The sequence below is a fragment of the Rattus norvegicus genome, chromosome 4 (assembly GCF_036323735.1).
Source record: "Rattus norvegicus strain BN/NHsdMcwi chromosome 4, GRCr8, whole genome shotgun sequence".
NCBI lineage: Eukaryota > Metazoa > Chordata > Mammalia > Rodentia > Muridae > Rattus > Rattus norvegicus.
Genome location: NC_086022.1, coordinates 39,292,433 through 39,364,521, shown reverse-complemented (window position 1 = coordinate 39,364,521; position 72,089 = coordinate 39,292,433).

Genomic DNA, 72,089 nt, shown 5'->3' with positions numbered 1-72,089 from the left:
TCCTCTTTCTCCACATCCTCGCCAGCATCTGCTGTCACCTGAGTTTTTGATCTTAGCCATTCTCAATGGTGTGAGGTGAAATCTCAGGGTTGTTTTGATTTGCATTTCCCTTATGAATAAAGATGTTGAACATTTCTTTAGGTGTTTCTCAGCCATTCGGCATTCCTCAGCTGTGAATTCTTTGTTTAGCTCTGAACCCCATTTTTTAATAGGGTTATTTGTTTCCCTGCGGTCTAACTTCTTGAGTTCTTTGTATATTTTGGATATAAGGCCTCTATCTGTTGTAGGATTGGTAAAGATCTTTTCCCAATCTGTTGGTTGCCGTTTTGTCCTAACCAGGGTGTCCTTTGCCTTACAGAAGCTTTGCAGTTTTATGAGATCCCATTTGTCAATTCTTGATCTTAGAGCATAAGCCATTGGTGTTTTGTTCAGGAAATTTTTTCCAGTGCCCATGTGTTCCAGATGCTTCCCCAGATTTTCTTCTATTAGTTTGAGTGTGTCTGGTTTGATGTGGAGGTCCTTGATCCACTTGGACTTAAGCTTTGTACTTGGTGATAAGCATGGATCGATCTGCATTCTTCTACATGTTGCCCTCCAGTTGAACCAGCACCATTTGCTGAAAATGCTATCTTTTTTCCATTGGATGGTTTTGGCTCCTTTGTCAAAAATCAAGTGACCATAGGTGTGTGGGTTCATTTCTGGGTCTTCAATTCTATTCCATTGGTCTAGCTGTCTGTCTCTGTACCAATACCATGCAGTTTTTATCATTATTGCTCAGTAATACTGCTTGAGTTCAGGGATAGTGATTCCCCCTGAAGTCCTTTTATTGTTGAGGATAGCTTTAGCTATCCTGGGTTTTTTGTTATTCCAGATGAATTTGCAAATTGTTCTGTCTAACTCTTTGAGGAATTGGTTTGGTATTTTGATGGGGATTGCATTGAATCTGTAGATTGCTTTTGGTAAAATGGCCATTTTTACTATATTAATCCTGCCAATCCATGAGCATGGGAGATCTTTCCATCTTCTGAGGTCTTCTTCAATTTCTTTCCTCAGTGTCTTGAAGTTCTTATTGTACAGATCTTTTACTTGCTTGGTTAAAGTCACACCGAGGTACTTTATATTATTTGGGTCTACTATGAAGGGTGTCGTTTCCCTAATTTCTTTCTCGGCTTGTTTCTCTTTTGTATAGAGGAAGGCAACTGATTTATTTGAGTTAATTTTATACCCAGCCACTTTGCTGAAGTTGTTTATCAGCTTTAGTAGTTCTCTGGTGGAACTTTTGGGATCACTTAAATATACTATCATGTCATCTGCAAATAGTGATATTTTGACCTCTTCTTTTCCGATCTGTATCAACTTGATCTCCTTTTGTTGTCTGATTGCTCTGGCTAGAACTTCAAGAACTATATTGAATAAGTAGGGAGAGAGTGGGCAGCCTTGTCTAGTCCCTGATTTTAGTGGGATTGCTTCAAGTTTCTCTCCATTTAGTTTAATGTTAGCAACTGGTTTGCTGTATATGGCTTTTACTATGTTTAGGTATGGGCCTTGAATTCCTATTCTTTCCAGGACTTTTATCATTGTGGGGTGTTGAATTTTGTCAAATGCTTTCTCAGCATCTAATGAAATGATCATGTGGTTTTGTTCTTTCAGTTTGTTTATATAATGGATCACATTGATGGTTTTCCATATATTAAACCATCCCTGCATGCCTGGGATGAAGCCTACTTGATCATGGTGGATGATTGTTTTGATGTGCTCTTGAATTCGGTTTGCCAGAATTTTATTGAGTATTTTTGCGTAGATATTCATAAGGGAAATTGGTCTGAAGTTCTCTTTCTTTATTGTGTCTTTGTGTGGTTTAGGTATAAGAGTAATTGTGGCTTCGTAGAAGGAATTCGGTAGGGCTCCATCTGTTTCAATTTTGTGGAATAGTTTGGATAATATTGGTATGAGGTCTTCTATGAAGGTTTGATAGAATTCTGCACTAAACCCGTCTGGACCTGGGCTCTTTTTGGTTGGGAGACCTTTCATGACTGCTTCTATTTCCTTAGGAGTTATGGGGTTGTTTAACTGGTTTATCTGTTCCTGATTTAACTTCGATACCTGGTATCTGTCTAGGAAATTGCCCATTTCCTGAAGATTTTCAAGTTTTGTTGAATATAGGTATTTATAGTAAGATCTGATGATTTTTTGAATTTCCTCCGAATCTGTAGTTATGTCTCCCTTTTCATTTCTGATTTTGTTAATTTGGACGCACTCTCTGTGTCCTCGCGTTAGTCTGGCTAAGGGTTTATCTATCCTGTTGATTTTCTCAAAGAACCAACTTTTGGTTCTGTTGATTCTTTCTATGGTCCTTTTTGTTTCTATTTGATTGATTTCAGCTCTGAGTTTGATTATTTCTTGCCTTCTACTCCTCCTGGGTGTATTTGATTCTTTTTGTTCTAGAGCTTTTAGGTGTGCTGTCAAGCTGCTGACATATGCTCTTTCCTGTTTCTTTCTGCAGGCACTCAGCGCTATGAATTTTCCTCTTAGCACAGCTTTCATTGTGTCCCATAAGTTTGGGTATGTTGTACCTTCATTTTCATTAAATTCTAAAAGTTTTTAATTTCTTTCTTTATTTCTTCCTTGACCAGGTTATCATTGAGTAGAGCATTATTCAATTTCCACGTATATGTGGGCATTCTTCCCTTATTGTTTTTGAAGAGCAGTTTTAGGCCGTGGTGCTCTGATAGCACGCATGGGATTATTTCTATCTTTCTGTACCTGTTGAGCCCGGTTTTTGACCAATTATATGGTCAATTTTGGAGAAAGTACCATGAGGAGCTGAGAAGAAGGTATATCCTTTTGCTTTAGGATAGAATGTTCTATAAATATCCGTTAAGTCCATTTGGCTCATGACTTCTCTTAGTCTGTCGACATCACTGTTTAATTTCTGTTTCCATGATCTGTCCATTGATGAGAGTGGGGTGTTGAAATCTCCCACTATTATTGTGTGATGTGCAATGTGTGTGTTGAGCTTTAGTAAGGTTTCTTTTACGTATGTAGGTGCCCTTGTATTTGGGGCATAGATATTTAGGATTGACAGTTCATCTTGGTGGATTTTTCCTTTGATGAATATGAAGTGTCCTTCCTTATCTTTTTTGATGACTTTTAGTTGGAAATTGATTTTATTTGATATTAGAATGGCTACTCCAGCTTGCTTCTTCTGACCATTTGCTTTGAAAGTTGTTTTCCAGCCTTTCACTCTGAGGTAGTGTCTCTCTTTGTCTCTGAGGTGTGTTTCCTGTAGGCAGCAGAATGCAGGGTCCTCGTTGCGTATCCAGTTTGTTAATCTATGTCTTTTTATTGGGGAGTTGAGGCCATTGATGTTGAGAGATATTAAGGAATAGTGATTATTGCTTCCCGTTATATTCATATTTGGATGTGAGTTTATGTTTGTGTGCTTTCATTCTCTTTGTTTTGTTGCCAAGAGGATTAGTTTCTTGCTTCTTCTAGGGTATAGCTTGCCTCCTTATGTTGGGCTTTACCATTTATTATCCTTTGTAGTGCTGGATTTGTAGAAAGATACTGTGTAAATTTGGTTTTGTCATGAAATATCTTGGTTTCTCCATCAACGTTAATTGAGAGTTTTGCTGGATACAGTAACCTGGGCTGTCATTTGTGTTCTCTTAGGGTCTATATGACATCAGTCCAGGTAATTCTGGCCTTCATAGTTTCTGGCGAGAAGTCTGGTGTGATTCTGATAGGTCTGCCTTTATATGTTACTTGACCTTTTTCCCTTACTGCTTTTAATATTCTTTCTTTATTTTATGCGTTTGGTTTTTTGACAATTATGTGACGGGAGGTGTTTCTTTTCTGGTCCAATCTATTTGGAGTTCTGTAGGCTTCTTGTATGTCTATGGGTATCTCTTTTTTTAGGTTAGGGAAGTTTTCTTCTATGATTTTGTTGAAGATATTTACTGGTCCTTTGAGCTGGGAGTCTTCACTCTCTTCTATACCTATTATCCTTAGGTTTGATTTTCTCATTGAGTCTTGGATTTCCTGTATGTTTTGGATCAGTAGCTTTTTTCGCTTTACATTATCTTTGACAGTTGAGTCAATGATTTCTATGGAATCTTCTGCTCCTGAGGTTCTCTCTTCCATCTCTTGTATTCTGTTGGTGAAGCTTGTATCTACAGCTCCTTGTCTCTTCTTTTGGTTTTCTATATCCAGGGTTGTTTCCATGTGTTCTTTCTTGATTGCTTCTATATCCATTTTTAATTCCTTCAACTGTTTGATTGTGTTTTCCTGGAATTCTTTCAGGGATTTTTGTGTCTCCTCTCTATGGGCTTCTACTTGTTTATTTATGTTTTCCTGGAATTCTTTCAGGGATTTTTGTGTCTCCTCTCTATGGGCTTCTACTTGTTTATTTATGTTTTCCTGGAATATTTTCAGGCATTTTTGCGATTCCTCTCTGTAGGCTTCTACTTGTTCTCTAAGGGAGTTCTTCACGTCTTTCTTGAAGTCCTCCAGCATCATGATCAAAAATGATTTTGAAACTAGATCTTGCTTTTCTGGTGTGTTTGGATATTCCATGTTTGTTTTGATGGGAGAATTGGGCTCCAATGTTGCCATGTAGTCTTGGTTTCTGTTGCTTGGGTTCCTGCGCTTGCCTCTCACCATCAGATTATCTCTAGTGTTACTTTGTTCTGCTATTTCTGAAAGTGGCTAGACTCTCCTATAAGCCTGTGTGTCAGGAGTGCTGTAGACCTGTTTTCCTCTCTTTCAGTCAGTTATGGGGACAGAGTGTTCTGCTTTCGGGCGTGTAGTTTTTCCTCTCTACAGGTCTTCAGCTGTTCCTCTGGGCCTGTGTCTTGAGTTCACCAGGCAGGTCACTTGCAGCAGAAAAGTTGGTCTTACCTGTGGTCCCAAGGCTCAAGTTTTCTCGCGGGGTGCTGCTCACGGGCTCTCTGCAGTGGCAGCAAACAAGAAGACTTGTGCCACCCCTTCCGGGAGCTTCAGTGCACCAGGGTTCCAGATGGTCTTTGGCTTTTTCCTCTGGCGTCCGAGATGTGTGTGCAGAGAGCAGTCTCTTCTGGTTTCCCAGGCTTGTCTGCCTCTCTGAAGGTTTAGCTCTCCCTCCCACGGGATTTGGGTGCAGAGAACTGTTTATCCGGTCTGTTTCCTTCAGGTTCTGGTGGTGTCTCAGGCAGGGGTCCTGCCGCTCCTGGGCCCTCCCCCACGGGAGCCCAGAGGCCTTATACAGTTTCCTCTTGGGCCAGGGATGTGGGCAGGGGTGAGCAGTGTTGGTGGTCTTTTCTGCTCTGCAGCCTCAGGAGTGCCCACCTGACCAGGCGGTTGGGTCTCTCTCTCACAGTGTCTGGGAGCAGAGAGCTACTGCGGGCCGGGATCCGTGGGTGTGGGACTTCCGGTAAACACAGAACGTGCCTGGTCCTAGAGGAATTCTGCTTCCGTGTGTCCCAAGCTCACCAGGCAGCTTTCTTGCAGCAGAAAAGTTGGTCTTACCTGTGGTCCCGAGGCTCAAGTTCGCTCGTGGGGTGCTGCCCACGGGCTCTCTGCAGTGGCAGCAACCAGGAAGACCTGTGCCGCCCCTTCCAGGAGCTTCAGTGCACCAGGGTTCCAGATGGTCTTTGGCTTTTTCCGGTAACCAGTTTTTTAATCTGTCTCTTTTTATTTGGGAATTGAGTCCATTGATGTTGAGAAATATTAAGAAACATTGATTGTTGCTTCCTGTTATTTTCGTATTTGGAGGTGAGATTATGTTTGTTTCTCCTTGTTTTGTTGCAAAAAGATTAATTTCTTGCTTTTTTCTAAGGTGTAGCTTTTCTCCTTGTGTTGAGCTTTACCATTTATTATCCTTTTTAGAGCTAGATTTGTAGAAAGATATTGTGTAAATTTGTTTTTGTCATGGAATATCTTGGTTTCTCCATCTACATTAATCGAGAGTTTTGCTGGATACCGTAACCTGGGCTGGCATCCGTGTTCTCTTAGGGTCTGTATGATATCTGTCCAGGATCTTCTGTCTTTCATAGTCTCTAGTGAGAAGTCTGGTGTAATTCTGATAGGTCTGCTTTTATATGTTACTTGACCTTTTTCCCTTACTGCTTTTAATATTCTTTCTTTGTTTTGTGCATTTGGTGTTTTGACTACTGTGTAACAGGAGGAGTTTTTTTTCTCTTCCAACTTATTTAGAATTCTGCAGGCTTTTTGTATGTTTATGGGCATCTGTTTCTTTAGGTTAGGGAAGTTTTCTTCTATGATTTTGTTGAAAATAATTACTGGTCCTTTGAGTTGGGGGTCTTCACTCTCTTCTATACCTATTATGCTTAAGTTTGATCTTCTCATTGTGTCCTGGATTTCCTGTATGTTTAGGCTAGTAGTTTTTTCTGTTTTACATTATCTTTGATGGTTTTGTTGATGATTTCTATGGAATCTTCTGCTCCTGAGATTCTCTCTTCTATCCTTTGTATTCTGTTGGTGATGCTTGCATCTGTGACTCCTGATCTCTTCTCTAAGTTTTCTATCTCCAGGATTGTCTCCCTTTCTGCTTTCTTTATTGTTTCTATTTTTATTTTTAACTCCTGTATGGTTTTGTTCATTTCCTCCTCCTGTTTTTTCCAGTAGTTCTTTAAGTGATTTTTGTGTTTCCTCTTAAAGGGCTTCTAGTTTTTTACTTGTATTGTCCTGTATTTCCTTAAGAGAGTTATTTATGACTTTCTTAAAGTCCTCCATCATCATGATAAAATGTGATTTTAAATCTAGAGCTTGCTTTTCTGGTGTGTTTGGATATTCAGTGTTTGCTTTGGTAGGAAAATTGGGCTTTGATGATCCCATGTAGTCTTGGTTTCTGTTGCTTGGGTTCCTGTGCTTGCCTCTTGCCATCAGGTTGTCTCTGGTGTTACCTCGTTCTGCTGTTTCTGACAGTGGCTTGACCATCCTATCGGCCTGTGTGTCAGGAGTGCTATAGACCTGTTTTCCTGTATTCTTTCACCAGTTATGAGAACAGAGTGTTCTGCTCTACGGTGTGTAGTCATTCTTGTTAACTGGCTTTCAGTTGTCCCTATGTGTGGGACCCAGAAGGGACTGTCCCTACTTCTCCCAGGTCTCTGTGCACAGGGGGCCTAGATGGCATTAGGTGTTTTCTTCTAGTGTCAGAAATGTAGGCAGAGAGTAGTCTCCTATGGTTTCCCAGAAGTGTCTGTTCTTCTGAAGGTCCAGCTCTCTCTCCCAGCAGATTTGTATAAAGGGAGCTGTTGGACTAGTACCATTTAGATTGGGGTGCATTCTGGACCACAGGCCTCCTGCATATTGACTGTTCCTATCTCTCTGTTTCCAGAGGCACTTTACAGTTTCCTCCTTGGCCAGGGATGTTGGCAAAGGTGGGCAGAAGTGCGGTCTCTCCTATCCTGTAGACTCAGGATTGCCCACACTTCTGGGTGATCAGCTCTCTCCCCATGGTGTTTGGGAGCAGAGAGGTGTTGGCTGGGACCAGCGAGGTTCAGGCAGCAACTAGAAACCAGGAGTGTCCTGTCCCAGAGGAATTTTGCCTTCATGTGTCCTGAGTCCACCAGAGAAGTCACTTGGAGCAGAAAAATTGGTCTTATCTATGGTCTTGGGCCTGAAGTCGTTCCTCAGGACTGGCTTTCAGCTCTCCATGAGGGCAGCAACCAGAAGGATCCTTCCCCTACTGTTCCTGGGTCCCTGTGCACCAAGCCTGTGTAATTTCTATCTAAATGCTACACATTTATTTATACCTAAGGGTATGGATAGCTCTCACTCTTTGCACCAAAGACTATTAGCAAAGTCCATGTTAGGCAAAATGCAGAACATAACTTACCATCAGATATTCAAACGAATTCTTGGAAAGCATAAAGGAAGACAGGGAAGAAAGAGAGAGAATCAAATCTTGAATATGTATATATTCTGTCTTAAAGAACTGCAGGGACAAAAATGGAGAAAGATATATATATATATATATATATATATATATATATATATATATACATTCCAGATCATATTCTCATCCAAGGCCACCCTCTGACTGTTCCATATCCCATACCTCCTCCCTGCACCCCCATCTCCACAATGACGTCTCTAACCCACTCATCTCACCAGACCTCTAAACTCCCTGGGGCCTCTAGTCTCTTGAAGTTTAGGTGCATATTCTCTGATTGAACCCAGACCTGGGGAGTCCTCAGCTGTATATATGTTGGGTGCCTCATATCAGCTAGTGTATGCTGTCTTGGTGACCAGTGTCTGAGAGAACTCAGGGGTCCAGGTTAAGTGAGATTGCTGGTCCTCTTACAGGGTCACTCTCCTCCTCAGCTTCTTCCAATGTTTCCCTAATTCAACCACAGGGGTAAGCAGCTTCTGTTCATTTGTTGGGTACAACATCTGTGTCTGATTCTTTCAGGTGCTTGCTAGGTCATTCCCTCTTTGTATCCTCAGTAATGGTGTCAAGTCTTTGGATCTTCCCTTAGGCAGGAACGAACTTGGGGCCTGATGTTGGAAATTCTTTTTCTCTGGCTCTTCTCCATTACTGTCACTGCAGTTCTTTCAGACAGAAACAAATATGGTCAGGGTTTTGACTGTGGAATAGCAACCCCGTTCCTCACTAGAGGCCCTGTCTTTCTGCTGGAGGTGGGCACTACAAGTTTCCTCTCCTCACTGTAGGCCATTTATTCTAGGGTCCCCCCACTTGAGTCCTGAGAGTCTCTAACTTTCCAAGTCTCTGGTACATATTGAGGGTCCTCTCAACCTCCCACTTCCCATGTTTGCCTGTTTCCATTCTTTCTGGCCCTCAGGGCTTCAGTCTTTTTCTCTCACCCAATACCAGATCATGTTCCCCTCTCTCCCCCACCCCTTTTCCCACCCAGGTTCCTCCTTTCTTCCCCTTTGTGGTTGCTTTCTTCTCCCTCCCAAATGGGACTGAGGTATCCTCACTTGAACCCTTCAGCTTGTTGACTCTTTGGAGTCTGTGGACTGGATCGATCTCAGACATTTTGTACACTTTTTGGCTAATATCCACTTATTAGTGATTACATACCATGCATGTTATTTTTGTTCTGAGTTACCTCACCCAGAGAAACTTTCATGCCTGAAAAACTCAGGATGTCCTAATTCTTAATAGCTGAATCGTACTCCACTGTGTAACCACATTTTCTGTATTCATTCATCTGTGTTGGGACATCTGGGTTATTTCTAGCTTCTGACTACAACAAATAAGGATGCTATGAACATAGTGGAACACATGCCCCTGTGGCATTGTGGGGCATCTTTTGGGTACATTCCCAAGAATGGTATTCCTGGGTTTCAAGTAGACCTCTTTGCAACTTTCTGAGGATCCTCCAAATTGATTTTCAGAGTGGCTATACCAGTATGAAATCCCATTAGCAATGGAGGAGTGTTCCTCTTTCTACACATCTTCACCAACATGTGCTGTTACCTGAAGTTTTGATCTTAGCTATTCTGATTGCTGTAAGGTGTAATCTCAGGGTCATTTTAATTTGCATTTCTCTGATAACTAAGGACTTTGAACTTTTCTTTACGTATTTCTTAGCCATTCATGATTCCTCTGTTTTGAATTCTTGGTTTAGTTCTGTAACCTATTTTTGATTGGGTTGTTTTGATTTTTTAATGGTTTGCTTCATGAGTTCTTTATAGATTTTAGATATTAGCCTCTATCAGATGTTGGGTTAGTGAGGATTTTTTTCCCAATCTGCACATTGCTGGTTTTTCTTATTGACAGTGTCCTTTGCCTTACAGAAGCTTTTCAGTTTCATGGGATTCCATTTAGCAATTCTTGATGTTAGAGCATCAGCCATGGGAGTGCTCTTTAGGAAATTTCCTCACTATACCAATGAGTTCAAGGTTTTTTCCCAATTTCTCTTCTATTAGATTGAGTGGATCTGGTTTTATGTTGAGGTTCTTGATACACTTAGATTTGAGCTTTGTGCAAGGTGGAAAATATGGATCGATTTTCAATTTTCTACATACAGACAGCCTATTAGGTCAGCACCATTTATTTATTCCAGATGTTTTCTTTTATCCATTGTATATTTTTGGCTTTTTTTTTTTTGGCAAAGATCAAGTTTGAGTAAGTATGTGGCTTTATTTCTGGGTCTTCTTTTCTGTGTTCTTTTTTTTTTTTTTGGTGTTGTTTTGTTTGGTTTTGTTTTCTTTCCAGATGAATTTGAATTTGTTTTTTCCCATGTCTTTGAAGAATTGTTTTGAGATTTTGATGGGGATTGCATTGAACTTCTATATCGCCTTTGGTAGGTTGGCCAATTTTACTATGTTAATTCTCCCAATCCATGAGTATGGGGGATCTCTCTATTTTCTGAGACCTTCTTTGATTTCTTGCTTGAGAGACTTGAAGTTATTGTCCTACAAATCTTTCACTTGTTTAGAGTTACTGCAAGATATTTTATATTATTTGTGGCTATTATTAAGAGAGTCATTTTCCTACTAACCCAAGTGGAATATAGTAAATAATCAAACTCAGGATAGAAATTAACCAAATAGAAACAAATAGAACAATGAAAACAATCTACAAAACCACAAGCTGGTTCTCTAAGAGAATCAACAAGATAGCCAAACCCCTAAACAAGTAACTAAAGGTTCCAGAGGCAGTATCTAAATTCACAAATTCGGAAATGAAAGGGGAGATATAACAACAGAAGTGAAGCAGAAGATATTAAAAAATCATCAGATCCTACTACAAAAGCCTAGAATCATCAAAACTGGAAAATCTAGATGAAATAGATGGTTTTCTAGACAGACACAAGATGCCAAAGTTAAATCAAGTGCAGGTAAATTAAGAGGCCAATATGTCATAAGTAAACAGAAGAAGTCATTATAAACATCCCAACTAAAAATGCTCCAGGGTCAGATGGATTTAGAACAGAATTCTACCAGACCTTGAGAGAAGACCTGATACCAATATTGCTCAAACTATTCCATAAAATAGAATAGAAGGAACATTACCTAATTCATTCTATGAAGCCACAATTACTATGAAACCTGAACCACATAAGGACCCAACCAAAATAAGAACTTCAAAACAATCTCGTTTATGAATATCAATACAAAAATATTCAATAAAATTTTTGCAAATTGAATCCAAGAACACATCAAAACCATCATTCGCAATGATCAAGTAGGCTTCATTGCAGGGATGCAAGGTTGGTAAAATGTAAGAAAATCTATTAATGTAATCCACTATATTAACAAACACAAAGAAACAAAATCACAGGATCATCTCCTTAGATGCAGAAAAAGCATTTGACAAAATACAACACCCCTTCATGTTAAAAGTATTGGAGAGATCAGTAATTCAAGGCCCATACCTAAATATAGTAAAAGCAATTTACTGCAAACCAACAGTCAATATCAAATTAAATGGAGAGATACTTGAAGCAATCCCACTTAAATCGGGAAAAGACAAAAATGCTCATTCTCCCCATACCTACTCAATATAGTATTCGAAGTGCTAGTTAGAATAATAAGACAACAAAAGGGAACAAGGGGATACAAATTGTCAAAGAAGAAATAAAGGTACTATTTGCAGATGATATGATCATATACATAAGCAAACCCGAAAATTCTACCAAAGAACTTCTCCAGCTGATAAACAACTTCAGCCAAGTGGCCAGATATAAAATTAACCCAAATAAATCAGTAGTCTCTTTTATTCAAATGATAAACGGGTTGAACTGTTCTTACGTGACTTTTGAAGCAGAGTCCATAACAGACATGGCTGGATTTTCAGGCTATCTCCTTCTAAAACAAGCAGCATTAACTGATACAGTCTGCACAGTAGAAACTTTAAACTCCCTGGGGCCTCCAATCTCTTCAGGGTTAGGTGCATCTTTTCTGACTGAATCCAGTCCCAGGAGTCCTCTGCTGGTGTGCTGAGGGCCTCATATAAGCTGGTATATGCTGGCTGGTTGGTGATCCAGTGTCTGAGAGATCTTTGGGGTCTAGGTTGACACTGATGGTCCTCTTACAAGGTCATCCTCCTCCTCAGCTTCCTCCGGCTTTTCCCTACTTCAATTACAGGGGTCAGCAGCTTTTGTTCATTTGTTGGGTGCAAATATCTGCACCTAACTCTCTCAGCTGCTTGTTGGACCTTTCGGAGGGCAGTCATGATAGGTCACTTTTTGTGAACTCTCCATAGCCTCAGTAATGGAGTCAGGCCTCATGCCACAGGGTCACATCTTCCACTATGGCAGCCTTATTTATGATGACCAGAAGCTGGAAACAGATGTCCCAGGTCAGATGAGTGGATACAGAAAATGTGTTTTGTTTACACAGTGGAATATTACTCAGCTATTAAGAACAAGGACATCCTGAATTTTATATACAAATAGATGGTACTAGAAAATATCATCTTGAGTAAGCTAACTCAGACCAAAAGGAATTTCACAGTATGTACTCACTAATAGGTAGTTATTAGCCAAAAATAAAATTACTGAATACCCAAGATACAGTCCACAGACCTCAAAAAGTTCAACAAGCTGAAGGGCCCAAGTGAGGATGCTTCATCCCACTCCGGAGGGAGAAGAAAACAATCACAAGGGGAGCGGGAAGGAGGTACCTCAGAGTAATAGGGGGAGGGAAAAGGGGAACACAATCTGGTTTTTGTTTTGGGGAAAAGGACAGAAGTAAGTGTTTCATTTTAAATGTTACAGAATCTCCTAATTGACAAACCAAACAAATAAACACAGGCAGGACTATATCATTATTAACTGGGCAAATATCAGCAGATTGTTCTCAGTAATATGTACACGTTGAGATTGTTTGCTTTTATATTATCTAGTGAAACATTTTTAATTGGAAATATCTACAGAAGAAAATAAAACAAGTAAATGATTTGAAAATGAAAGTGAGCCCTCCATGTTCATCTTTAATCTTTTTTTTTATTAACTTGAGTATTTCTTATTTACATTTCGAGTGTTAATTCCTTTCCCGGTTTCCGGGCAATCATCCCCCTAATTCCTCCCCCTCCCCTTCTTTATGGGTGTTCACCTCCCCATCCTCCCCCCATTGCCGCCCTCCCCCCAACAATCACGTTCACTGGGGGTTCAGTCTTAGCAGGACCAAGGGCTTCCCCTTCCACTGGTGATCTTACTAGAATATTCATTGCTACCTATGAGGTCAGAGTCCAGAGTCCAGGGTCAGTCCATGTATAGTCTTTAGGTAGTGGCTTAGTCCCTGGAAGCTCTGGTTGCTTGGCATTGTTGTTCATAAGGTGTCTCGAGCTTCATCTTTAATCTTATGAATTAAAATTTTAGGTACTACACACCCACATACACTCACATGTGTGAAAGAAGGAAGGAATATAAATTCCCTAATTATATTGTTGCTTTTCATAAACAATACTTTTCAGAAAACCAGAGAGATGGGAGCATAAAAAGCTCTTATTCATTCAGCTCTGAGGACACAAGTGTGGATTCTAAGACCTTGTCAAAGCACTGTGTACAGTATCCTGCTTATAAACTCTCCCGAGGTAAACAGAGTCAAGGAATGGCCAGAGCAAACTGGCTGGCTAGGCTCCACGTGCACAATGACATATACACATGTGCTGACACACAAGTGAACATGCATACACACATACACTTTTACACGTGGTGGGAGTAGAACTGAAAGAGTAGAGGTGGATATGCTATAGATGGAATGAATGCATGCCTGGACTTTTAAAACACCACAGAAGAGGATCTTTTTAGTGAAGAGTGCTAAAATAAATATCAAAAACTACAAAATAAATTTTAGAAAATGGAAATGGTACACTAAACCTAGGAGCACTATTGCTTGGTGGGAAGCCATTATTCATCAGTGTTCCTGTGCTGTGTTGACTACTGCTTCCAGTTCCTGCCTTGATTATGCCCTTGTTTCGAAAAATCTCTTGCTGTCCTTTTCATATCAGTTAAAGGTGCAACAGTTTCTTGTTCCCTTTTTTACAAGATATATTTTCTTTAACAGAATAACTCCTGTTTTCTAACTGCTGCTCAGATATTATAGTCCTTTTAGTTATTCAGATGAATGTCACTAAGACATTATGTTAAACTGAGGAACAAGTGAATTAAAATTTAAACACGTGTATGAGGAATTTTTTGAGGGATGTTTCTTTGCTAAGAATATTGTGTATTAATCAATAAGTCTATATTTCTCTAGTAAGTATCAAATAGTAACAGAAACTGATCATCATTTCTAGGATCCATTTTAGAAGCTTGGCATAGAGACTGGTGCCAAATGTGGTTTGTGTTGTCTCTGTAAATAAGGTTTATTATAACGTAGAAGCACAGAATACACCAAGACAACTCGGAAGCCAAACATCATATCTCTGAAGAGTACAATTTAAAAAAGCAGTTCCTAGCCCTTTCTGCAAAAGATGTATTCTGGTCACCGTAATGACTCAATGTTTGTCTACACCATCATCCTTATGATGAATGGTTGATGAGTTATGGAAAGACAGTGTCTATTATATGTATTAGAACCATTAGCAATAATGATAATTAGTAGACACATTACAAGAGATACTGCCAAAAAGTACCATTGCTATTATTTCAATAACCTATGTCTTTTCAGGGGCTGTAGCCTAGATATCCCTCTATGTTACAGATTCGTGCCTTTCATCTACATATATATATATATATATATATATATATATATATATATATATATATATATGTGTGTGTGTGTGTGTGTGTGTGTGTGTGTGTGTGTGTGTGTGTGTGCAAATATATATAGAAGTAAATTATACTATATATTCAACGTAAGTTATAAATATTTTATCTGGTAGTGTCAGCATTTTAAAATAATTGTAAAGTACCATATTATTGTAGTGCTTACATAGTAGTTATGTTATTTTATTCAAATCTTATGGACTCAACTCTATAGATTTGCTGTTCTCTCCAATTTATACCTCTTTGATAAGAGCAAAGCAGATATTATCTAGAGCGTCCATTTGTAAAAATAAATTTCAGGGCATTTAAATACAAAGTATACCAATAGAATCATTTGAACTGTCAGTTATCATCAGGAATATTTATCAAGAAAATTCTAAACATGTATTGAGTTACTCAAAAGTCATTAAAAAAGTCACATGGAAACTTATTACTGCAGAAGTTTTGGGAAAAATGTATCTTCACACAGACATAAAAGAAATAATAATTGAAGTTATCCTGTAAAGAGTCAAAAATGCCCCTTGTAGACACAAAGAAATTAGACAAGAAAGACAGAAAGAAAGAAAGAAAGAAAGAAAGAAAGAAAGAAAGAAAGAAAGAAAGAAAGGAAGAAAGAGGGGGGAGGGAGGGAAGGAGGGAGGGAGGAATGTAATAAAGTAAGTGGGACATGCTAGGACACACCTTTAATTCCAGCACTTATAGGAATCTGCAGGTGGATTTCTGTAAGTCTGAGAACATTATAATTTACATAGCAAACTCCAAGTCAGCTATAGCCATGTAGTGATATACTGTCTGAAAACATAAACTAAAATAGTATAAAACAAAACATATTGTTAGAAATGTGTTGCTTCTCTGAATTTTTAGCGAGTCATGTCCTAAAGTCCACCAAACACTTCAAAGTAATGCAATTATTCTTTATTAACCTCTAGAACTTGATGGTAAAAACAGCATACACTTGTGTCATGAAACATGAATAATTAAGAGTGACTTACTATTATGTTCATGAATTGCTTCATAGAATATGGTTTGTGAGGGCATGGTGGAGGGGGCATGCTCTCTATGCATTACAAAATGAACATTTGACATCAGAACTGTAAGTGGTGAACTAAGCCTCAAACTAAGAGGCAGATGCTACCAAGGACATTCCTAGTGCCATAAGATTAGAAAAGTGTAATGGTAAGTTGTTAAAAAATTAATGATTTTTGTGATTGTACTAATCCTTGTGAAGAAATATGTTTTGGAGCCAAAATAATGCAATCTGAATAGAATTCAAACATTACCAAAACTGTTAAATGCTTATAAAATGATCACAGACAAGAGGAAAAATGATCATTTTATATTTGTGAAGAATTTTGGTAAAAATGGAAATGAGGGCTTCTGATAATCTCAGAAGTGTTCACCTAATAAATATACTCCAATGTGGGGCTCCTTAGAGCTGTGGAATATTAACAAAGGTTCAGTGTATTTCAGGAGACACATAATTGTAGTGAAGCATTATAATAAATAGCACCATAAAAAAGAACAGGTGGTGGTGGTTCACACCTTTAATCTCAGGCAGAAGCAAGCAAATCTCTGATTTCAAGGACAGCCAAGTCTGCAGAATTGCAGGACTGCCAGAGCTACAGAGAAAGCCTGTCTTGAAAAAAAAAAACAAACCAAACCAAACCAAACCAAACTAAAGCAAACTGAAACAAATGAAACCAAACCAAACCAAACCAAACATATCTCGCAGGGTAAGAGAATGAAACTTTGATAGACCTCACAGGTAGATATCTTTGAGAATTATGAATGCTATTTTACTGTGTACTCAGTCTTTTCTAAGCCTTCTATAAAAGAATAATGTAATAGCTGGGCTTACGTGTCTTGGATTTCTCTTGTAATCAATGAACTTTTAGAACCTAAATTAATGTGTAGCTCTAATTTTAAGTGATGTATACTTCCATGATCCTGATTTAAAAGGCATGTACAATTATGTTGAGATCAGTGTAATTGTTGGTGACTCAGTCTATTCTTTATTAATTATCGTCATCATCATCATCATCATCACCATCATCATCATCATCATCATCATTAAATCTTTTATACAGTCTAGTCATTATCCACCTTCTTGTCTGTCCTCATCCCATTCCTCCATCCCTGTCTCCAAAAGGATGCCTCCAGTCCCCATCCCACCCCATCAGACCTCCCCCGTCCCTGGGACCTCAAGTTTCTCCAGGATTTGGTGTTTCTTCTCTCACCGAGGCCAGAACAGGAAATCCTCTGTTTTGGGGTCCCCAAACATTAGTGCCTCCAGCCTCTATCCCACCCCATCAGATCTTCCCCCTCCTTGGGACCTCAAGTTTCTCAAGGATTAGGTGCTTCTTCTCTTACCAAGGCTAGAACAGGAAGTCCTCTGCTTTGGGGGCCCCCAAACACTAGTGTATGATGCCTTGTCTAGTTTTAATGTTTTTAAATTGATATAAACTTTTGGGTTCAGAGTGAGAAATGTTTGAGCTTACATTATGAGTCTCTATTACAATATACTTGTATACATAATAATACGGAGGATAGAACTGAGAGATGAGAGAATGAAGGTCAGTAATACATGAGAATTAATTGGTGATGACAGATTTTCAAAGCATTTTTTAACATTTTACAATTCACAATAAAATTATATTCAGATTTTATCTTATTAGTGAAACTATACAAAATTGCATTTGTTATTAAAAATAAATACTCAAAATTTAATAATGTTTTTCCACAAATAAAGCAAAATACAAAGAAATAATTTTTTAACTTGTAACTGAATTAGAAATTACAAAATGTTTTTCCCGTTGGAAAATATTTTTCAGGGGCTGGGGATTTAGCTTAGCGGTAGAGCGCTTGCCTAGGAAGTGCAAGGCCCTGGGTTCGGTCCCCAGCTCCGAAAAAAAAGAAAAAAAAAGGAAAATATTTTTCTAGTATTATATTCTGTTTTTAATTTCCTTAATTTTTCTTAGGGCTATATCAAATTTAATTTGAGTTCTCTGTCCTGGCACCAAGGATACTTGTAGCCAATATGGGATCATACACTATAGGATCTTATGATAATGTCGATGGCAATGACAATATAAATCATTAAAATATTCATTTCCTTGCCATGTCTACACAGACTGTTTTTCAAAGTGAGATAGCTTTTGTTACTAAAATAAAGTGAGTCAGTTGTTCATGGCCGAAATGACCAATGCTTTGGTCAGGCAAGAAGGGACCTCGTTTGACATTGCTCCAAGCGGCAATTAAGGGATGATGAATTAGAATCTCTTTAAAGCTGGAGTCCTATTACTCTTAGACATGTCATGAGCTCTGAAGTGTAAAGTGTCTGAACATAAATAATAATGTCACTAATTGAGTAAAAATAAGGAAAAATAAGTTCTATTCCAGCACATAAATGGATTCAAGGATTGAAAAATAAATTTTTTGTCTGAAAATACCTCCTTGTGATTATAAGCACATAATTCTGCCAAATAAAAGTATGGGAACAGGACCTGGTACCAGGGGAATGTCTGCTTTTGATCCACATTTGTACTCTAATGATATAGTTTTCAAAAATTGTTGGAAAAATAAAAACATCTACTGTTTTCCACTTAAACTCATCAAATATCTAGTCATGATTTGTATTCATCTTTAAAAATAGCATACATTGTTTTGGTATTTGACACTCATAACTATAATTAGCTACAAATATTATATATGACTGTAGGTAAAAATACATTAATTGCCACATTATAGATATTGATTAATCAACCAAAATGCATTGTTTATAAAATATAAACTTGTTATAAAAATAAAGGATTTCATTTAATTTAGTAGTAATTAATTTAAACAGATGATGTGACATATGTTTACATAAGAATAAACTTAATTACAAGTTTATACAAGTTACACTTTTAGCCAAATAATATAAGCATTGAAATACATTTCTTACAAAATGTATGATTCTGTTTTCCTCAAAATTGCATCAATTCGAACCATGTACTCTTACAACAATTAATGAAAATTACAGAAATTTTTCATGTGCCCCACTAAATTTTTAACTTTTAAAAATAATGAAATTATCTCAAAAAATATTTATAGATTCTTAGTCAATTGGACCAACAGGTGACTGCAGATTGGTTGATATATCAAAGAGTTTCATAAATAGAAGAATAAAGATCAGTTTGCATGATTCCTTTGAGATCTTCTTTCTAGTTTGAGAGAGGAGTTCGAGGACAATAGTGAATCCATATGGCTCCAAGGTTTTAATTAATTCCTTATAAAGAACCTACTTCTTTATAGTATGACTTAAGATTGAGATTTGAAGATAGGAACTAGAGAAGAAAGAAAATCATCCCACTAAATACATTTATATGAATATGTCCTCACACTGAGAGATGAAAGGGGGAAAAGAAGGAAGAAAAACACAGAGGGGAGAAAAAAGGAGAAAGAAACAGTGAGATTTGACTTTGTACCACATTACATTTAAGAAAAATAGAGGTTGGTTTTCTCAAAGAACCAGCACCTGGTACTGTTGATTCTTTGTATAGTCCTTTTCTTTCAACTTGGTTGAATTCAGCCTTGAGTTTGATTATTTCCTGCATCCTACTCCTCTTCAGAGTGTTTGCTTCTTTTTGTTCAAGAGCGTTTAGGTGTGCTGTCAAGCTGCTGATATATGTTCTCTCCTGCTTCTTTTTGCTGGCATTCAGAGCTAGGAGTTTTCCTCTTACCACTGCTTTCATTGTGCTCTATATGTTTGGATAAGTTGTGCCTTCATTTTCATTAAATTTTAAGAACTCTTTAAGTTCTTTCTTTACTTCCCCCTTGACCAAGTTATCATCAAGTAGAGCAATATTCAACTTCCATGTATATACATAAACACTTAGACAGATTAATCAGAGAGTACAGAGAGTGTATCCAAATTAACATCATCAGAAATGAAAGGGAGACATAACAACAGAATCCGAGGAAATTAAAAAATCATCAGTTCCTACTATAAAAGCCTATATTCAACAAAACTTGAAAATCTGGAGGAAATGAACAATTTTATAGACAAATACAAAGTACCAAAGTTAAATCAGGAACAGATAAACCATTTAAACAACCCCATAACTCCCAAAGAAATAGAAGTTGTTATTAAAAGTCTCCCAACCAAAAAACTCCAGGACCAGATAGGTTAAGTGCAGAATTCTATCAGATCTTCTTAGAAGACCTCATATCATTACTGTACAAACTATTCCACAAAATAGAAACAGACAGAGAACTACCCAATTCCTTCTATGAAGCCACAATTACTCTTATACTTAAACCACAAAAAGACCCAACAAAGAAAGAGAAATTCAGACCAATTGCCCTTATGAATATCGACACAAAAATACTCAATAAAATTCTTGCAAACTGAATCGAAGAACACATCAAAACAATGATGATTAAGTGGACTTCATCCCAAGTATGCATGAATGGTTCAATATACAGAAATCCATCAATGTAATCCACTATATAAACAACCTCAAAAAAATGATAATTTCATTATATGCTAAGAAAGCATTTGACAAAATTCAACACCCCTTCATGATAAAAGTCCTGTAAAGATCCAGAATTCAAGGCCCATATCTAAACATAGTAAAAGCAATATACAGCAGACCTGTAGCTAACATTAAACTAAATGGAGAGAAACTTGAAGCAGTCTGACTAAAATCAGGGACTAGACAAGGCTACCAACTCTCTCCCTACTTATTTAATATAGTAATCAAAGTTCTAGCCAGAGCAATCAGACAAAAAAAGGAGGTCAAAAGTATACAAATTTGAAAGGAAGAAGTCAAATATCAAAATTTGCAGATGCTATGAGAGTATATTTAAGTTACTCTAAAAGTTTTACCAGAGAAATATTAAGCCTGATAAACAACTTCAGCAAAGTGGCTGGGTATAAAATTAGCTCAAACAAATCAGTAGCCTTCCTCTACTCAAAGGATAAACAGACTGAGAAAGAAATTAGGGAAATTCAAGTCTCTGAAGAAAGAAATTGAAGATCTCAGAAGAAGAAAATACCTCCCATGCTCATGAATTGGCAAGATCAATATAGTAAAAATGGCCATTTTGCTAAAAGCAATCTACAGATTCATACAATCCCCTTCAAAATTCCAACTCAATTCTTCATAGAGTTAGAAAGACCATTTTGCAAATTCATCTGGAATAACAAAAAAAAAAAAAAACAGGATAGCTAAAACTATCCTCAAAAATAAAATAACTTCTGGGTGAATCACCATCCCTGACCTCAAGCAGTATTACAGAGAAATAGTGATGAAAACTGTGTGGTATTGGCACAGAGACAGGCAGGTAGATTAGTGGAATAGAACTAAAGAACCAGAAATGAACACACACCCCTGTGGTCACTTAATCCTTGATAACGGTGCTGAAACCATCCAATGGAAAAAAAAAATATATATATATATATATCATTTTCAACAAATGGGGCTGGTTCAACTGTAGGTCAGCAAGAAGAATAATGCAAATTTATTCATTTTTAATCTCTCTGTACAAAACTGAAGTCCAAGTGAATCAAGGACCTCCACATCAAATCAGATACACTCAAACTAATAGAAGAAATAGTGGGGAAGAGTGTCAATCACATGGGCACTCTGGCAATTTTCCCAAACAAAGCACCAATGGCTTATGCTCTAAGATCAAGAATCTACAAGTGGCACCTCAGAAAACTGCAAAGATTCTGTAAGGCAAAGGACACTGTTATTAGGACAAAAAGGCAGCCAACAGATTGGGAAAAGATCTTTACCAATCCTACATCTGATAGAAATCTAATATCCAAAATATACAAAGAACTCAAGAAGTTAGACTCCAGGGAGCCAAAGAACCCTATTAAAATGGGGTACAGAGCTAAACAAAGATTTCTCAGCTGAGGAATATCGAATGTTTGAGATGTACCTAAAGAAATTCTCAACATCCTTAGTCGTCAGGGAAATGGAAATCAAAACAACCCTGAGATTCCTCCTCACAACAGTCAGAATGACTAAGATCACAAAACTCACATGACAATAGATGCTGGAGAGGATGTGGAGAAAGAGGACCACCCCTCCATTGTTGGTGGGACTGCAAACTGGTACAACCACTCTGGAAATCAGTCTGGAGATTCCTCAGAAAATTGTACATTCCACTCCCTGAATGACCCAACTATACCTTTCCTGGGCATATACCCAAAAAATGCTCCAACATACAACAAAGGCACATTCTTTGTTACGTTCATAGCAGCCTTATTTATAATAGCCAGAAGCTAGAAAGAAACCAGATGCTGTTCAACAGAGGAATGGATAAAGAAAATGTGGCACATCTACACAATGGAGTACCACTCAGCTATCAAAAACAATGACCTCATGAAATTCATAGGCAAATGGATGGAACTGGAAAATATCATCCTGAGGGAGGTAACAGAAACACATTTATAGTATACTTCATTGAAAAGTGGATATTAACCCAAAAGCTGGAATCACCCAAAATATGATCCACAGACCACATGTAGCTTCAGAAGAAGGATGACCAACATGTGGAAGCTTCATTCTTTCTTAAAATGTGGAACAAAAATATTCATAGGAGGTGACATGTAGCAGAGTTTGGCACAGAAACTGAAGGAACAGCCATTCCAAGCCTGCCTCACATGTGCTCTCTATGTATAGTCACCAAGACTAGATAAGATTGATGAAGTTAAGAAGTGCATGCTGACAGGAACCAGATATAGATGTCTCGTGAGATACATAACCAGAGCATGTCATTTGACATTAGCAGAGGCAAAAGCTAGCAGAAACCACTGGACTGACCCCCTTTGTGGGAGGTAAAGAAATAATTGGAAGAGCTGAAGGGTCTTGTAATCCCATAAGAAAAACAATACCAAGCAACCAGAGCTCCCAGGGACTAAACCACTATCCAAAGTCTATACATGGACTAACACATGGCTCAAACAGCATATGTAGTAGAGGAAGACCTTGTTGGGCACCAATGGAAGGAGAAGCCCTTGATCCTGCCAAGCTTGGTATCCCAGTATAGGGGAATGTCGGTGAAAGGGGGGGGCTGGCGGGAAGAAGGGGTGGATGGCATGGGGAACACCATTGTAGAAGAAGGGGAGGGGAATGTGATAGGGGGTTTATGTCTGCGAAACCAGGAAAGGGAATAACATTTGAAATGTAAATAAAAATAAAAAAAAATCCTGTTTGGGCAGATAGAGATAAGAACCCGACTACTTGAGTGATGGTAACCTGTACTCATTGAATAATGTGATGAGAATTTGTGTTGATTATCTGGTGATTTTTTTTCAAATTGTTGGGAAGTGATGATAATTAAGGAGGTTTGGCCCTGTTTTCAGTTTACAAATTGCACATACACTGGATAAATCTCAAGTTTATCAAATGCAAAATTATCCTTTAACAAAACTTTAAATTCTTCATATTTCAATTATCTGAAATACTTTATTCATATCACAATATTACCAAACTCGAGCATTTTTAATGTCCTTATGTTGTTATTTGGTCATAAGTTCCTTTGTTCACTTGTTTCTTAGAAATTCTTAGTGTAGCATGCATAAACAACTAAATATGTAATGCTTGCATGTGTCATATATGCCAATTACTAGTCTTTCTTTATATCTTCTCTACCATCTATCATAATTATTATTTAAATTAACTGCAATTGTTATTGTTCACACTGCTAAAATTGTATCTACATGCAAGTGCATGCTTACCTGCATTTATATAACTTTGTTCCTTATAGAACAAATCATGTATGTACTGAAACTTTTTTCCCCTGGCTATATTTCCTTTGCCTTGATCTAATAAAACAATCTCTTCTACCTTCAGATATTCTTACTTTGCTTTACCTTTGACTGATAAGGAAAGTAGAATCCAGCCCCTTATGCATGCACAGCAGGCAATGTATCACCAAGATTCATCTACTTTATTTTATATTTCTATCAATTAAGTGTTTACTTCCAAAGAGAACTTTATTTTTGCAGGTATTTTCTTTAATAACTTCAGTGAGTTTTACAAAAATACCAATCTATCTAGTCTGATATTAAGAGTACTTCTTACTTTTGAAGAAGCCTGTCTTTATTCTCTCTCTCTCTCTCTCTCTCTCTCTCTCTCTCTCTCTCTCTCTCTCATTGGCTATTTTATTCATTTACATTTCAAACATTATCCTCTTTCTTGGTTTTCCCCTCTGGAAAACCCCTATCCCATAGCCCCTCCCCTGCTTCTATGAAGGTGCTCCCCATCTACCCACCGGTTTCTGTCTCCCTGCCCTGGCAATACCCTACACTGTGGCATCAAGCCTTCAAAGGCCCAAGGGCCTCTTATCCATTGATGCCAGACAATGCTATCCTCTGCTCTATATGTGGTTGCAGCCATCAGTCACTCTAAGTGTACTCTTTGATTAGTGGTTCACTCCCTGGGAGCTCTGGGGGTCTGGCTGGTTGATATTATTGTTCTTCCTATGGGGTTTCAAACCCCTTCAGCTCCTTCAGTCCTTTCTCGCACTCCTCCACTGGAAGGGATCCCGGTGCTCAGTCCAATAGTTGGCTGTGAGCATCTGCCCCTGTATTTGTGAAGTTCTGGTAGAGTCTCTCAGGAAACAGCTATACCAATTTCTGTCAGCAAGCACTTCTTGGTATCCACAATAGTGTCTGGGTTTGCTGTCTGTATATGGGATGGATTCTCAGGATAGGCAGTCTCTGGATGGCCTTTCCTTCAGTCCTCTCCACACTTTGTCTCTGTATTTCCTTTAGACATGAGCTATTCTAGGTTAAAAATTTGGAGATGGGTGGGGTGAACCCCTTTTGTACTTTTCTTTTTATGTGCGTGTTTAAGAGCAACAATTCAAGAGTTGATATACACTATATTGTTATTACATAATTATATTATAGTTCTTTTCAGTACCATTTATTATGTCATCTGTAGCTTATAGGTTTATAATTAATTAACATACTAAATTATTCAATCAACGAGTTATGCTGTTTATCATTTCTATTAATATTGTTTCAATTTCATTTTATTAATTACATTTTAGCAGTTGCATATATGTATAATATACTTTTTGATAATTATTACCACACACACACACACACACACACACACACACACACACACACACAAACTTTATTTACTTCCTATCTGTTTCAATCCTATCTCTTGTCTACAAGTCTTTTTTTCCAAATTAGTAGAAGGTTGGTCTGATTATGCTATTTATTCAAATGATAAATAATGGCCCCAAGGTCTGGTTGCCTGTGACAAGGATTCCTCATATATACCAAATGATGCTATGTAACCTTGCTCCACAAGTAAATTGATGATAAAATATTAAAGCCTGTGATTGTGTAGTAGATAGAGGTAGGTGTGTATACTGGATTGGAGTTTCATGTAGAGAGAAGAAGCAAGGAGACCAAGAGAGGAGGAAGACACCATGAGACGAGATTGACCATGAGCACATGACCAGGAGAAACAGAAATTACCAAGGGACATATGCCAGGGATGTAAGTTAGAATAGCTCCAAAACCTGCCCAATCTAGTCTTACGGCTTGTTAATAAAATACCTGAATTATTCAGGCTAGCAAGAATTTATAATATTTTATAATATTTATAACGAGGGTGCATTTGAGACTTTTTGTTTGTTTACTTCTGTGTTGTCTGAGTGTAATCTGTGCCATCTGTGTGACCGTAAGTTTAGAACTATCCTGTAAAGTCTGACGGTTGCACTAGTTAAGTTAAAATCTTTAGATGATTCACACCTATAAACTACTACTATCTACTAGCTCTATGCGGAGTGCAAAGATCAATTGTATCCCTCCCTGTTGTTCTGTCTCCCAAAAGACCCAGTATTGTCCTCTACCAGTACTGGCCACCATAGTTTCTGTGCAAATATGATTGCAATAACTGTATTGTTTCCTATCTCTTTTTCATCTTTTCTATATGCCTTCTTCTTCCTGTATCCATTAATATTTCCTAACCTTAGAGGTTATGACCATTTCTTAGTGAGGGTTCCTATTCCTGCATGAACATCATGACCAAGAAGCAAGTTGGGGAGGAAAGGGTTTATTAGGCTCACTTCCATGCTGTTCATCACCAAAGGAAGTCAGGATTGGAACTCAAGCAGGTCAAGAACAGGAAATGATGCAGAGGCCATGGAGGGATGTTTCTTACTGGCTTGCTTCCCCTGGCTTGCTCAACTTGCACCCTTATTGAACCCAAGACCACCAGCCCAAGGATGGCACCACCCACAATAGGCTGGAACCCCCCCTTGATCATTAATTGAGAAAATGCCTTATAGCTAGATTTCATGAAGGCATTTCCACAACTCCTTTTTCTGTGATAACTCCAGCTTGTGTCAAGTTGACACATTAAATTAGCCAGTACAGACCAATTTTCTGTTTGGAGCTAATCTTTCTATAACCATACCTCAACACCTTGAGCAGGTATGAGTCTGTGCATTCCATTCTATGTACAACAAATCAATAGTTTTCTGACTAAAAGATAATGTAGAAATATAAATTTTTATAGTCAGTCTAATTCTCTGTTAAATTTGATAAACATGAAGAGTAACTTTTCCACTAGAGACTACAGTTTCCCTAGGCATGGATTTTTGACTGGGTTTACAAAACCAAACATGATTTCCTCCTGTATTTCCCTTTAGGGAATAAAATACCACAAAGTTATAAGTTTATTTGTTCCTACTACATTGCTCATGCACATTTCAAATTTTAATACTCTGTCTCAGAAATATTATGTTGTGTAACTAGCATAAATTTACATTTCTATTTTCATAGGATTACATGAAACATTACATTTCTTAGAAACATATTTCCATGAAACTTATATATGATACCATGTTCATTGGAATTTTTGTTAATTTATACTATCATTTAGAATTTTACCACTATGTAGAATCTTGGAGAGAACCTGAGATTATACCTCTCATAAATGGACATAGGACTAAACTTCCCATATTCTTTGTGTTTATACCCATAGAGTTCTTTGTCTTTCAATCCTCATAAGAGAAGTTACCTTCATAGTAGGAGGTGTGCCAAATGTAGTGGCAAGTTCTACTTCCTCTCTCTTAGTGTCCAGGTATGCCTGAATCCCAGGTAGGAAAGAATGAAATGGAGCCTGGAATTAGAAGGGTCTGCAGGATCAAAGTCCTATGAGTGAGTGTTGGGGATGAGGAGGTATTCTAGTAAGATTTTAGTGTTAAATTTCACTCAGGTAATATTCAATGAAGCAGCCTGTGCTCATACACTTTATTCCAATTAAAACAAGGATTACATAAAGGTATCTTGGAGAGTGGGTAGGTTGAAGTTTATTGGCTGAGGTTTAATGTCTGAGAATACCTCTTTGCACAGAGAGACACATCAGGAAACTCAGATGCTTTGCTGAACAATTTTTTATCTGGAGATAGAAAATTCATCATGCAATTTTGCCAAGGACTAAGTGATATTCCTCAGGCAAAAGATTGCGTATCAGACTCCTCAGATGAGGCAGAGAACTGGAAGCCTGCTAAGAAAAGGGAGACCTCTAGATTTTGCTAAGAGCTCAGGGAGAAAAGCAGTATGCAGGCAGGTGGGGGAGTAGTAGCTTATAGTGCATAATTCTAATCTAGGGAGCGAGAGGGGGGGGCTGGGAGATTGGGCCTGGCAAGGGCTTTTGAAAATCTCAAAGTTCCTCCTAATAACATACATCCTGCCAAAAGGCCAATATGTCTTTATCCTTCTAATCATTACAAACCATGCCACTTCCTGTTGGCTAAACCTTGAAATATAGAGTCTATTGGGGGGCAGCATTCTTATTCACACTACTGCAGATGGTGACCATAGGTCAACTAGTGTTGCCACCAAGGCTAGTACCAAAGCATTAGAAGAGCCAAAAGTAATGGGTGCATGAAATTAAACAATGTTTATGGTACATGACAGTGACATTGTACACACGAAATCAGAGTACTGTGACTGCATGCACAAAACCTTTCCTAGAATAAGCCAGGCAAAATTCCAGTTTAGAGGAAGGAGATGGTGAGGCTAATTTCTCAGCTGAAAATCTATTAAAAATTATGGCTGCTTGTAGAAGTAGAGTCAGTTTTCTTCAGGTATGAAGCTACTAATGCTCTGAAAAATTTTGCTGTACATAATATACAGGCATCACTAGGAAAAAATCAGTGAATAACTAAAACAAACACCCATAATCAATCAGGAAATGCAGAGTGCAGAGGCAGAGAGGAATAAAAGGGAAGGGGAAGCATAATAGATTTGATCAAAACTTATTATTCTTATATATGAAATTATTAAATAGTAAAAATATTGTAAAACCATGGCACCAACTGCATATATGGCAGAGGATGGCCTTGTTGTGCGCAATTGGGAGGAGAAGCCCTTGGTCCTGCCAAGGCCGGACACCCCAGTATAGGGGAATGTCAGGGCAGGGCGGTGGAAGTGGTTGTGGTAAACACCCTTATAGAAGAAGAGAGAGTGGGGAAGGGATGGGGGTTTATGGACGGGAAAACAGGAAAGGTGATAACATTTGAAATGTAAATTTTAAAAAAGTAACATTTTGTTCCCCAAATAGGTACAGGGTAGCCACCAGGCTAATTGGTTTAGTCCCATGGAAAACATAGTATTTACTTATAGCTTCCTTCATAAGCTTTGTCCTCCTGTGAACTTGTGTAGCAATTTAATATAAACTGGGTGAAATGGTGTTTCCCATACCAAACTCCCCTTTACCAGAATAGCCCTAGGGCTATGACTTATGGATGTTTGATGAGGATATCCCTCATAGACTCACATTTTTGAATACTTGACTCCTAGTTGGTAGAACTGTTTGGGAAGGATTAGGAGGTGTGGCCCTGGAGAAGGCTTTGAAGTTTTCAGAAGATCCCATTATTCCGATGCATTCTCTGTCCCTGCTGCCATGTCTTCACATTTTCATCATGCTTAACTCTCTGGAACTGTGTCCTATTAAATGCATCTTCCATTAATAATAATAATAATAATAATAATAATAGTAATATATCATTCCCAACTTTTGAGAGTAATTTTAGTTTCTTATGGGAATTTTATGTTGTGAATATTCATACATGTGTCTCATTTAACCTGTGAAAAACTATTATTGTTATATATCAACTTCTATACTGCAAATGTAGCATGCTTGAAAGTGGTAAGAATTAGTTATTAGGTTTGATATTTGACTTACAGTGAAGTTCAACTCTAATTCATTCTAATAAATCAACTAAAATTCTTCCAGAAAGAATACTATCTTTCAAATCTGATTTCATTTGTATGACACTTGATATAAATGGTTAGATTATTAGTTTGTATAATGATTCTACAGCCAAATTTTGACTAAGTATGGATTACACTGAAGTGCTTCAAACTGACTGACAGTCTCTTGCTTTTATTTTAATGATAGTTAATCTCATCAATTCTATTAATATTGATGTTCTTTCAAGCCAAACCTTATCTGAATATATAGGAAACTTAACTCTGGTTTCATAGAGGGCTGAAAAATGACACAATTAACATGTATGTTTCTCAAATTATATACAGTACTAAATAGAAATAAAAGATACAAATATTAATCAAGATATATTACAAAATTTCAATGATATTTGAACTAATCACACTTTTCAAGATTTAAGAAATTTAGCAAAACTAATGTAGTATCTTATCTTCCTTAAATGTAGAAATGTAGATAAGCATAACAAATTGAATATTTGTGTGATTATATATATATATATCCAGGTATCCTGTTTTGAAACATAGACATTGTTATTGCATTCAAAAAGAAAGTGATTTCCTGTACTCAATGTTTTCTTTAAGAAAAGTAAAAATTTCACATAATATACTTTTTAACTTTTTATAGTGTCTGAAGCAGATTTAAAGTAATTTTTTCCCTTAGTGGTAGACATTATGATATAAAAGTAAGTTCTTTTACATTATAATGTAAAAGTAATTAAATCTAGTGTTAATTCAGTTACAAATTTCTAGTCATTAAACAAAAATTTTGAATCACCTATACTATAACAAATAGTACAATTATGTATGATTAAAATAATATAAAAATAATATAATTATAATTGAATATAATAAAAATGAAAACATAAAGGTAAAAGATGATTTTTATTACAGTTAAAGACATACAGTGCAGTAGTACCTTATCCACTGCATATATGCATAAACATTCAATATAGCTGTACATCTATAATTCTCGGTCAATATTGGTGAGAGGTAACTTTTAAAGGAGTAAACATTTCTCCATCATTGATTTTGGAAACTTTAATGATATCTATTTAATTCATTAATTGTTCATTTGATAATAATAGTTCATCATTAATTCATTAGAATTCTCAAAATTAGTTTTAGTTAACAGTATGAGTGTTAGAATTCTGTTTTGTTTTTCAGTTTTTCTCTTCGCATAATTGGAATGATTTCTATATCCTGGCAGCACATCTGTGCAACAGTGCTCACACACATCCATAGACAAAGAGAGTAATCTGTTGGCAAAACACACTCTCAGCTGCCTTTGTTTGATTTACATTTGCTGTTAGGCTTCAGATATAATTCATTTTATGGGCTTACTTTTGTCTTATTAAGAAAGCTTTGAATAAATATTTCATAATTTTCTTTTCACTATTTACTGCATAAATACTTTTTGTATGTTTAACTTTTCAAACCAATAATGGTTTAGCTTCTATCACCTGTTTTTTAATACAGAATATATTAAGAACATTTTGTATGATGAGTAATATTATTGATAAATAGAAACAACAGTTAGATAACACTAAAACTTACACAGAGTACTCCAGTCAATTAATGTGGCAATATTAGACAATTTTTAGAAATAAAATTTATTATCATTCATTTATTATATTCATGAAGTTAAATTAGTTATATTTTGTTATAATTTCCCCAAAACAATTTCTAGGGATTATAAGTTGGAAAACATGTAATAGTTAGCCTAACTCAGAATGACAAGAGGATGAAGCCAAGAAAATACCTCTTGTACTTTAATTTTGAAAAACAGTGTCATTTATTTTCAGTTGACATTCAGATTGCAATTCATTCATGTTACAATGCATTACTTTTTAGCTCTGGATGTTATAGGAATTCTGGAATTGACCTACATCTTCTCAGAGTCACAGACACGAAGCATTTTAATGTACATGAGTTCCAGACGACGAATGGTGCTTGAAGTTTCCATGTCTGCTAATTTATTTTTGATTATAACAATGGGTGTCTTCTAAAATATAAATGACATTTGCTGAGCCAAATGGTCATATGATTTGAACACATGATGTGATACTTCACTGATGTTTGAACTTTGTAGTCATTTAAAATTCATTGATAATGATGCTCATTTGGCCACATACCTTGACTCATGAAATAAACTAAGGGAGGATGTCATCTGTTTCATAGAAAAAAAATCTTCTTATATCTATTTTTTAATAGAATGTGGAGAATTAATTTCTCATTAACATTTGAAATCAAATAATGTTCTATATTGCTTACATTTTTAAAATGAAATGTGTTTAAAATATATTATGTTAAATTATCCCAGCTGTGTAATTTTTCATGGATTTTATTATTATGACAAGTACTGATGACTACAAATGTTACTTGGTTACTTGGAAAGGGTAAGGGTTATTGAAGAGAATTAAAAAGTGATATATATATATATATATATATATGAATAAGAGAAACATATTTTACATATTCATACTACACTACAATTCAGTTTTGTTACTCAGTAATAAATGAAAGTATGTAACAATATTTGTTTTAAAAGTTTTCTTTTTTATTGGTTATTTTATTTATTAACATTACAAATGTTATCTGCCTTCCCTGTTTCCCTTCCATATGCTCCCTATCTCATCCTCCATTCCCCTGCCTCTATGAGGGTATTCACCCACCTAACTACCCACTCATGCCCCAGTGGCCTAGCATTCCCTTGTCCTGGATCATCACACCACCACAGGGTCAAGGGGATGGTCTCCCAGTGATTCCACATAAGTCAGTCCTCTGTTACATATCCAACTGGAGCCAAGGGTAGCCCTGTGTATTCTTCGGTTGATGATTTAGTCCCTGGAAGCTTTGGGGAGGGTTCTGGTTGATTGATATTGTTGTTCTTCCTATGAGGTTATGAACTCTGTTAGCTCCTACAGTCCTTGCCCTAACTTCCCCATTGGGGTCCCTATTCTTAGTCCAATGTTTGGCTGTATACATCCCCATCTGCATTGGTTCAGCTCTGACAGATCCTCTCAAGAGACAGCTATACTGGCTTCTAGTCAGTAACCAATTCTTCACATCAGCAATAGTGTCTGGGTTTGGTGTCAAGAGATGGGATAGATTCCTAGGAGGGGCTGTCCCTGGATGGCCTTTCCTTCATTCTCTGCTCCACTCCTTGTCCCTGCATTTACTTTGGACAGGAGGAATTCTGGATTAATATTTTTGAGTTAATAAGGTGGTCCTATCCCTCAACAGGGGACTGTGCCTATCCAATAGATATGGGTTCTACAGTTTCTATCTCCCCTTTGTTGTGTATTTTGGCTAAAGTCCTTTCTTGTGGGTCCTGGGAACCTCCTGGGTCCCTGGCATCTGGAACTCTCCAGTGACTTCCCTCAGTTCCCCCTTCCCCTTTACTATACAACTACTTTCAAGTTCCTAACCCTCTGTACTTCTCCCCAGTTTCCTCCCATTTCTGAAGTGTGCCCACTTTTCCCTCACCCTCCTCTCACCCTCCAAAAGCCCTGTCTCCCTCTAATTCTCAAAGATTTTTCTTTCCTCCCTACTGATTAGTACTGTAGCATCCATGTTTTGGTATGATCTTCTTTCTTCTTCAGTTTTATATGCTCTGTGAGTTGTACTGTTGTTTTGTATATATTGTGAGCTTCTTTCTGGCTAATATCCATTTATCACTTAGTACGTACCATATGTGGTTTTGTGTGGTTTGTTTGTTTGTTTGTATGTTTTTGCTGACTGGGTTACCTCATTCAGGATATTTTCTATTTCTACCCATTTTTCTAAAAATTCCATGAAATTATCGTTAATAGCTAAATAGTACTCCATTGTCTAAGTGTATCACATTTTCTGTATCCATTTCTCTGTTGAGGGATATCTGGTTTCTTTCCAGATTCTGGCTTTTATAAATAAGGCTGCTACGAACATAGGGGAGCATGTGCCCCCTTGGTATAAGTTTGATCACCTTTTGGCTATATGCCCAGGAGTGATATGGCTAGGTCCACAGATAGAACTATTTTCAATATTCTGAGCAACCACCAGACTGATTTCCAGATTGGTTGTATCAGCATTAAATCCCACCAGCAATGGAGGAGTGTTCCCCTTTCTTCACATTCTCACAAGCATCTGCTTTCACCAGAGTTTTTGATCTTAGCCTTTCTGATTGCTATGAGGTGAAATCTAAGGGTTGGTTTGATTTCCATTTCCCTGATGATGTTGAACATTTCTTTAAGAGTTTCTCAGCCATTTGAGTTTCCTTAGTTGAGAATTCTCTATTTAACTCTGTATCCCATTTTTAATAGGATTACTTGGTTCTCTGGAGTCTAACTTCTAGAGTTCTTTGTATATATTGAATATTAGCCCTCAATCAAATGTAGGATTGATAAAGATTTTTGCCAATTGGTTGGTTGCCATTTCATCCTATTGACAGTGTTCTTTGCCTTACAGAAGCTTTACAATTTTATGAGGTCCCATTGGTCAATTATTGATCTTACAGCAAAAGCCATTGGTGTTCTGTTCAGGAAAATTTCCCCTGTGCTAAAGTATTTGAAGTTCTTCCCTACTTTCTTTTCTATTAGTTTCCTCATATCTAGTTTTATGTGGAGGTCTTTGATCCACGTGTACTTGAGTTTCATACAAGGATATAAGAGTGGTTCAATTTGCATTCTTCTACATGCTTACTGCCAGTTGAATCAGCACCATTTGTTGAAAAAAAACTCTCTTTTTTTTTTCCACTGGATGATTTTGACTCCTTTTTCAAAGATCAAGTGACCATGGGTGGGTTCATTTCTATGTCATCAATTTTATTCCTTTGTCTTCCTGTCTGTCCCTGTACCAGTACCATATGGTTTTTATCATGATTGTTCTGTAACGTAGCTCAAAGTCAGGGATTGCGAATCCACCAGAAGTTCTTTTATTGTTGAAAATTGGTTTTTGCTATCCTGCGCTTTTTGTTATTCCAGATAAATTTGAGAACTTCTCTTTCTATCTCTGTGAATCATTAAATTGGAATTTTGATTGGGATTGCACTAAATTTGTATATTGCTTTAGGTAAGATGCCCATTTTTACTATGATAATCCTGCCTATCCATGAGCCTGGGAGATCTTTCCATCCTCTTAGGTCTTCTTCAATTTATTTCTTCAGAGACTTGAAGTTCTTTTCATCCAGATCTTTCATGTGCTTGGTTTATGTCACATCAAGATATTTCATATTATTTGTGACTACTGCAAAGTGTGTCTTTTCCCTAATTTACTTTTCAGCCTATTTATTGTGTAGAAGAAAGCTACTGATTTGTTTGAGTTAATTTTGTATCCAGCTACAAAGATGAAGAGGTTTATCAGCTGTAGTAGTTCTCTCATGTTTGTTTGTTTGTTTATTTGTTTGTTTTTGGTTACTTATGTATGCTATCATATTATCTGCAAATAGAGATATCTTCATTCCCTCCTTTCCAAATCGTATCTCTTTCATCCCATTTTGTTACCCAATTGCTCTGGATAGAACTTCAATTACTATATTGAATAGATAGGGAAAGAAAGGGCAGCTTTGTCTTGTTTCTTATTATAATGGGATTGCTTCAAGCTTCTCTCTATTTAGTTTGATGTTTGCTATTGGGTTGCTGTATATTGCTTTTATTATATTTAGTTCTGGATCTTGAATTCTTATTCTCTTCAAAACTTTTTGTATTTTGTCAAAGGCTTTTTCAGGATCTAATGAGATGATCATGCATATTTTTCTTTGCGTTTATTTATTTTGTGCATTATGTTGATGAATGTCCATATATTGAACTACCCCTGCATTCCTGGAATAAAGCCTACTTGATCATGGTGAACTTTCATTCTGTTGTGTTCTTGGACTGTGTTTGAGTATTTTTACATGAATATTCATAAGGGAAATTATTCCGATGTTCCCTTTCTTTGTTTGGCCTTTGTGTGGCTTAGGTATAATATAACTGTGGCTTCTTAAAAGTACTATGTAGTGTTACTTCTGTTTCTATTTTATGAAACATTTTGAGAAGTATTAGAATTAGGACTTCTTTGAAGGTCTGATATAATTCTACACTAAAACCATCTGGTCTTGGCGATTTTTTGTTTGGGAGACTTTTAATGACTACTTCTATTTATTTCCTTAGTTGTTATGGCATAGTTTACATTATTTATCTCATCCTGATTTAAATTTGGTACTTAGTTTCTGTCTAGGAAACTTTCCATTTCCTCAAGATTTTCCAGTTTTGTTGAGTATAAGTTTTTGTAGTCAGATCTATTTTTTTTAAATTTCTTCAGTTTCTGTTGTTCTCTCTTCATTTTCTTTATTAAATTTTATCTTTCTAGGATATTTTGTGTATTTACATTGCAAATATTATCCCCTTTCCACCTTCTCTTATACTTCCTCTCCCCTCCCCCTGCTTCTATGAGGATGCTCCCACTGCCACCCACTCATTCCCCACTCAATGCCCTGGCATTCCCCTATATTGGGGAAATGAGACTTCACAGGACCAAGGGTTTTTCCTCATATTGATTCTGGACAATGATGTCCTCTACTACATATGCAGCTGGAACCATGGATCCCTCCATATGTTCTCATTGTTTGGAGGTTTAGTCCCTAGTAGTTATGGTGGGCACTGGTTGGTTGATATTGTTGTTTTTACCTCTGAGGTTCCAAACCCTTTCAGCTTCCTCAGTCTTTTTTCTAACTCCTCCATTGGGGTCCCCGTGCACAGTCCAATGGTTAGCTGCAAGCATCCTCATCTGTATCAATAGGGCTCTGGCAGAACCTCTCAGGAGGCATACGTTTCAGGTTCCTGTCAGCAAACTGAATGGTATTGGTACAGAGACATTCAGGAATAACATTGAAATAGAATTGAAGTCCCAGAAATGAACCCACACACCTATGGTCACTTGATATTTGAAAAAGGAGCTAAAACTATACAATGGGAAAAAGAAAGAATTTTCAACAAAACTGGAGGTCAGCATGTAGATGAATGCAAATTGGCCCATTCTTATTTCTTCCTACAAAGGTCAAGTCCAAGTGGATCAAAGACTTCCACATAATACCAGATAAACTGAAACTAATAGAAGAGAAAGTGGGGAAGAGACTCAAACACATAGGCAACAGGAAAAAATCTCCATTTTTATTTCTGATTTTGTTAATTTGCATACTTTTTCTTTGACCTCTGGTTGACTGGCTAAGATTTTTTTTTATCTTGTTGATTTTCTGAAAAAGCCAGCTCCTGTTTTTTTTTTTATTCTCATATATATATATATATATATATATATATATATATATATATATATATATATTTGTTTGTTTGTTTGTTCCTACTTGGTTGATTTCAACACTGAGTTTAATTATTTCCTATTGTCTACTCCTCTTGGGTGTATTTGCTTCTTCTAAGGGCTTTCAGGTGTGCTGTTAAGCTGCTAGTGTATGCTCCCTCCAGTTTCTTTTGGAGGCACTCAGAGCTATGAGTTTTCTTCTTAGCACTACTTTCATTGTGCCCCATAACTTTGCATATGTTATGCCTTCATTTCCTTTAAATTCTAAAACATCTTTAATTTCTCTTTTTATTTCTTCCCTGGCAAAGGCACCATTGATAAGAGAATTGTTCAGCTTTCATGTGTATGTGAGTTTTCTGTTCTTTTTGTTGTTACTGAATACCAGTCTTAGTCCTTGGTGATCTGATAGGATACATGGGATTATTTCAATCTTCTTGTATCTGTTCTGCGATAGATTATATGGTCAATTTTGTACAAGTTACATTGAAGTGCTGAAGAAGGTATGTTCTTTTTGTTTGTTTGTTTTTAAAGATTTATTTATTTATTCTATATACGTACACTGTAGCTGTCTTCAGACACACCAGAAGAGGGCATCAGATTTCATTACAGATGGTTATGAGCCACAATGTGGTTGCTGGGATTTGAACTCAGGTTCTCTGAAAGAGCAGTCAGTGCTCCTAAACACTGAGCCATTTCTCCAGCCCCCGTTCTCTTGTTTTAGAGTGAAATGTTCTTTAGATATCTGTTGGATCCATTTGGTTTAAAACTTCTGTTAGTTTCTTTGTGTCTCTGTTTAGTTTCTGTTTCCATGATCTGTCCATTGTTGAGAGTGGGTCTCCTCAAAGGTTCTCTTGGAGCCTGAAAAATACAGATGTGGATGCTTGCAGCTTACTATTGTTCTGAACACGGGGACCCAAACGGAGGAGTTAGGGAAAGGACTGAAGGAGCTGAAGTTGCAATCCATAGGAAGAACAACAATATCAACTAATGTCCCAGAGCTCCCATGGACTAAACTACCACCTAAAGAGTGCATATGGAGGGACCCATGGTTCCAGCTGCATGTCCAGTAGAGGATAACCTTATCTAGCATCAAAGAGAAGGGAGGCTTTGGTCCTGTGAAGGCTCAATGCCCCAGTATAGGGAATACCAGAGAGGTATGGTGGGAGTTGGTTAATGGGTAGGGGGGGTAGCACTCTCATAGAAACAGGGAGAAGAATGATGGCATAGAGGGTTTTGGAGGAGAACCAAGAAAGCAAATGACATTTAAAATGTATGTAAATACAATATCCAATGAAAATTACTTGTACACAGTAACTTTCCAAAAACAATTATATTTCAAACATTTTCAAGACAATAATAGCAGGCCAAATGTTATCTCTTAAAATAGAGTGAAAAGTAAGAAATATATGAGTTATAATAAAGCATTCAATATTTCAAGTTTCATTTAAGTCAGCCTTTTGGTAGTCTGAGAATACCTATTTAATTACAATTTCTTTGTCTTTTTCTACCTCTGATTCTCAGATCATTTAATGCCAATGGTTATATAATATAAAGTTGCTGCTACAAACATATCTTGAGGTCACTTTCTCTTCCTTTCCCTGCTTTTTTATTTCCATGTTGTTTTATAATTTGGTAATATTTGAAATCAATGAAATATGCCAATACAAATGATTTTCAGCAATGAATATTTAGAAATGGTGGAGAAAGAAAGGGAAAGTGGTGTTGTCATTTCAAAAATGACTTATAAAGAATACTTTTTGAAGGACTTTATAATTTATGGTCTTTCTGTTTAGTTATGAACTGAATGTCTAATATTCTTTTCCCTTTTATATAATGAGAAAAATCCATTTTGGGAGAAGGAGGGGCAACCTCCAATTTTGTATTTTGGATATGTTTATTCTTTAGTACAATTCCTTCATATAGAAATCACTTTTAAAAACATACTTGGGTATGGCAGCCATGCTTGTCAAACTTAATGGGGAAGCTTCTCACATTGTTCAGAGACAATAAAACTCTATTTCTTTGGTTCTTACAGTCTTTTCTTCTTTGCAATAGTTTCTGACATATATGAATAATATTATACACACACACATATGTGTGTGTGTGTGTCTGTGTGTGTGTGTGTGTGTGTGTGTGTGTGTGAAGGAACACACTAACACATAAAAAAAACAACAACAACTAAAGAAAAAGTGACAAGAATTTGAAGTCAAGAAAAGGAACAAAGTGGCTGTTTGTTGGGGAGCACTTGATGCAGTAAAGAAAAGTGGAAAATGGTTGGGGATTTAGCTCAGTGATAGAGTGCTTGCCTAGCAAGCACAAGGCCCTGGGTTCGGTCCCCAGCTCCGAAAAAAAAAAAAAAGAAAAAAGAAAAGTGGAAAATAATGTTATTATAATTGCGCAAGTTAAGAAAATTATTAAAATATATGTGTATAAAAACTCATGCTTTTTAATGAATGTGTTTATTTAACTGTGAAAATCAACAAAAGTACCTACTTCCTAGGATTTTGGTAAAAGATATTCTTGGGCACATTTTATGAATATTTTGTCAATATTTAAGTCAACTACATAATTTCTGGTATCTTGTATTTGCATATTATTGACATCAATTCAATATTTAGAAATAAGTCTTTTAACCATTTTTTCTTCTGTGCTACTCTATTCTAGGTTAATAGTCCTTAATCAATTCTCATAACAATACATCCGTCACTAAGGAAGCAAAGTTCTTATCTCATGCATTTATTTAAATATTATAAATCATACAAGTTGCATTGCATTATCTAAGTTTATGTGAATTGTAATGAAATATTTAATATTTATTAATACACATGAATTAACACATTGTAATATAGCATTCATAAGTTTTTTCTCTTATTTTTAGTTAATTAATTTATTTATCTATTTATTGATTGTCACCATGCCATTGTATCTCCTGATGCAGTTTAGGGACTTATTCAGAAAACTCATAAAATATTATAAACCTTCATAGTATCATTGAGCCATCCTATTATTTTCAAACACTTGAGCAGATAATATATCTGTAAACTATTGATTTCTTCTTTGTATTATTGATTGTCTACTTTCTACTATTGATTAGAAATTACTTGTCCAGAAACTCACTAAACAATTGAGGGGCCCAAGAGCATGTTTACAATATCTAAATTCAAACTAAGCCTTTATTACATAAAGTTTGCTCTGACTTCCTAAGGAAATAAAAGCCTGTAAATAATGAACAGGATGTCTATATGCATATGTGTATATCACATGCTGCCTGGTGCCTGCAGAAGTCAATAAGGTCATCAGATTTCCTAGAAATGGAATTATAGGATATTGTCAGCTACAACATGGGTACTAGAACTGAACGGAATTTCTCTGTAAAAGCAAGCAGAGAACTTTCTTTTTTTTTTTTTTTTTTTTTTTTTCTTTTTTTTCGGAGCTGGGGACCGAACCCAGGGCCTTGCGCTTCCTAGGCAAGCGCTCTACCACTGAGCTAAATCCCCAACCCCAAGCAGAGAACTTTCTTAACTGCTCAGCTGTCCCTCCATCATTGCATCTTTTTATTTTAAAATATGACCGCATTTCATACTATAATATTTCTGATAATACAAACTTTCTATTTGATGTTTATGTGTGTATTGGTGTATACCCATGTTATGACATGAATATTTTTGGCCCAGGAAGTGACACTATTTGGAGGTGTGGCCTTGTTGGAGTAGTTATGTCACTGTGGGCTTAAGAGCCTACTCCTAGCTGCCTGGAAGTGAGTTTTCCACCAGCAGCCTACAGATGAAGATGTAGAACTCTCAGCTCTGCCTGCATCTGCTTGCCTGTATAATGTCCTGCTCCTACATTTATGATAATGGGCTGAACTTCTAAACTTCTAAGCCAGCACCAATTAAATGTTGTCCTTATAAGAGTTGCCTTGGTCATAGTGTTTGTTCACAGCTGTAAATCTCTAACTAAGACAGAAGTTGGTACCAAGGATTGGTGTATTGCTGTGATAGGCCTGACCATGCTTTTGTTTGGAAAAATGAGAATTTGGGGATGTTGGATTTAGAAAGCCATGGAATGCTTTAAGTGGGATTGGATGGCTCATCCTAGAAGAAATATGGAAGACTTTGTTGCTGAGAGTGATTTGAACTGTGCTGACCTTGCCCAAGAGGTTTTAGTGGAGAAGAATTTCAATATGTGGCCTAAAGACTGTTTTTGTGGGATTTTGGTGAAGAATGTTCCCTTGTTTGAAGAGTCTGCTTGAGGCTAAAGTGAAGAGATTTATATTAATTTCATTGACAAAAGAGGTCTCCAAAAAGCCCAGCAGAGCTTTTGTTCTCTCGTAAAGCCTCATTAAGAGCATTTTGAACAAGTATAGCAAGCTTAGAAAGAAAAATATAAAATATATTGTTCATGCATTAACAGGGCACCAGGAATTGGAAAGAAGCTGAATCCTGTATTGTAGAAATTAAAAGAATAAAGGAGTGGGACTTTGGGGCAAGATCCCACCAAGCTAGCTTTAGATCCAGGCATAGTGGTACACACCTTTAATCCCAGGAGACAAAGCCAAGCAGACCTGTGAGTTCAAGGACAGCCTGGGACAGAGCAAGTCTAAGTGAAAAAAGCTTAAGTCCAGGGAAAGTGGTACATACCTTTAATCCCAGCAGACAAGGATGCAGATCTCTTGAGTTCACAGATCAATATCCAAGACAGCTAACCTTAGACAGTGAAGGAGTTGGAAAATTTAGTGATAATATAATAGAAAAAGTGGGTCATGTTTTAGTTCTTGCAAGTAGCAAAACTCAGCAGCTTCGACCAAGTGGCTCTGACTTTAGAGTCATGAATAGAAGGGACTACTCGGACAACTGGTAGTGGTTAACTGGAGATAAGAATTTACTGGTGATTAGGAAAGGACCATCGTCACTGAGGTGAAATCTTCTGGGAAGTGTTTTCTAGGAGCACAAAGAAATTGAATTCCAGAGACAGCTAAGGTTGTACCTTGTGCTGCAGCTGTACTTGGAAGTGTGTAAGAGTCACTCAGGTTGTACTGGTTTTGAAGCCTGGAGGGTTCGTAAAGAACAACTGAGGCTTGGCACTCTGTTAGGCTATGGAAGGCCATTGGTGAAGATGTAGCCTAAGTTGTAGTTGATGGCCCAGGACTGAAGGGGTCATGCAAAGATTTGCGGTTTGACATGATGAAGAGATCCTATGAAAGGCTATTAGTGAAACCTAGTTGCAGCAGAAGACCACAGTTTATTGAAGATACCAGGACCATGGGATGATGATGATGAAGAACAGCAGCAGCAGTGGAGTGGATCAACCTGAGCTTAGAGTGCTACAGCAGGCAGAGCTATAGAAATGAGTACAGCCATTTGGAGGAGGTTAGAAGATCATGTGTGGATCCCAGACATTGAAACAAGAAACTGTAATATGGAGATCTTAGAGACCTGAAGATATTCAAAATGCCAGAGACCCGAGACAACTGCTGAGAAAAGCTGCTAACAGAGACTTGAAGTGGCCCAGGAGAAAGATCTTTACTGCTCTTATCAAAGATGAAAAACGAGAGTTCTCTGCACCCAAATCCCGTGGGAGGGAGAGCTAAACCTTCAGAGAGGCAGACAAGCCTGGGAAACCAAAAGAGACTGCTCTCTGCACATACATCTCGGACGCCAGAGGAAAACACCAAAGGCCATCTGGAACCCTGATGCACTGAGGCTCCTGGAGGGGGCGGCGCAGATCTTCCTGGTTGCTGCCGCCACAGGGAGCCCGAGGGCAGCACCCCGCGAGCGAACTTGAGCCTCAGGACCACAGGTAAGACCAACTTTTCTGCTGCAAGTGACCTGCCTGGTGAACTCAAGACACAGGCCCACAAGAACAGCTGAAGACCTGTAGAGAGGAAAAACTACACGCCCGAAAGCAGAACACTCTGTCCCCATAACTGACTGAAAGAGAGGAAAACAGGTCTATAGCACTCCTGACACACAGGCTTATAGGACAGTTTTGCCACTGTCAGAAATAGCAGAACAAAGTAACACTAGAGATAATCTGATGGCGAGAGGCAAGCACAGGAACCCAAGCAACAGAAACCAAGACTACATGGAATCATCAGAGCCCAATTCTCCCACCAAAACAAACATGGAATATCTAAACACACCAGAAAAGCAAGATCTAGTTTCAAAATCATATTTGATCATGATGCTGGAGGACTTCAAGAAAGACGTGAAGAACTCCCTTAGAGAAACACAGGAAAACATTAATAAACAAGTAGAAGCCTACAGAAAGGAATCACAAAAATCCCTGAAAGAATTCCAGGAAAACATAAACAAGTAGAAGCCCATAGAAAGGAGACACAAAAATCGCTGAAAGAATTCCAGGAAAACACAATCAAACAGTTGAAGGAATTAAAAATGGAAATAGAAGCAATCAAGAAAGAACACATGGAAACAACCCTGGATATAGAAAACCAAAAGAAGAGACAAGGAGCTGTAGATATGAGCTTCACCAACAGAATACAAGAGATGGAAGAGAGAATCTCAGGAGAAGAAGATTCCGTAGAAATCATTGACTCAACTGTCAAAGATAATGTAAAGCGGAAAAAGCTACTGGTCCAAAACATACAGGAAATCCAGGACTCAATGAGAAGATCAAACCTAAGGATAATAGGTATAAAAGAGAGTGAAGACTCCCAGCTCAAAGGACCAGTAAATATCTTCAACAAAATCATAGAAGAAAACTTCCCTAACCTAAAAAAAGAGATACCGATAGACGTACAAGAAGCGTACAGAACTCCAAATAGATTGGACCAGAAGAGAAACACCTCCCATCACATAATTGTCAAAACACAAAACGCACAAAATAAAGAAAGAATATTAAAAGCAGTAAGGGAAAATGGTCAAGTAACATATAAAGGCACACCTATCAGAATCACACCAGACTGCTCGCCAGAAACTATGAAGGCCAGAAGATCCTGGACTGATGCCATACAGACCCTAAGAGAACACAAATGCCAGCCCAGGTTACTGTATCCAGCAAAACTCTCAATTAACGTTGATGGAGAAACCAAGATATTTCATGATAAAACCAAATTTACACAATATCTTTCTACAAATCCAGCACTACAAAGGATAATAAATGGTAAAGCCCAACATAAGGAAGCAAGCTATACCCTAGAAGAAGCAAGAAAGTAATCGTCTTGGCAAAAAAACAAAGAGAATGAAAGCACACAAACATAACCTCACATCCAAATATGAATATAACAGGAAGCAATAATCACTATTCCTTAATATCTCTCAACATCAATGGCCTCAACTCCCCAATAAAAAGAAATAGATTAACAAACTGGATACGCAACGAGGACTCTGCATTCTGCTGCCTACAGGAAACACACCTCAGAGACAAAGACAGACAGTACCTCAGAGTGAAAGGCTGGGAAAACAACTTTCCAAGCAAATGGTCAGAAGAAGCAAGCTGGAGCAGCCATTCTAATATCAAATAAAATCAATTTCCAACTAAAAGTCATCAAAAAAGATAAGGAAGGACACTTCATATTCATCAAAGGAAAAATCCACCAAGATGAACTCTCAATCCTAAATATCTATGCCCCAAATACAAGGGCACCTACATACGTAAAATAAACCTTACTAAAGCTCAAAACACACATTGCACATCACACAATAATAGTGGGAGATTTCAACACCCCACTCTCATCAGTGGACAGATCATGGAAACAGAAATTAAACAGAGATGAAGACAGACTAAGAGAAGTCATGAGCCAAATGGACTTAACGGATATTTATAGAACATTCTATCCTAAAGCAAAAGGATATACCTTCTTTTCAGCTCCTCATGGTACTTTCTCCAAAATTGACCATATAATTGGTCAAAAAACGGGCCTCAACAGGTACAGAAAGGTAGAAATAATCCCATGCGTGCTATCGGACCACCACGTCCTAAAACTGGTCTTCAAAAACAATAAGGGAAGAATGCCCACATATACATGGAAATTGAACAATGCTCTACTCAATGATAACCTGGTCAAGGAAGAAATGAAGAAAGAAATTAAAAAGTTTTTAGAACTTAATGAAAATGAAGGTACAACATACCCAAACTTATGGGACACAATGAAAGCTGTGCTAAGAGGAAAACTCATAGCACTGAGTGCCTGCAGAAAGAAACAGGAAAGAGCTTATGTCAGCAGCTTGACAGCACACCTAAAAGCTCTAGAACAAAAAGAAACAAATACACCCAGGAGGAGTAGAAGGCAGGAAATAATCAAACTCAGAGCTTCAATCAACCAAGTAGAAACAAAAAGGACCATAGAAAGAATCAACAGAACCAAAAGTTGGTTCTTTGAGAAAATCAACAAGATAGATAAACCCTTAGCAAGACTAATGAGAGGACACAGAGAGTGCATCCAAATTAACAAAATCAGAAATGAAAAGGGAGACATAACTACAGATTCAGAGGAAATTCAAAAAATCATCAGATCTTACTATAAAAACCTATATTCAACAAAACTTGAAAATCTTCAGGAAATGGACAATTTCCTAGACAGATACCAGGTACCGAAGTTAAATCAGGAACAGATAACAGTTAAACAACCCCATAAATCCTAAGGAAATAGAAGAAGTCATTAAAGGTCTCCCAACCAAAAAGAGCCCAGGTCCAGACGGGTTTAGTGCAGAATTCTATCAGACCTTCATAGAAGAACTCATACCAATATTATCCAAACTATTCCACAAAATTGAAACAGATGGATCACTACCGAATATCTGCTACGAAGCCACAATTTCTCTTATACCTAAACCACACAAAGACACAACAAAGAAAGGGAATTTCAGACCAATTTCCCTTATGAATATCGACACAAAAATACTCAATAAAATTCTGGCAAACCGAATTCAAGAGCACATCAAAACAATCATCCACCATGATCAAGTAGGCTTCATCCCAGGCATGCAGGGATGGTTTAATATACGGAAAACCATCAATGTGATCCATTATATAAACAAACTGAAAGAACAAAACCACATGATCATTTCATTAGATGCTGAGAAAGCATTTGACAAAATTCAACACCCCTTCATGATAAAAGTCCTGGAAAGAATAGGAATTCAAGGCCCATACCTAAACATAGTAAAAGCCATATACAGCAAACCAGTTGCTAACATTAAACTAAATGGAGAGAAAGTTGAAGCAATCCCACTAAAATCAGGGACTAGACAAGGCTGCCCACTCTCTCCCTACTTATTCAATATAGTTCTTGAAGTTCTAGCCAGAGCAATCAGACAACAAAAGGAGATCAAGGGGATACAGATCGGAAAAGAAGAGGTCAAAATATCACTATTTGCAGATGACATGATAGTATATTTAAGTGATCCCAAAAGTTCCACCAGAGAACTACTAAAGCTGATGAACAACTTCAGCAAAGTGGCTGGGTATAAAATCAACTCAAATAAAGCAGTTGCCTTCCTCTATACAAAAGAGAAACAAGCCGAGAAAGAAATTAGGGAAACGACACCCTTCATAATAGACCCAAATAATATAAAGTACCTCGGTGTGACTTTAACCAAGCAAGTAAAAGATCTGTACAATAAGAACTTCAAGACATTGTGGAAAGAAATTGAAGAAGAACTCAGAAGATGGAAAGATCTCCCATGCTCATGGATTGGCAGGATTAATATACTAAAAATGGCCATTTTACCAAAAGCAATCTACAGATTCAATGCAATCCCCATCAAAATACCAATCCAATTCTTCAAAGAGTTAGACAGAAATGAACCCACACACCTATGGTCACTTGATTTTTGACAAAGGAGCCAAAACCATCCAATGGAAAAAAGATAGCATTTTCAGCAAATGGTGCTGGTTCAACTGGAGGTCAACATGTAGAAGAATGCAGATCGATCCATGCTTATCATCCTGTACAAAGCTTAAGTCCAAGTGGATCAAGGACCTCCACATCAAACCAGACACACTCAAACTAATAGAAGAAAAACTAGGGAAGCATCTGGAACACATAGGCACTGGAAAAAATTTCCTGAACAAAACACCAATGGCTTATGCTCTAAGATCAAGAATCGACAAATGGGATCTCATAAAACTGCAAAGCTTCTGTAAGGCAAAGGACACTGTGGTTAGGACAAAACGGCAACCAACAGATTGGGAAAAGATCTTTACCAATACTACAACCGATAGAGGCCTTATATCCAAAATATACAAAGAACTCAAGAAGTTAGACCGCAGGGAAAGAAATAACCATATTAAAAAATGGGGTTCAGAGCTAAACAAAGAATTCACAGCTGAGGAATGCCGAATGGCTGAGAAACACCTAAAGAAATGTTCAACATCTTTAGTCATAAGGGAAATGCAAATCAAAACAACCCTGAGATTTCACCTCACACCAGTGAGAATGGCTAAGATCAAAAACTCAGGTGACAGCAGATGCTGGCGAGGATGTGGAGAAAGAGGAACATTCCTCCATTGTTGGTGGGATTGCAGACTGGTAAAACCATTCTGGAAATCAGTCTGGAGGTTCCTCAGACAATTGGACATTGAACTGCCTGAGGATCCAGCTATACCACTCTTGGGCATATACCCAAAAGATGCCTCAACATATAAAAGAGACACGTGCTCCACTATGTTCATCGCAGCCTTATTTATAATAGCCAGAAACTGGAAAGAACCAAGATGCCCTTCAACAGAGGAATGGATACAGAAAATGTGGTACATCTACACAATGGAATATTACTCAGCTATCAAAAACAACGAGTTTATGAAATTCGTAGGCAAATGGTTGGAACTGGAAAATATCATCCTGAGTGAGCTAACCCAATCACAGAAAGACATACATGGTATGCACTCATTGATAAGTGGCTATTAGCCCAAATGCTTGAATTACCCTAGATCCCTAGAACAAACGAAACTCAAGAGGGGTGATCAAAATGTGAATGCTTCACTCCTTCTTTAAATGAGGAAAAAGAATACCCTTGTTAGGGAAGGGAGAGGCAAAGATTAAAACAGAGACTGAAGGAACACCCATTTAGAGCCTGCCCCACATGTGGCCCATACATATACAGCCACCCAATTAGACAAGATGGATTAAGCAAAGAAGTGCAGACCGACAGGAGCCGGATGTAGATCGCTCCTGAGAGACACAGCCAGAATACAGCAAATACAGAGGCGAATGCCAGCAGCAAACCACTGAACTGAGAATAGGACCCCCGTTGAAGGAATGAGAGAAAGAACTGGAAGAGCTTGAAGGGCCTCGAGACCCCATATGTACAACAATGCCAAGCAACCAGAGCTTCCAGGGACTAAGCCACTACCTAAAGTCTATACATGGACTGTCCCTGGACTGTGACCTCATATGTAGCAATGAATATCCTAGTAAGAGCACCAGTGGAAGGGGAAGCCCTGGGTCCTGCTAAGACTGAACCCCCAGTGAACTAGACTGTGGGGGGGAGGAGGGCGGCAATGGGGGAAGTGTTGGGAGGGGAACACCCATAAAGAAGGGGAGGGGGGAGGGGGATGTTTGCCCGGAAACCGGGAAAGGGAATAACACTCGAAATGTATATAAAAAATACTCAAGTCAATAATAATAATAAAAAAAAAAAAAAAAAAACAAAAACGAGTGGAGACCTGAAGACAGCTTGCACATCAGACGTTGAAATGTTTGGACTTTGCCCAACTGGTTTCCTGTTTTGCTTTGGGGATTATGGTTAAGTGATTGGGTGAATCTCAGAACGGATCTTGAACTTCTTACATTTAATATTGTCGATACTTTTCTCAATTATGGGGACTTTGGAAGTTGGACTTAAATGTCCATTTTATTATGGCTATATGTGGTCCACATAGACTCATGTGTTTGAACAAGTCCTATGGGGACCAGGGAGTGAAATGACATGATTTGAATATGCTTATCCGAGGGAGTGGCACTATTTGGAGGAGTGGTTTTGCTGGAGTAGGCATGTCACTGTGGGCTTAAGACCCTACTCCTAGCTGCCTGGAAGTGAGTCTTCCACTAGCAGCCTTCCGATGAAGATATAAAGCTCTCAGCTCTGCCTGCACCCTGCATACCTGGATGATGCCATGCTCTGGCCTTGATGATAATGCACTGGGACTCTGAACGGGTAAGCTGGCCTCAATTAAACATTGTCCTTATAGGAGTTGCCTTTGTCAGAGTGTCTGTTCATCACAGTAAAACTCTCACTAAGACAACCCATAAGGTTTTAAGCAAAATGTTTACCTGGAAAAATAACAAAATTTTGATAATTTCAGATGAATAACTAATTCACAAACTTATGCCTTTTCTATATTGTTATTTCATATGGAATATATTTCACAGAAGGCCTAAAGTCTTTCAAGGAGATTGTGTATGTTCTATGGGCATACTCCTAAGGTGTCATCTATTTTTAACATTTCAACGTAGAGCCATGGATTTGTATTCTTGGGCAACCTTTTAAAAAGAATGTTTACAAAGAAAATAGTATTCAGAAATACATTATCTCACTCTAGCACAAAAGGAAAACATTTCATTGAACATTATGCATGGCTCAGATTGAACAGTGTCGCTGTATTCTTTATCTCACATCCTCACTGAGTATTGAGGTATCTTTTGGTTCTTTCAACATCAAGTTAAAGCCCAAACTTAAGCCAGTATTGGAACTTTTGGCAAAATGCATCCACTCTGAATCACATTTCTGTAATTAAGAAATTATTTGTTGCTGTTTATGCCAGAGCATTGTATCTGCTTTTGACATCCATGAAACTGATGCAGGCCAACTTTTTAACATGTAAATGGTAGGAAATCTTAGCCTCTTCATAGTTATTTACATTTAACAGCTGTCTGTAGAAATTATCTGGCATAGGCCTTTTATTAAAAAAGAAATACAAAGTTAAGTTTCTTTTACTTTTATCTGGTTTATTTTAATTGAAAACAAGTAAAATTTATAATTAGTATAAAAAGCTTGTCCCAATGTTAATTCAGAAATGGAGGCTTTCAGGCATGGTTGAACAGTAGCTTGCATTCTGCATACTACCAAGGGTATGTATGAAAATGGATTAAGACAAAAAAAAGTCCTGGACGTACTTAAAACAGAGTTTTGATTTTTTGTAGCCTATTTGTACAGTTTTGAAGTATGAACTCAGTAGATGACAATATATTATGACATGTTTGATTTTTGGCAATTTCAAAATGTTAGACACAAACTGTTAGATGGAGTCTTAGTTTCCAGTTTTTTTTCTTATTCTACATGGTATCCATAATTCTATCAATAATCGAAGATGTCCTCCTTTATTTTGGCCTTCGATGTAATGCAACAACAACTTTTATCATAAGTATAAAGATAATGTTGGAAGGGAAATGTCACTTAAATTATGTATATCAAAATCGTAAAGGTGAATCTCTTCCTCATTATCCATTTTAAGGAAATCACTTGGATGTAAGAAAATTTAATTCAACTTTTTGTAATGTCTCAGCATTATAAATAATAAGGCACTTTGCTTGAAAATACCATGCACTTTGAAAATCCTCTTACTAACTATATTGCAAAATTCAATTAGTTACTTTATTCTCTACTAGACACCATTAGATTCTTCTGGATGCATTTTCAAATGTGCTCCATCTTCAAAAACATGCTTCTATGAATGCATATTGGATACTTAACTGTAGTGTGTAACAGAATAGGGCATATTAAAGCTGTATAAAATTATTAGAGGAATAGTAAAATATATTTTATTTTACCATTACATGAACACATTTAACACAGCATTGATGCTAAATATTTAATATAATATTTTTCTTTTTGCATTTTATGGCAAATAATGGAGGATTCCATAAAATATGTGAATGTTTGACATTATTAAATATAACCTTGATCTAATTGTTGATAAGCCATTTGTCTAGTACCATGACTTTGAGAATATTTAAGATGACATTCAATATAATTTTTGACCTGTTTGTATATCTGTGTGTCTGCATATGCATGTGTACTGTATCATCCTATTAAATCCCAAGATAAAATATATTATCAAACATTTTTCTTGTTCTAATATTTAGCCTCTACATTATTTAAACTTTTAAATGGTTACTGTTTAATTATTATATCATCAATCAGGATTTGTACCTGATTTCACTGTCTGTTTTGGAAAATAATCCTCTGTATTCTTATAGACCAACTCTACAAATCCATTGAGTCAAAATTCTACATACTAAAATCAGTGAGCATTCATATTATCTGCCACATGGCTTACTGTCACCAATATTTTCAGATAATTTCTATTCTATTATTCTTACTTGTTTCTACTTTGACTTGCTTGCCTACTCCTACCAAAACTATCCCACTTCTTCCTTCTGACCAATAGTTCCAATAGATATACATTTTTAATCAGATTTTGTACTTGAAAAGTGTAAAGAAAACATTTATACTCAGTACATAAACCCAAGACTAAAAGACAAATACGTCACGTTCTCTTATATGCCTTTGATCCCAGTCTTAAGATTCGACCATATAACTTAAAATAGCTACAGTAGCCATGAGGTAAACGGTGCCCCTGGAAGCAAGAGAAGAATCTCTACAGAGGAGATTAGGAGAACACAGGTACTAAGAAATGAAAGTCAGAAAGAAATTGATGCTTAAACATTATAGGTTATTTGCATTACTATGGTTTGTCTACCAAAACATGAAAGTAAGAGTTCACTAATTTAGTCAGAGGTAAGGGAAAAGTTAAACTGTTAGGGACTAGAACATCTCCTTTCTGAGTGCCAACTTTTTTGATGTTGGAAATTGCTCTGGAAGGTGCCATGGGGGCAAAATTATCAATAGTCCTATGTAACTGTAATGCCTGTGAATCCAGTGGTGGAAAGGTGACATCTTTATGTTGGGCATAACCAATAACTCTCTACTTGTAATTAAGACACTGTTATTAAAAGGGATCTCAGGACTAGTTATGTAAATGTCGCCAAGAATCTGGACTTCAAATGACTTATGTCATAGAGGACTACTACTCCCAGTTTGCTAAATTATAGTTTTCAAGTTCTATCTTAATACTTGCCCTTAACCTCATCAATAAGTATAGCTGTCACCTCTAATCAAAGAAGCATTTTTTACAGCACGTGAGGACTAATGCAGTGATATACAGTTCATCAAACATAGAGAATAAGTGACTCTGTGGTGCTTATTTCCAAATAGAACATCTACATTGCATGCCTTTTGTGGTTTGCCCTGGAGTGATCTGTATTTTAATGCTAATTCCACTGCCCCAAGGACAGTTGCCTGGTCAAGTACTCAGGAATCAGGTGACTTCACCAGAACCTACTCCCCATTGAATTTGTAAAATACAGGTGAGGGGCAGGTACAGGATAGAAGGAGGGATGTCATTGGAGGAGACAATTGGTGGGAGAGAAGTTTGAAAGAAGAGGAGGAAACTGGAACGGGAAGGAGGAGAGGGAGAGGGAGAAGCCATGGCAGGACAATATGGCGGGTGACATTAAGATTCCATGCTGCTCTGACCTCATAGATAGCAATTAATATCCTAGTAAGAGCACCAGTGGAAGGGGAAGCCCTGGGTCCTGCTAAGACTGAACCCCCAGTGAACTAGACTGTTGGGGGGAGGGCGGCAATGGGGGGAGGGTTGGGAGGGGAACACCCATAAGGAAGGGGAGGGGGGAGGGAGATGTTTGCCCGGAAACCGGGAAAGGGAATAACACTCGAAATGTATATAAGAAATACTCAAGTTAATAAAAAAAAAAAAGATTCCATGCTGTACCTTTACAGGTTATTACAAATGTTCTTAAGGGATGGATGGTACTGGGCTTTGTATATTTAGGTGGGCAATTATATCTTACCAATTGGGTCAAAGATTATTGTGTTGTGTGTTCTTCTATGTGACAATTTGAATGTAACAAAGTGTGCAGCAACAGGAGACACTGGACCTCCAGGAGTTAGGATGTGTTTCTGCCAAGATATTTAGCAGATATCTTGGGACACTGTGGTGCTAGATCAGGCAGGATAAAAGACAACCATACCCCCTTTTTTTTTAACAGCAACATATGCCCTACACATAAGGCTCAGGGAACATCACTCAGAAGAGAAAAAAAAATATTATAAATATCCGAGCACAAGAACAACTGCTACCAAAGATTGCCTTCTGTACATGACAGGCATGCTATACCTAGGAACTTTCTACAATATTGTTGCCAGCACAAATCCTCTGAAGATCCAAGCAGTCCATATGTCAATATGAATGGAGAAATATGTCACAGGGCCCCACACTTAGATGAAAGAACACAAATTACCTAATGGCTGCTGAGGCAAGAGTCACTTTCCCTCACTAGCTCCAATCCTAAATGTCCACCCAAAGACTGAAATGAGATGGGATAAAAAGTTTGTTTTTAGTTTGTGTAAATAATTTTTTCTTTTTTATAACCTTATTTAAAACTGAGATATACTCATGCTAACAGAATATTATGATATTTTGATATGAAAATATCAAATACATACATGTGTCCCTGTTTTATCAACTTTACTTTTTTGAGTTCAATACAAGAATGAGTTTAAGTTTCTAGGATGAAGAATGTCTTAGACATAAATAGGCATGTTCAATGATTGTTCTTTGACTTCTGAAGAAGGTGGTGAATATTGGGTTGCTTTTTTTTTTTACTCAAATTATGTCACAAGGCTTTGAAAAAGAAGATGTGCAGAAAACGTTCAAAGAGAATTTTATGTACCTTCTGAAGTTCATAAAATACAAAGGGTTTTTTGTTTGTTTGGTTTGTTTGTTTGTTTCTGGAGCTGAGGACCAAATCCAGGGCCTTCTGCTTGCTAGACAAGCACTCTACCACTGAGCTAACTCCCCTTCTTTATTGGCAGGTTTTTCTTTTAGTAATTTGAATATATCATAGCATATTGCATTGGACTAGGAGAGTTTCTGACAGGAATCTACTGATTCCTTTACCAGTAATATGCATTTATGTATGGTGTTACTCTTTCCCTACTACATTCAGCCTCTCCTTGCCATTGACAAGTTTGAGTGCTTCCTAGCCACTGTGTATATCCAGATGTGTGTGTGTGTGTGTGTGTGTGTCTTCCATCATATTTCCTTAGTTTTGAACCACTATTATTTTAGATGCTATTTAATCTCATCTCTCTTGTCTTTCTTAAACTCCTACACGTTAGGTTTTGTTTTTGTTTGTTGTTTGTTTTGCTGTTGTTGTTCTTGTTGTCTTACTTATTTTGTTTCAATGCTCTCTGAAATCTGTTTCTAGCTGCTAAAATAATTTTATTTAGGTACTGAAAAAATACTGAGGTTGGGCATGATTTGTATTTACTTCTGTGCAAATGCAAATGACTGTCAACGTAACTGGACTTAGAATTAACAGGGAAACGTGCATATGAGGGGGTCTCTGAGGGTGTTTCTAGAAATGTTAAACTGAAAAATAAACCATCTTGAATGTAGTTAAAACCATCAAATGGCATGACAATGGAGACTGAACAAGTAGACTGAAAGCAGGAAAAGTGTGGCAGAATTAGCTTTGTTTATTCTCTGATTCTTAGTGTGTATACAAGTAAACTGATACTTAGTGTGGACACAATTAAGCAGAATTTTCATGCTCCAGCCACATGCCGTTCAGAGCATGACTCTCTGGGACACTACCCTGATAACATCAGTCAAATGAACATATATTTACTTACATTGCTGTTCTAACATATTTTGTCATAGGAACGATAAAAATGAGTGAATAAGAAAACTTATATTAAGCAGTATGACTGTGGTATGATGAGCATAGTCCTGTGGTCTTTAGACCTTTGGAACTAATGTGCCTTATGAAATGGAATGTAGTTTGTACCTACAAGATGGATAAGGTCTAGCGCTTAATGCCATTCTAGTAAGAATTTAAAGAAGATAATTCTGAGAAAAATTAAGTCAAAATTAAGCTCCAGATTATGAGGTTTCACAGGGCTACAGGACTGAAGCAGGAATTGGACTAGAGGTCATTTGCAATATATTCTGACACAGAACCTGATTTTATTCTGTCATGTCCTGAGAACTTTAATATAGCTTAATTCTAAAGAAGGGGATGGAGGATGTCTTAGTAATTAAGAGTACTTGCCCTCCTCCTCAGCTTCCTCCAGCTATTCCCTTATTCAATCAGAAGGGTGAGCTGCTTCTGTTCAATGTTTGAGTGCACATATCTGCATCTGACTTTCTCAGCTGCTTGTCTTTTGGAGGACAATCATGACAGGTCCCTTTTTGTGAACACCCCATAGCCTCAGTAATGTTGTCCAGTCTTGGGGCCTCCCCTTGATCTGGAACCCACTTTGGGCCTGTGGTGGAACCTTCTTTATCTCAGGCTCTTCTCCATTTCCATTTCTGCATTTATTTCAGACAAGGAAGAATTATGGGTCAGTACTTTGCCTGTGGGATAGCAACCCCATCCTAGATGCCCTATCTTTCTGCTGGAGGTGGATTCATTAAGTTCCCTCTCCCCACTGTAGGGCATTTCATCTAGGGTCACCCCCTTTGAGTTCTGAGGATCTCTCACTTCACAGGTCTTTGGTACATTCTAGAGCATCCTCCCAACCTCCTTCCTCCCGGGGTGGCCTCTTTCTATTCTTAATGCTGGTCCTCAGGGCCTCGATCCTTTTCCCTTACCCAACATGAGATCATATTCTCCTCTTCCCTGTCCCCATCCCCTCCCCTCCCTGTTTTCCCCTCCCTCTCCCCTTGTGGTTGCTTTCTTCTCCCTCCCAAGTAGGACTGAGGCATCCTCACTTGGGCCCTTCAGCTTGTTGACCTTTTTGAGTTCTGTGTACGGTATCTTGGGTATTCTGTGCTTTTTTTTTTATTTTGGGGTTTGTTTTTAGCTAATATCCACTTATTAGTGAAAACATACCATGCATATTTTTTGGGTCTGAGTTACCACACTCAGAAGGATATTTTCTAGTTCCAACCATTTGCCTGCAAAATTCAGGATGCCCTCATTCTTAATATGAATCATATTTTCTGTATTCATTCTTCTTTCATATCTGGGTTCTTTCCAGCTTCTGGATATCACAAGTAAGGCCAATGTGAACCTAGTGGACCATGTTATCCTGTGGCATAGGACCTCAGTCTCAATTAACCTGGACCCCGGAGATCTTTCAGACCAACCAGGTAGTATACACCAGCTGAGATAAGGCCTCTGACATGTATACAGCAGAAGATTCCTGAGTATGGGTTAAGTCAGAGAAGATGGAGCTAACCCTCAAGATACTGGAGGTCCCAGGAAATTTAGAGGTCTGGTGGGGTGGGTGGGGTGGGTAGAGTGGAGACAACCTTGATTGGGGGGAGACTGGGAGGAGGTATGGAATATGGAACAGACAGCGGGGTGGACCAGGAGGGAAATAAAATCTGGAGTTTAAAAATAAATAAATTAATTAATTAAAAAATACCCAATAAAATAAAAAAATGAAAAAATTAATACTTCCTGTTTTTTAAAAAAAAGAATGATGGACCAGCCATTCAGTTTACCACACTTAATGAGTGGCTTACAACCATCCTTATATCTAGTATATTTTCTGGATCAATGGGAATCAGATACACATATAGTACACATTTAGTCAAAATCCCTGATATACACAAAAATAATAGAATTAAATATTTTAAGGTAACGGATGAATTTACTTTGTGAAGAGAATTTCAACACAGAATGACATTTAGGATCTGGCATTAAAAAGGAAGCTATATAAGAAAAATAAGTGTTTTGCTCAGAATTAGGCCCTTGATTATTGTGCTGGACCTATCGTAAGCTGCTTATTTTGCCTATTCAAAAATGCCCCTTTTCTGTAATAAAATTGATTTCCTAAAGAAGAAGGAATACGTACCACTCTAATCATTAATTATCTTAGATATAGGCAAGAGACATGGTTTTTAATTAATTTAAATATTTTGTTTTATATATCAAGTGACTTTTTTATGTTTGTCATTTTTATTGGATTTTTAAATTTACATTATTCTCTTTCCTGGTTTCACTGACATAAGACACCCCCATTCCATCCCCACCCCTTCTTCTATAAGGGTGTCACCCTCCCTATCCACCACCCCTTTATGCACCCTACAAACATTAGCCTACACTGGGAGGCTATGTCTTTGTTAGGACCAAGGGCTTCTCCTTCCACTGGTGCCCAACAAGGCCATTTGTTGCTACATATGCAGCTGGAACCATGAGTCTGTCCATGTTTAATCTTTGGGTAGTGGTTTAGTAACTGAGAGCTCTTGTTGGTTCGCATTGTTTTCCTTATGGGGTTGCAAGCCCATTCAGCTCTTTCAGTCCTTTCTCTAATTCCTCCAATGGGGATCCCGTTCTCAGTTCAGTGGTTTGCTACTAGCATTCGCCTCTGCATTTCACATGTTCTGGCTGTGCCTCTCAGGAAACAGCTATATCTGGTTCCTGCCAGCATGTACTTCTTAGCTTCATTAATCTAATCAAGTTTTGGTGTCTGTATATATATTGGCCACAAGTGGGGCAGGCTTGGGATGGCCATTCCTTCAGGTTCTGCTCCAAACTCTGTCTCCATATCACCTCCTATGAATATTTTTATTCCCCCTTTTAAGAAAGCAAAGCATCTACACTTTGGTCATACTTCTGGAGCTTCATGTGTTCTATGGATCATATCTTGGTTGATTTGAGCTTTTCGGCTAATATCCACTTATCAGTGAGTGCATACCACGAGAGTGTTCTTCTGTGATGGGGTTACCTCACTCAGGATGATATTTTCTAGTTCTATCCATTTACCTACAAATTTCGTAAAGTCCTTTTGTAGATGTACCACACATGTTCTGTGTTCAAATGTTCAAATGTTCTGTGCATCTTGGGTAATTCGAGCATTTAGGCTAATATCCACTTATCAATGAGTGCATACCATGTGTGTTTTTTTGTGATTGGGTTACCTCACTCAGGATGATATTTTCCAGTTCCATCCATTTGCCTATGAATTTCATAATAAAGTCATTGTTTTTGATAGCGGAGTAGTATTCCATTGTGTAGATGTACCACATTTTCTGTATCCATTCCTCTGTTGAAGGGAATCTGGATTCTTTCCAGCTTCTGTGAATTACAAATAAGGCTGCTATGAATATAGTGGAGCATATGTACTTATTGTACGTTGGAAATTCTTTTTGGTATATGCCCAGGAGATGTATAGCTGGGTCCTCAGGTAGTGGAATGTACAATTTTCTGAGGAACTCTAGACTGATTTCTAGAGTGGTTATACCAGTTTGCAATCCCACCAACAATGGAGGAGTGTTCCTCTTTCTCCACATCCTTATAAGCATCTGTTGTCACCTGAGTTTTTGATCTTAGCCATTCTGACTGGTACGAAGTGGAATCACAGGATAGTTTTGATTTGCAATTTCCTGATGACTATGGATGTTGAACATTTCTTTACGTACTATTCATCCATTCAATATTCCTCAGCTAAGAATTCTTTGTTTAGCTCTATGGAGTTTTTAAATAGGGTTATTTGGCTCTTTGGAGTCTAAATTCTTGAGTCTTTTGTATATTTTGGTTGTTAGCCCTCTATCAGATATAGGATTGGTAAAGATCTTTTCCCAATCTGTTGGTTGCCGTTTTGTCCTAATGACAATTTCCTTTGCCTTACATAAGTATTACAGTATTTTTTCCATTTTTATTAATTGTGTGTTTCTTATTTACAACTAAAATATTATTCCCTTTCCCGTTTTGTTATCCATCAACCCCCTAACCCCACCCCCTCCCCTTGTATAAGGGTGTTCCCCTCCCTACCCACCCATCCTTATCACACACCCCCAAAAATCCCCTATATTGGTGGTCCATCCTTGGCAGGACCAAGGACTTCCACTTCCACTGGTGCCCCAAAAAGGCTACTCACTGCTGCATATGCAACTGGAGCCCAGGGTCAGTCCATGTATAGTCTGTGGGAAGTGGTTTAGTCCCTGGAAGCTCTGGTTTTTTGGCATTGTTGTTCTTATGGGGTCACAAGCCCCTTCATCTCTTCCAGTTCTATCTCTAATTCCTTAAACAGGGGTTCCTGTTCTCAGTTTAGTGGCTTGCTGCTAGCATTTGCCTCTATATTTGACATGTTCTGGCTGTGTCTCTCAGAAGAGATCTATATCTGTTTCCTGTCAGTATGGACTTCCTAGCTTCATCCAGTCTAGTTTTGGTGGCTGTATATATATGGGCCTCATGTGAGACAGTCTGTGAATGGCTGTTCCTTCAGTCTCTCCTCTAAACTTTGCCTCCCTATCACCTCCTATGGATATTTGTGTTCCCCTTTTAAAGAAAGAGTGAATATCCATATTTTAGTCATCCTTCTTCAGATTCCTGAGGTCCGTGAATTGAATCTTGGGTAATTCGAGCATTTGGGCTAATATCCAATTATCAATGAGTGCATACCATGTGTGTTTTTCTGTAATTGGGTTACCTCACTCAGGATGATATTTTCTAGTTCATTCCAGTTGCCTATGAAGTCATTGTTTTTGATTGCTAAGTAGTAATCCACTGTTTAGATGTACCACATTTTCTGTATCCATTCCTCTGTTGAAGGGCATCTGGGTTCTTTCCAGCTTCTGGTTATTATAAATAAGACTGCTATGAACATAGTGAAACATGCGTCTTTGATGTATGTTGGTGTATCTTTTGAGTATATACCCAGGAGTGGTATGGCTGGGTCCTCAGGTAGTATAATGTCCAATTTTCTGAGGAACCTCCAGACTGATTTCCAGAGAGGTTGTACCAGTTTGCAATCCCACCAACAAGGGAGGAGTGTTCCTCTTTCTCCACATCCTTGACGGCATCTACTGTCACCAGAGTTCTTTCTATACTTTGGATTACTCCTCTGTCGGATGTAGGCTTGGTAAAGATCTTTTCCCAATCTGTTGGTTGCCATTTTGTCCTAATGACAGTGTCCTTTGCATTACAGAAGTTTTGCAGTTTGATTAGGTCCCATTTGTCAATTCTTGATCTTAGAGCATAAGCCATTGGTGTTCTGTTCAGGAAATTTTCCCCAGTGCCCATGTTTTCAAGACTCTTCCCCACTTGGTCTTCTATTATTAGTTCAATTGTACCTGGTTTGATATGGAGGTCTTTGATCCACTTGGACTTAAGCTTTATACAGGGTGATAAGAATGGATTGATTTGCATTATTCTACATCTTGACCTTCAGTTGAACCAGCCACATTTGTTGAAAATTATATCTTTTTTCCTTTGATGGTTTTAGTTCCTTTGTCAAAGATCATGTGATCATAGGTGTGTGGTTCATTTCTGGGTCTTAAATTCTATTCCACTGATCTACTCTGGTACCGTACCATACAGTTTTTATCACTATTACTCTGTAATAATGTTTGAGGTCACTGTTTTCTCAATTGTACCCTCATAGTTTCTTAACTGTAGTTTCCCTTCCCTTCAGTCCTCCCAATTTCCCACTCCAAGTTCAATCTTCATTAAATTGATATGTTTGCAAGTAATATTTTCAATTTTCATTTTTGTTAGTCTAGATTATAGGGAAAATTTAATGTAGGAACATAACTACTCTGGGAAATGTTCATATCCAAAGATATGATCCATTTGGAACATGTCACACACCTTTAATTCCTCTGATTGGAATATAGAACACCCTTTGCACTCACCTTTAATCCCAAATAATAACTTCTAATTGAGGGTCAGACAAAGTGATGAATCAGCAAAAAAGTTGAAAGAATTAATCAGAGATGGGATATACCCAGCTCTCAGGCAGGAAAGAGAGTCTACTTAGAGCAGTGATAAAAAGAGATTTTCTTTTAGTTTAGTTCAGTTCAGTTGTTGAGTTGAGTTTGGTGTAGTTCAGTTGAATGCAGTTATTCTCAGTTCAGTTCTGAGCAGTTCAGTTCATGGAATTCAGAGGCAGTCTTTCCAAAAAGGCCAACTCAGTCAGAACCTGAAAGAAGCCAATTTGAATCAGTACTCTGGGAGTGGAGTTTGGACCAGAACAGGTGATTAGAACCAGACGACTGGAATTCACAAAGAGCTAGAAAGTGTGAGTTTACATCTGAACATAGAAGATAAAGTCTTCAGTGCCCACGTTTACAGAGCACTAGAATAGATGTAGGCTAGAAGGTTCCAGACCTAGGCCTGGGAATACTTACATAGAAACACTGTGGATTCATCCAAAGTCAAGTATTTGAACAACTTTGGTTTGATTCTCATTTCATCCCCTCATCTGAGGAAATAAAGGTGACATTGGTTTTTGGTTGGTTGGTTGGTTGGTTAGTTTTGTTAGTTTTTTTTACAATAGATAAAACATACTGAACAATTGTGTTTTCTTAGGATCTTGTCATGGATGTTGTATAATGTACTTTAAAACCATTCAATATTGCACATGTGTGTTGCAATAATTAATTTCCTCAGAAATGTATTAATCTCCAAAGTGTTTGTACTATTAAATATATATAAGACTAATACAATTCAAAATTATTAGCTTTTTATGACTTAGATAATACAATGCATATTACATATTTTGACCATGATGATTTTATTTTTCATATTCTAAGTCAATAAATGTAGTCAGACAATAAGGTGTTGCATCATCAATATAGCTATCAGCGTACTCAGATTGTCATAGCATTCTTATCAGTTTAGTAGTATATAATTAATGTCATTTTGATAATTACCAGACAGAATTATTACAACTATCATGAGTGCATCAAAGATATCTGAATGATGTTGGGTAAGTTATAGTACCCTGTTATTTTTTACTGTTTTTTAACACTAGAAATTCAGATGAGTTTTATAATTTTTGTTTTTGTGGGGAGTTTGGTGTGTGTGTGTGTGTGTGTGCGTGTGTGTGTGTGTGTGTGTGTGTGTGTGTGTGTGTGAATAATTGTTAATATAGTTTACACCAGTAGACATTTATTTAATCATTTTGTCCTTTTGCAAATTTGTGTGGTTAAATTCTCCACCATATTGTGAGATGAAGCATCTGTTTGGCCACAAAATACCAAATCTTGACATGTTGAGAATGAAGGACAGTACAGATGATCGTGTTCATCTTTCTCTTTGATTCACGATTATTTATCTTCAAATTCGTTTTTCCCTTTACTGGACAGAAATATTTTCAGCTTCCCCATCTACTCATTGTACTTTCTCTTCTTTTACCAAGTTACTCCTTTTCAAGGTCATGGCCTCTTCATCTATGATAATTATTTCCAACATATATACACATGCATTCATATATATATACACTCACACACACACACACACACACACACACACACACATATGTGTGTGTGTGCTACTATTCAGCCCATTTAGAATTTTAATAGTTTACATGTTTTTAGGGTTAACCACTTGGGTTTGAATAGCCCAGAGTGTTTGTCCTAGAAAAAGACTAGTTATTTCTATTCCCACATCTTTTGATTTTTGCTTACACGTACATATTTAGAAGTGGGATTTAGTGACAGTTCCAGAATCAGAGTTGGCATTCAGACTAGTGTTATTATTTGGGTCACATGTAGTTAGTCATATCTTATTGATATCACAAAAGCATCACTTTTATATTCAAACCATTAGTAGTTACTCTGTGAGCATCTTAGTGATTGTAATGTAGGTTTTCTACTATAACAAACTCTGTTTAATATTGAAAAATATCAGACTATCCCAAATGCCTGCTATTGACATATCTGAAAAGTTCAATTAGTTGCAACAATAAATATGAAACATAATTTGTAGATAAAACATAATATAGTTTTATTGCTTTTTAAGGTATATTTTACTGGAAATTTTAGCAGATGATTTATAACCTTATATTGATAAATGGATTTATGTTGTATTTAGTCAACCTTCCTAATGCTACTGCCCTTTCATATAGTTCCTCAAGTTGTGGTGACCATTCTACCTAACCACAAAAGCATTTTGTTACTATTTCATAATTGTAATTTTGTTACTGTTGTGAATCATACTATAATTATCTGATACGCAGTATATCTGATAGGAGACTGTCAATGAGGTTGCAGTCTACATTTTGAGAAACACTGGTCTATATGGTCAATGTCCTTTTTAAGACAGCACAGGAAATACACAGTGGGTGTATCTTGCACATAGCTCTGTGAAGACAGCTGCAGCTAATTTTCTAGCATGCACACAGGCAGCCTATGTAGGTTCACTTCTACTATAAAACCACTTTAAAGTGTCTTTGTTCAAGTGTACTAGAGAGCTCTGCCACAGGTTGTGGCCACTAGTAATGTACATCTGCACGTTTTGCCTAGCATCTCATTTCTTAATGAGTTTTGTCTGCTTTATGGTTGAGTAATTAAACAAATTGTTATAAGTAACTAAAAAATAGAAGCCAAGAAGCCCATATCCACAGCTGGTAGTCTGATATATCAGAAGTTTAATTGCTAAAATTCACAGTCAGGGGCCAAATTATTTATTATTGTTTGCCTAACAGTTACAAATGAGTGGGCAGGTGGAAGTGGCACTTTGGGTACTATGAGCATTCTTTCATAATTGATTTTTCTTCAATCTATCTGCTCAATAGGGGCTAAGTTTCTACAAAATGAGTGAGAATAGCGCATCTTTATAAGCAGAGACTAATCTTCAAAGTATTAAAACTTGTTGCCACAAAAGAGATTTAAATCATATGAACTAGTCTGAATTCTTTCTCCAGAGAATTGCTAGTCAAAGAAAGACAGATTGGGTTCTTGTCTCTGTCAAGTCCCTGAAGAGTACAGCATTTTCACAGACATCATTTCTCTTGAGTGTGAATGAAATTCATATGGTTCTTTCTCCTTTCTAAATAAGGTACTTGAAATTAATACCCAAGCACATCTTTAGGACACTGATCTGCCATCTCCACATGTAGAATCACAGTTTCTTTTCTAATTTTGTCACTAGTTCTAGCACCACATTTCTGTTCTTAGACATTGTTTAATTTTATGTAAAAATCAGCATTTATTTTCATAAAGTCAGCCACTGCATAAAGGAAATTTTAGTCAGCTGCTCACAGCATATAAAAGAGTCCCAATAAATTCATAGGAAACATACAATACAGTTTCTTAGTTAGAACATAGATATCATAAGAAAATTCTAGCATACAAGTGTATTTGCAGTATGTCTGGTGTAAGAAAAGTACCATACATAAAACTGTTAACAGTAGTTAATACTTGATAAGGATAGCAAACAACCATGTGTTCTCTCATGGTTTGATTGGACTATTCATTACTATTTTAGATAGCACCATTTGGTTATTTTAAAAACTCTTTAGGACCCAGAGTCCACAGTCCTGGTCAAGTATAGCCATTAAATTTTTGACAAAGAAGCCAAAAGAAGAAGTTTTAGATAAGACTGCCTCAACATGTGGTACTAGGAAAACTGAAAAAAACATATAGAAGAATAGAACCTGATCCATTTCTGTCAGGATCAACAAAAATCTTAACCAGAGAGACAGATAAAAATTTATGCTGTTAGACATAAATTCTGAAAAAAAAAACCCTAAAAAGTAAAGTAAAGAGTATACATAAAAATAATAGGTGCATGTGAGAACTTTCAGAATAGGACAATAGTCTCTGAGGAAATAAAGACTCCCATGAGATTAAAATGCTTCTATATAACAAGGAATGAAACTCTCAAGTGATAAGCTAACCTGTGTAATAGTATATATGCTTTCCTATATCTATATATGTAGATAGATAGGTATAAACATAGTCAGACATATTTAATAAAAATGGTATCAAGGATAAAAAATAATTTTAAAAGCCTTTGCCTAAATGAAGCAAATAAAACTTTGAATTGTCTATTATTTCAGTCGATGCTCATATATATGTATATATATATATATATATATATACATACACACACACGTGTGTGTGTGTGTTTGTGTGTGTGTGTGTGTGTGTGTGTGTGTGAGAGAGAGAGAGAGAGAGAGAGAGAGAGAGAGAGAGTATAATTTCTACCACAATGGCTATGGTCAAGAAAATATGTGGTAGAAATCAGTTGGCTCAATATGTAATGCCACTTCCTTCAAAGTACTATTACCCAAGTTCGATACCCTGGATCCACATATAAAAATAAAGAAATGACTTTCACAGCTTTTCCTCTGACATTCAAATATGTACTGTGTGCTGTAGGTGTTCAAACAGACATGCACACATCACACACACACACACACACACACACACACACACACACACACACAAACCTGTGTTTAGGCATATAGAAGAATGAATACAGGCCCATACCAATCACCTTTTACAGAAATAACATTTTTCTCCATCTTTATTAACTTCGGTATTTTTTTAATCTATTAACTTGATTTATTTATTTACATTTCGATTTACATTTTTTATTTACATTTCGATTGTTATTCCCCTTCCCGGTTTCGAGGCCAACATCCCCCTAACGCCTCTCCCTCCCCTTCTTTATGGGCTTCCCCTCTCCATACTCCCCCCATTACCGCCTTCCCCACAACATTCACTGGGAGTTCAGTATTGGCAGGACCAAGGGCTTCCCCTTCCGTTGATGCTTTTACTAGGCTATTCATTGCTACCTATGCAGTTGGAGCCCAGGGTCAGTCCATGTATAGTCTTTGTGGTTTAGTCCCTGGAAGCTCTGGTTGGTTGGCATTGTTGTTCATATGGGGTCTCGAGCCCCTTCAAGCTCTTCCAGTTCTTTCTCTGATTCCTTCAACGGGGGTCCCTTTCTCAGTTTAGTGGTTTACTGCTGGCATTCGCCTATGTACTTGCAGTATTCTGGCTGTGTCTCTCAGGAGAGATCTACATCAGGTTTCTGTCAGCCTGCACTTCTTTGCTTCATCCATCTTATATAGTTTGTGGGCTGTTTATGTATGGGCCGCATGTGGGGCAGGCTCTGAATGGGTGTTCCTTCAGTCTCTGTTCTATTTGCCTCCCTATTTCCTCCCAAGGGTATTCGTGTTCCCTTTTTAAAGAAGGAGTGAAGCATTCACATTTTGGTCATCCTTCTTGAATTTCATGAGTTCTGTGCATCTAGGGTAATTTGAGCATTTGGGCTAATAGCCACTTATCAATGAGTGCATACAATGTGTGTTTTTCTGTAATTGGGTTACCTCACTCAGGATGATATTTTCCAGTTCCATCCATTTACCTATGAATTTCATAAAGACATTGTTTTTGATAGTTGAGTAGATTCCATTGTGTAGATGTACCACATTTTCTGTATCCATTCCTCAGTTGAAGGACATCTGAGTCTTTCCAGCTTCTGGCTATTATAAATAAGGCTGCTATGAACATAGTGGAGCATGTGTCTTTGTTTTATGTTGGGGCATCTTTTGGGTATAGGCCCAAGAAAAGTATAGCTGGGTCCTCAGGTAGTTCAATGTCCAATTTTCTGAGGAACCTCCAGACTGATTTCCAGAATGGTTTTACCAGTCTGCAATCCCACCAACAACGGAGGAGTGTTCTTTCTCCACATCCTTGCCAGTATCTGCTGTCACTTGTGTTTTTTATCTTAGCCATTCTGACTGGTGTGAGGTGAAATCTCAGGGTTGTTTTGATTTGCATTTCCCTTATGACTAAAGATGTTGAACATTTCTTTAGGTGTTTCTCAGCCATTTGGCATTCCTCAGCTGTGAATCCTTTGTTTAGCTCTGAACCCCATTTTTTCATAGGGTTATTTGTGTCCCTGCTGTCTAACTTTGTGAGTTCTTTGTATATTTTGGATATAAGTCCTCTATCAGTTGTAGGATTGGTAAAGATTTTTTCCCAATCTGTTGGTTGCCATTTTGTCCTAACAACGGTGTCCTTTGCCTTACAAAAACTTTGCAGTTTTATAAGGTCCCATTTGTCGATTCTCAATCTTAGAGCATAAGCCATTGGTGTTTTGTTCAGGAATAATATTTTTAAAGGGAAAGAATAATGGAAGAAGTAGGAAGAAAAAGAAGAACTATGAAATTACAATTGCATTATTTTTAAATTACAATAATTTTTCTAAGAAGAAATTCAGGGGAAAGTGATCTGATGGAGAGACCGAGAGAGAGGGAGGGAGTAAGAGAGAGAGAGAGAGAAGTCAATGAAGCTAATAGGTTAAAGATAGGGGAAACTCTGGTTTGAATGTATTGTAGGAGAAAAGAATCTATTTTTAATAAAAATTAACAAAAATGACTATAATTGGTGGCAAAGGTACAAGAAATGGAGCCAATTTTCATTGTTCATAATAGTGTAAACTCAAGGAGCTATTATGGAATTCAGTGTGTAAGTTTCTCAAAAACATGAAAAATAGAGTTTTGCTGTAACCAGGCAATATGACTCTTGGACATACATCCACAGACATTCATACTCTACAACAGAGACTTGTTCTTCTATATTCATTACAGCTATAGTCACCATACTAAGGAAAGGGAATATTTTTCTTGTTCATCATCTGATGAATGTCTTATGAAAATACCATATGCATATATAATGGAATTATAAGAACTGGTAAATGAAGCATGCAATTATGAAATTTATAAGAATATGAATGTATCTATAAAATGCACTGCACGAGGTAACCAAAATACATAAAATCTCATTTTCACTTATATGTAGATCATATTTACAAATGTATTCATGTGATTGACAGGGGATGCTGGGTAAAAAATTCAACCACATTCAGCTGTGTTCATACTATAATTACTGGCCAATGTGTCAAGAATAAGTGATTGTGGAGTATCTGTCTTGATAATATCACTTCTCCAATGCTTAGGCAACATTGCAGAAGAGGAAGTGAGAAGAATATAAAACCCAGATGATGGGAGATGCGCAACAGAAAAATTCTTAACGTTACACAGCTATCGAATGTATGAATTCATTACAGCTCTTGTTTGCTGCACAAGGCCTGCATCTCAGGCCTATTATCACTCAATCATAGATGAGGATTGGACTCATGATGAAACCCAAGGTACTGCAGGCAAATTATGACTGTTGACAAAGAGAATTCCATTTTCCTTAGTGGTATATCTTTCTCCAGTATCTTACTGAAGTCTATAATCAATAAAGTATACCATATAGCCAAGTGATGTTTTCATAAGTACACTCAGATGTTTATAGCATGATAAAATTGCCTAACAGTACATTTTTCAGTAAGTATCTTTGCCAATAACTGATTGATTGATTCACATTGGAAAATTACATTATCTTAAAGATAGGAAGTGGTGGCACCTGTCATTAATCCAGCACTCAGAAGGCAGAGGCAAGTGGATCGTGGAGTTTGCAGCCAACCTGCTCTGCTGAAGTGTTCAAGGAAAACCAGAGCTACAAACAAACTCTAACTCAAAAAGAAAAAGAAAAAAAACTATCTATTAATACCAGATTAAGATATATGTAAAATGTATATATTTACCATACAAAATGTGATGATTTAAGTAGGCATAAATTATGAAATGATTGGTCCACCATAATAAACAATATCAATTGCCCCATGTTGTTCACATTTCCCTTCACAATTTTGCTCTTAGTCATTAATCATCTCATATTTAAGGTATAATTTCTTAGTAAATTTTAAGCATACAAGAGTTTTATTAAGTGTGATCAACATATTAAATTCCACAGAGTTATTTGTACTTCAGAATCAACATAGATGTCTCACTTACTTTTTATTACGATGAGAAGAATATGATCAATGAGCATCTAGGTTACCTAATTTATATTAAATTACTATTTTTCTTAACTACTAAAATGAAAATGACCTTAATTTGTAGGAAGGAAAAAATAGAAAGAGAAAAATAGAAAAGACCATTATGTTTTAAGTGTTTCAGAGGATGGCCTTATTTGACATCAATGGAAGGGAAGGGAGGCTTGATGTCACAACTTAAGGGGATGATAGAGGGGTGAAACAGAAGTGGGTGAATGGGCAGAGGAGAACCCTCATAAAGAAAAAGGGAGAAGGAGAAAGAAAATTGGATGGGGGATTGTGGAGGAGCAACCAGGTAGGGGATATCGTTTGAAAGGTAAACAAAAAAATAAAAGATTTTAAAACATTGTACATTTATATATTTGTTTTTATAACAAAAAGTTAATTTTAAAATTTTTTCAGTAAACACAAAGGTTATTGTTTTACAAGGTGATATTTATGTATGATATTAAATAGCATCTTTCAGTGAGTGCTAAACAATTCTGCAGAGAGGAATCTCAAATGGCTGAGAAGCACTTAAAGAAATGTTTAACATCCTTAGTCATCAGTTAAATGCATATCAAAACAGCACCGAGATTCTACCTCACACCAGTCAGAATGGCTAAGATCAAAAACTCAGGTAACAGCAGATGCTGGCAAGAGTGTGGAGAAAGAGGAACACTCCTCCATTGTTGGCGGAATTGCAAGCTGGTACAACCACTTTGGAAATCAGTCTGGCAGTTCCTTAGAAAACTGGACATAGTACTAGCTGAAGTCACAGCTATACCACTCCTGGGCATATACCCAAAAGATGTTCCAACATATAACATGGAAATATGCTCCACTATGTTCATAGCAACTTTATTTATAATAGCCCAAAGCTGGAAAGAACCCAGTTATCACTCAACAGAAGAATGGAAACAGAAAATGTAGTACATTTACACAATGGAGTACTATTCAGTTATTAAAAACAATGACTTCATGAAATTCTTAAGCAAATTGATGGAACTCACAAAAGATCACACATGGTATACCCTCACTGATAAGAGGATATTAGTACCAAAACTCTGAATACCCAAGATGCAATTCACAGACCACATGAAGCTCAAGAAAACAGAAGACCAAAGAGTGAATGCTTCAGTCCTCCTTGGAAGGGGAAACAAAAATATTCCCAGGAGGAAATACAGAGACAAAGTGTGGATCAGAGACTAAAGAAAGGCCATACTGAGACTGTCTCACCTGGGGATCCACCAAACCCAGACACTATTGTGGATGACAAGAAGTACTTGGTGACAGAAGCCTGATATAGCTGTCTCATGAGAGCCTCTGCTAGAGTCTGACAAATGCAGGGGTGAATGCTCACAGCTAAACATTGGACTTAGAATGGTGTCTCCAATAGTGAAGTTAGAGAAAGGACTGAAGGAGCCAAAGGGGTTACCAACCCCATAAGAACAACAATAATAATCAACCAGACCCCCTAGAGTTCTCACTGAACCACCAACCAAAGAGTACATATGGAGCAACCCCTGGCTACAGATGTAGCAGAGGATGGCCTTGTTGGGCATCAATGGAAGAAGAGGCCCTTGGTCTTGTGAAGGCTTCATGCCCCAGTGTAGGGGAATGCCAGGGTGGGGAGGTGGGAGGGAATGGGTAGTTGGGTGGGAGAGCACCCTCACAGAAGCAGGTGGAGGGTGTATGGGAAAGGGGATTTCTGGAGGAGAAACCAGTAAAGGAGATGACCTTTAAAATGTACATAAAAATATCTAATAAAAAAAGATAAACTTAATTTCAAACTTGATTTAATATTGTTAATAAGCCCATTAACTGTCCATTTAAATTCACAAGTAAAAGTGTAACAATTAAAACATACTCTACATCCATTGTTTTATTATTAAACACTACACTGTTGAAAATGTTTAGAAGTTAAATAAAGTAATGGAAAGATTTCTCAGCACTTAAGAGTACTGACTTCTCTTCCAAAGTTCATGAGTTGACTCACAGCATCCATCAATGGCTAACAACCAGTTTTATCTCCAATTCCAAGAAATCCAATGCCCTCTTTGGACCAGAGTGGTCACTAACTATTTGCTGTACATAGATATACATGTGGCCCAATACTCGTATACATATAATATAATAAAGCTCAATATCAATTCAATTATTTAATGCAATTATCATTATTGATTATTTTAGAGTGACATACAATTTATCCTGACAATATTTATCTCCTGTTTCATCACATTACCCACTCTTGCCTGAACAACCCACACCTTCTTTTTTCTTTCTCTGATTGTTACTTACATACATACTTATATATTAGTACAGAAATACAACATGCTGATTCCATTTAACATTGCTTTTATGGATATGATTTTAGAGCAAATCCCTTGGCATTGAATAATCAATAAGGTGGATCATGCTTTAGGATTACTCATATTTTCTTTCCTTTATGCTTGATACAGTAATTTCATCAAAAGGTGGAGACTTGTCAAATTCCCCCCACCCTTTTTTTTGAATAGGAAAAATGATTGGTCTTTTTTTCTTTTTTTTTCTTTTTTTTATTAACTTGAGTATTTCTTATATACATTTCAAGTGTTATTCCCTTTCCCGGTTTCCGGGCAAACATCCCCCTCCCCCCTCCCCTTCCTTATGGTTGTCCCCCTCCCAACCCTCCCCCATTGCTGACCTCCCCCCATAGTCTAGTTCACTGGGGGTTCAGTCTTAGCCGGACCCAGGGCTTTCCCTTCCACTGGTGCTCTTACTAGGATATTCATTGCTACCTATGGGGTCAGAGTCCAGGGTCAGTCCATGTATAGTATTTAGGTAGTGGCTTAGTCCCTGGAAGCTCTGGTTGCTTGACATTGTTGTACTTTTGGAGTCTCGAGCACATTCAAGCTCTTCCAGTTCTTTCTCTGATTCCTTCAACGGGGGACCTATTCTCAGTTCAGTGGTTTGCTGCTGGCATTCGCCTCTGTATTTGCTGTATTCTGGCTGTGTCTCTCAGGAGCGATCTACATCTGGCTCCTGTCGGTCTGCACTTCTTTGCTTCATCCATCTTGTCCAATTTGGTGGCTGTATAAGTATGGGCCACCGGTGGGGCAGGCTCTAAATGGGTGTTCCTTAAGTCTCTGTTTTAATCTTTGCCTCTCCCTTCCCTGCCAAGGGTATTCTTTTTCCTCATTTAAAGAAGGAGTGAAGCATTCACATTTTGATCATCCGTCTTGAGTTTCGTTTGTTCTAGGGATCAAGGGTAATTCAAGCATTTGGGCTAATAGCCACTTATCAATGAGTGCATACCATGTATGTCTTTCTGTGATTGGGTTAGCTCACTCAGGATGATATTTTCCAGTTCCAACCATTTGCCTACGAATTTCATAAAATCGTTGTTTTTGATAGCTGAGTAATATTCCATTGTGTAGATGTACCACATTTTCTGTATCCATTCCTCTGTTGAAGGGCATCTGGGTTCTTTACAGTTTCTGGCTATTATAAATAAGGCTGCGATGAACATAGTGGAGCACGTGTCTCTTTTATATGTTGAGGCATCTTTTGGGTATATGCCCAAGAGAGGTATAGCTGGATCCTCAGGCAGTTCAATGTCCAATTTTCTGAGGAACCTCCAGACTGATTTCCAGAATGGTTTCACCAGTCTGCAATCACACCAACAATGGAGGAGTGTTCCTCTTTCTCCACATCCTCGCCAGCATCTGCTGTCACCTGAGTTTTTGATCTTAGCCAATCGCACTGGTGTGAGGTGAAATCTCAGGGTTGTTTTGTTTTGCATTTCCCTTATGACTAAAGATGTTGAACATTTCTTTAGGTGTTTCTCAGCCATTCGGCATTCCTCAGCTGTGAATTCTTTGTTTAGCTCTGAACCCCATTTTTTAATAGGGTTATTTGTTTCCCTGCGGTCTAACTTCTTGAGTTCTTTGTATATTTTGGATATAAGGCCTCTATCTGTTGTAGGATTGGTAAAGATCTTTTCCCAATCTGTTGGTTGCCGTTTTGTCCTAACCACAGTGTCCTTTGCCTTACAGAAGCTTTGCAGTTTTATGAGATCCCATTTGTCGATTCTTGATCTTAGAGCATAAGCCATTGTTGTTTTGTTCAGGAAATTTTATCCAGTGCCCATGTGTTCCAGATGTTTCCCTAGTTTTTCTTCGATTAGTTTGAGTGTGTCTGGTTTGATGTGGAGGTCCTTGATCCACTTGGACTTAAGCTTTGTACAGGGTGATAAGCATGGATCGATCTGCATTCTTCTACATGT